Source organism: Volvox carteri, assembly GCF_000143455.1.
Source record: "Volvox carteri f. nagariensis unplaced genomic scaffold VOLCAscaffold_23, whole genome shotgun sequence".
NCBI classification, from domain to species: domain Eukaryota; kingdom Viridiplantae; phylum Chlorophyta; class Chlorophyceae; order Chlamydomonadales; family Volvocaceae; genus Volvox; species Volvox carteri.
Window position 1 is genome coordinate 100333 of NW_003307566.1, and position 56843 is coordinate 157175.

The following is a 56843-nucleotide window of genomic DNA, read 5'->3' on the forward strand; positions in this document are numbered from 1 at the left end:
CGTTTTCGTTGGTGGTGTTTTGGGGGGTTGTTTCAGAGAGCCTTTGACTTTGCCCTAGCTGAGACTTGTGGACTCGCTCTAGCGGGACCTGAGAGCCCTTCGTGGTGTATTCAATGCAGCGCCATCCCCAGATGGAGGGGCTGCGGAGTGGCTGCGTAGAGTGTTGGCAGTCTGAGTCGGGGTCGGGAGCACACAAGACTAACCGACTTGTGCTGTGTGCTCCCGACCCTTGCGCTGTGTTTCGGCTTCGGCCCCCGGCTCTCGCAGCCCACAGTGTAATCTAAGTCATACATACATACATACATACATACATACATACATACATACATACATACATACATACATACATACATACATACATACATACATACATTCATACATACATACATACATACATACATACATAGACATACATACATACACATACATACATACACATAGACATATACATATATACATATGTGCATACATACACGACCAGGAATGGCCGTCGACCCGGCAGATTCCGTTGGATGCTGGTGGTGGGTGCGGGACCCGAGCAATTCACTGAGAAGTCGGCTAGGGTGACCGGATGAGGGTGCCCCGAAATACCGGGGAAGGCAGGGTTTCGCCAATTAAGCGGCCACGGGCGAAGATATACCCCCCCGTCGCACACACCATATGTACACGGACGCAGGAGGCTCTGCGGGTGTTTTCAGAGTTGGGCAGCGGCACCGGTGATGAGGAGGAACAGGGGGAGGAGAGCGGGGAGATGGACGAGCAACTGTTCGGTCGATCTGCATCGCTACTGGCAGGTGGGTGGGGGGAGCTGGTGAGTACGGCAGTGGGTGTACGGAACCCTGGCACCTTCGGGGAGGATGGTGGGACACTTAGGGTTTCAGCATCAGTCAGACAGCCCCCAAGACACACGGTTTCAAAACCCTCGCCTTCCTACTCCCGTGCCGTACGCCCGTACACCCAACTCCTCGGTCAGCCGCACCCTCCCGTTATATATATATATATATGTATATATATAATATCCCCTTTCGAAGTTGGTGCTCTGGACATCAACACACAGATCGTGACCGGTTGCTGCTGTTGCTTGCATCATCAGGGCCAGCAGCATCAGCAACAGCACCAAACAATCTGCCTCTTCCCCCCTTTCGCTCCCGCTTTGCGACTTTTTTGACTTCGTATGGCAGTCGACTCCATATGCATGTCCCTTGCGCCATTATATGAAACCCGCTTTGTTGGTAACTTTGGACGTCAGTGTACGGCAGTTGTTTTCTCTTCTTCTTTTCTTGATTCACTTTGCTGTGTGTGTATTTTCCCCTCCCTCCCTCCCTCCCCCCCTTCGTCATCCTCAAGGAGGAAGACGGCCCTGGTGGCAGCAGCGCTTCCAGGCCCTCTTCCTGCCCACCATCGGGTATACGGACGGCTCAATGGGCTTCATGCAGGTACAAGGCGAAATACTTGCCGTACAGTCGTAAAATGGAGAACGTTCGTACATGTGTTCGTCTGTGCTTTTTAGGCACCATCGGCGCGTGTGGCGACCGGCGTCCGAAAGCCGTCCACCTGCTACCGCTTTGTTCCACACTCGGCATTTAGGAGCATGACTTTAGTTTACCAATTCATGCTCTGACAGTTCCCCCCCCCCCCCCTCTCTTGCCCTGGCAGCAGCTTCACTTGTTCGTGGTTCGTACAGTTTCCCCTCCTCCCCGCTCTTTATTGTATACTGTTCCTCTCGCTGGGGCTGCCCTGCGTTTATTCTATGCTTTTCGAATTTGCATTTTCGAATAAGAAATTGGGGTTCGTATGGGGGGTTCGTATTTTGCCCATATGTTGATCCGCATATGGCCTTTCCCGTATTTCCGTACCCGCTGTCTTTATTCTTCCTCTCAATCTTCTATTATGTTGTATTATCTTTTTCCCCCGCCTCCTCCCCCGATCCGCTGATTTCCCCCCCTTCTGCCGTACGGATTTTCCTCCGCGTTCACCTCGCACCTCGTGACCGAAACCGGGTTTCAGGTAAACGTGTCGCTGTCCGGCGACCGGCGAGACATGCGAGTGCTGGCCTTTGAAGATCGTACGGATTGTACGGCATGCCTTACACTCATGGCTCAGTGGCCCGAATACGAGGGGAGCGAGCCACGGGTGAGAGACAGGGATGTGGGTTAGCGGGAGGAAGGGGGGGGGGCCTTGGGGGATTGCAACAGTAGGGCGAACATTGTAGTACTGTAATATACCACCTATTGTAATGTTCCACCCACTGACGGGTAACCCCTTCGGGGATGACGAAGGGGAAGACGTAATGTATAAGATTTATAAACCCTAAAACCCTGAAAATTTTCTTGCCATCGCGGTTATGTGTGTATGTATGTATGTATGTACGTACGTATGTATGTTTCTGCCGAGACCTGCAGATGAGCATGATGCCAACCGACCGACTGCTGCAGCAGCTGCAGGACATATACGACTCACAGGTACGGCGTACGGCGTTGGGTCTGTACGGCGCCTCCCGCAGTGGCCACATCATGCTAGGCCCCAGCGTACGACGACATTGTCCGAACGCCGTACAGAGCGCCCGCCCGGCCAATCCTCCACTTTCTCAACGGACATTCAGTTTCTCCACACCGCCGCGGCCACACCACTACACGACCCCCCTACCCATAGGCCCTGCGTTCGGGTTCGATTCTCGCCAGGGTCCGTATACATCTCCCTCCTGGCCCCTTCCCTCAGTGCGCAGCCGTTGTTGTTGACTTTGATTTTGACCGTAACTTTTGTATTGAAAAGTTGACCTTCTCCCTCCCTCACGTCCCCCATGTGCCCGGCTCCACCCCACTCCACCCCACCCGGGGTCCCGTGCGTTAACTTCACGCAATCACCTGATGAAACCCCCGCTGGTCGACCTGACTGACGCTTCTTGCACCTCACACTTCTTGCACCTCTGGTTCAATCTATGTATATCTCCTCAGTCCTCCGACCTCAACAACGGTGTCAATCGACCCCGCGGTCTGGCCGTGTTCCGACGCGGCAAGCTGCCCATGCGACCCGGCATGGGCCCAGAGGAGTTCGTCCAGGTGGTGGTGTATCAGCATGCGGCTCAGGTGGCGCTGGCCAGGACAGGATATGGCTTCAATGCATGAAGGCAGTAGAGCGGAGCGAAGTGGAGGGGAGGGGGAGTAGGGAAAGGAGGGAGAGGGGAGGGCGGGCGGGCAAGGGGGAAGGGGAAAAAGGTGCGGAGCGGGTTGGGATAGGGTTAAGTAAGCAGAGTTAGAGGGGGGTTGAATGTTTGGACTGGTGAGCTGAGGAATGGAAATGGGGGTCATGGTAGCTTGGTGCATAAGATGGACGTAGTCGGGTGGAAAAGGTGCGGGGGCGGCCAGAGTGGAACGCTATTGGAGCTTTGCGATGCATGCATGCCAAGCCTTCCTATATTATTATGAAAAGGTGTGATGGTAGCTACACACTCCGCTAGGATGAATAAATATTGCTACAGCTGAGCCAAAAGGGCTGTAAAATATCTTGGTCTGGAAGTGGTCTAGCCCTGCGACAGACATGTTTTCCTGGCTCCAAACTCAGAGTTATGTTCCATTACAATTGTATATTCAAAAATCTCTTTTCTTGAGCTGGGAAATTGGTGACCGTTCGGCGATCAGCCCCAAGGGTCTGGAGAACAACGCAATCCTCCCGCTCTGGACGTCAAATCAGAGGAGGCACGGATGTTTGGTGTTGGGCGTTGCGGCGCTGAGTTCGGATAGGATACCACGACAATGAGCGAGGCAAACGCTTTGTTGCAGAAAAAGTTTGCGCGCCTCAATCAAGGAAAAGTTTGCGCTCCTAGATTTAGACAAGGTCGATGAAATATAACTTCAATTATAAACAACGGCTGTGCAGACTACGAAGTCTCAAGGCGCTTTAGAAAGTTTTACTTTTACCCGTACTGCCGTGCACCTCGATCCTTTCAGCGCCCATGACTGCAAGCGCCATTCTATCACAAGAACGAGAAAAAGTCGTTTTGGCGGTGGCGAAGATCTTTACTTGCATGTTGAGATACCGATTTCATGCTTCCCTCGCCGACAACGCGCTTTCAATTGCTGCTCCTGCATAGATTTCCAACCATCATATGGCGGATTATTATAGGAACAATGATTACATAGGTTGTGTTATCAAGGGTGCTCGGGTCCTTGAGCTCAGGAGAGGACTCCGTGCGATTTTGCATTGAATCGAATGTTGAGGGGATTCTATCAACGACCTTCCCTGCGCATCGCCGGGAGACGACGTGCTTGCTGTCGGACTTGCTCGCTTGCTCGATGTCGCGGGCGCGCCGCAGCACCTTCAGCACCAGCAGGGGTGCCTGGCTCATCCGCGGCGGCAATAAAGCGGTCAACCGACGGTGCTGTGCGTCTGTGGGAGCCCCCAACCGCAGGTGAGCTCAGGTAGTTGCCGGCGCTGCCGTATAGCCTGGGCGTTCGACCTATCCTCGACCCTTGCGAAGTTGCTAGCGGGAAACGGATGGAAAGCCGAGAGGTTACAGGTGCCAGGAAAAGGTCACGCAGGCCATGAAGAGCCCCAGGTCGTAGTTCGTTACGTTCCGGCGTTGGGGGTGGGAGACCAAATCAGGAAGACACACGCACCGATCAGCCTACCCCTCACGCCGCTAAAGCACCATTTGCGTCAGGCTCCCCTCTCGCGGGCGCCTCAGCTCGCCAGCCTCCCCTCAGTCTCACCGACCCACCGACCCACGTCCCGCCTGTGCCGTTCAGTCCTTTCTTGTCTATCACCGACGGTCGTGGACCTGCGTGGGGGCGAGCAGCGGAACCTTCTCGACGGAGGCACCAACTCCGGCACCAACGGCGATGTGGATTACGGTGTCTGGCGGTTTAGCGGCATTGACGCCACCTCCCCCGTCCCAGACGACGGCAATGATGACGTACTGCAAGGCACGGGTCACGGCCACGGCCACGGCCGTGTATTCTCTGGTGTACCTCAAAAGAAGGAACGTGGAGTTGCCGCATCCTCCTCCCTCGCTTCCTCACCCCTTACGGAGCTACTGCGCTCCAAATCTGATCAGGCTGACGGCAGTAGCAGCGACAGCAGTGACAGCAGCATCGGCAGTAGTAGCTCTGCGTTGTTGCCGCTGGGGGACCTGCTGCCAGAGTCTGCGCGGTGCTACAGCCAGGATGCGCCGCTCATAGGTTATCGCAGCAGCAGGAACAGGGGCCATCGGAACGGCAGTAGCGCTGACGGCGCGGTTGCTGTTAACTTGGGCGACTTGCAAGCCAGTACTCGTACCGGCTCACTTGGCGATTATGATGAAGATATTCACCGCTCTGAAACCAATGCCACTGCCAGTAGTAGCGGCAGTAGCATTTCAAGGGGCAGTAGCGGTGGCAGCGGCAGCATCAATAGCCGAAGCAACAGGAAGTGGAAAAAGCTGCTGCAAGACGAGCTTCGTTCACGGCGGCGTGGCAGAAGTAGCATTACCGGTAATGACAGCGGCAGGAGCGGGACTCAAGCGGCTGCTGAGCGACCCATGGGTCAACCTGTCACTTCCGCCGCATCCGGCGGAAATGACAGCCGCCAGCGCCGCCGGGAATCGTCCCCTGACTTCACAGTAAGACCAGGTGGCGGCGAGGCTGCGGGGAGGGCCGCTGCGAGGCCTTCGGATGGTCAGCAAGACGGTGGGGGAGATCAGGGGGCACCAGACACACGCATATTCTCCCCCCGCCCTTGGCTGGAAGCCCGGAGAATCAACCAGGAGCTAGTGAATGCCGGGGCCTGGCGCCATTACGAGGACATCTTGCAGGTGGCTGGAAAGGATAAGTGGCTGGCCGGGGTGTGGGGATGTGCGAAGGAAGGGAAAGGAGATGTGTAAACTCCCTTTATGTGCGCTGATGAACAGCTGTGCCGACGCCGAACGCCCGCTTTTTGCGTATCGGCAATTAAATTCCGGGGGTTACAGATCTTGAATTTGAGGTCCTTGTTTAGCCTTACACAAAGTCCGCGTTATGTCCGCACAGACCATATGATACCATCTCGTTTGGTTGCGTGCTGTGGTTTATTGGGCCAATAAATATTATCATTTTTAGTTTAGAGGCAGTCTTTAGTCTGCCCGCAGTGCTCACCGTCGCAGCGCTCTGTGGCCCCTACTTTTGGGTTTGGGGGACATCACACGAAAATACACATTTCCAACCGCCATTTCCTGTGATGATGATGATGATGATGATGATGCAGCTTGTGGAGGTGCACGGCCATGAGTTTGACCGCATCAACACCGCGACTGCGCTTCACCGTCTAAGCTCCTGCGGGGTGCATCCGGGCAGCCGGGAGTCGAGGAAGCTGCTGACCGACCCACGGTTCGCAAAACTGGAGCGACTCGTGGGTAAGACATCCACCTTTTCTCTTCTTGTTGCAGTTCATGAGCAGTGTGTTGCGCATGTGCGTCGCGATTGGAAATGGATCTGCACACCCTTTGTTCGCGGTTGCGCTATCGCCGCCCAACCGGCCGGTGGTGGCGGGTTGGGGACGAATCCGCGTTATTCCCTCGAAGTTGGGGTTTGGGGTTTTTTACGTAGGGCACGTGTCCATGGGACTGGGTGGGCGTGTGGCGCACGGCAAGTGTCGATGGGACTGGGCACGTGGTGTACAGCTTGTGTCTATAAGGCCGGGTGTGCGGGGCTGTGTGTGCGGGGTTGCTCCCACCTGGCGATTCAGGGAGGCCAGTCGGCAAGCTGTCCGGTGCTAGCCAACTGGGGGATTGTGAGGATGTTATTTGCGTGAGAGGAGACTTCTCTCGCGCCAAGTTCAGTTCTCGAAGCGAGCGTCTGCCTATACGTTTGTTTGTTTTGTCCCTGTTTTGTACTTGCCTCTAACCCCCGTGTCGGCATGTCGTACACTGGTGTATTGGCTCTTCACCCCCCTCTGCAGGCGAAACCCTTCCACTCTTCACGCCGCGAGAGGTCTCCAACTGCTTGTGGGCCATTGCCAAATTAGGCTATCGAACCAGGACAGCCGAACTCGCCGCCACCGCCGCGGACGCGGTAGGAGGTAGCAGCAGTAGCGGTAGCAGTAGCAGTGGCCCCGACGGCGTTGGCGGCAGTAGCGGCCACCTTAGCGACGCAAGCAGTAGCAGCCTCCTTGCCGACCTTGTGGCAGGGCTGTGCGCTCGGGAGGAGGTCCTGGTGTTCGCTCTGGGCCCGCAGGAGGTGGCCAACTCGCTGTGGGCGCTGGGAACTATGGGTGAGAGGCGGCCGGGGAGGGAGGGAGGGAGGCAAGGAGGGAGGGAGGGAGGGAGGGAGGGAGGGAGGGAGGGAGGCGAGGAGGGAGGCAAGGAAGAGTCGAGGCATAATGGGTCTAGTCATGGGGACCTGTGTACTGGGAAACGTGTGCTGCAGAAAAACTGCGCCGCACCTTTTGCCGTACTACCCCCCCCACACACACAGCTATTTCTTCCCCTCACCAGCTGCGCGCTGTACCGCCCTCTGTCCTGTCCCGAGACCGTCAGTCATCCAAACAGTCATCCAAACAGTTTATCTGTCTGTCCGTCTGTCTGTCTGCCTCAGTCTGAGAGGGGTCGGGGTCTGCTGTTAACCTGTCCTGCATCCCCCCCGCCCCCCCCGCCCGCCCCGCCCCCCCCCGCCCGCCCCGCCCCGCAGGCCACCTCCCCGGGGAGGTCCTGCTCCGGAACCTGTGCGACCGCCTGCTGCAGGTGCTGCCCCGGGCGAGCCACCAGGACGTCTCGAACTCATTGCTGGGACTTGCCAAATTAGGATGGAGCCCGGGGCCTCATGTGCTGGACCAGGTGGCCCGTGGGTCGGTGGCCAAGGTGATCGGGTTTAGACCTCAGGTGCGTGAGTGTGTATGTATGTATATGTGTGTATATATTGCGATGTATTTCTCTTGAAGAGATTCCTTTCATTTATCAAGATGCCACCTACTTAGTCTGCTTACCGAAGTGCCTTGTACCGCACTTGTACCGCACTTGTACTGCAAAACCGTCACAGGAGCTCGCCAATTCCTTGTCGGCCTTATCTCGGTTGGGTCATCGCAACGAGCAGCTGCAGGCCGCCATATTCCAACAGGTGAGGGGAGCGAGGGAGGGATGTACAGTGTCGCCGTACAATGTTGTACAGTACGATTTCCTCAAGACGATTACTCTGTTCCCCTGCTGCTTCAGGCTCTTCGACGCGCATCGGAGTTCAAGCCGCAGGAGCTCTCCAGCCTCGTGCTAGCAGCGGCCACATTGGGCCTCGGACCCGACAGCAGCAGCAGCAGCAGCAGCAGTAACAGCACCCCGCATCAGGGCCTTATCCCGGATCCGCTTCTGCAGAAGTTTTGTGACCAGGCCGTCGCCACGCTGACGGTGGGACGCGTTTCAAGGAGGGTGGAGGAGCGGATTTTACCAAGAGTGGGATGAGTTTGTATTCGTGTGTTCGAGGGTTAACAGGGTATTTTTTATTTATAGTGTTTTAGCTAGGACCAGTAATTGTGTACAGGAAAAATACAGGAAACACAGGAAATACACACGCCCCTTCCTCCTCCTCCGGTCCGCAGCGTTACGGTCAGCGGGAGCTGTCCAATCTGCTGTGGGCGCTTGCCAAATTAGGCTACCGCCACGAGCCCCTGCTGCGGGCGGCGGCCACCCAGGCGGCGAGACAGCTGGCAGCCGATCTCGACGCCGCCACTGCCGCTACTCCTTACCCCCCTGATGCGCCCGAGGAGGGGGGTGACGGGGCGGCGGCGGAGGCGGCGGCTGCGGCGGAGGCTGTTCAGGGTGGTGGCGGTGGCGGTGGCTACGGAGAGGAGGTCGGGGTGTCCGGGGGCAGCGGTGTGGCACGGCGGGGTGATGCAGATGGACCCCTTAAGGGTGGCGGCGGCGACGGCTGCGGCGGGTTCCTGCCGCCGCGGCATTTCCCCCCCTGGAGCAGTCAGTCGCTGTCCAGCGCGTTGTGGGCGTATGCCCATCTTGGGGCGCATCCAGGGAGGGAGCTCCTACAGCAGGTGTGTATGCGTGTATGTGTGTATGTGTGTATGTGTGCAGGGGGTGGGGTCTTTGGGAGAAGGGACCCTGTAGTGCAACCCTGCAGTCGTGTGTAGTGGTGGTGGTGGTGGTGGTGGTGGTGGTGGTGGTGGTGGTGGTGGTGGTGGTAGGGAGACGATGGTTTGTTAGCGGTGGGTAGAAGCGGAGGTGGGTGCAGGGAGTGTGCAAGATGGGTGGGTTGCCGTCGGTAGTGGGTTGTGTCCGTCCGTCCTCTGTTCCGTGTTGTTCATTTGCGCTACTGAGTCCCCCCGGTAAGTACCCGAGTAGGGTTCCCTGCCTTTACCCTGCCTTTACCCTGCCTTCACCCTGCCTTCACCCTGCCTTTACCCTGCCTTTACCGTCCGCGCCTCCAGGCCTGCCGTCATTTGTCGTGCCAGCAGCGCCTCTCCGGCTACCAGCTTCCGGAGCTGATCCAGTGCGCCAAGGCCCTGGCTACCCTGCACCACCACCACCCTGTGGCGATGGAGGCGATGGAGAGGGAGGTGGTGGGAAGGCTGCGGGGAGCTGCGGCGGCGGCGGGGGCTGCTCGCGGTGCAGCTGGCCAGGACGGCAGCGGCGCAAAGAGGCCAACTGTTGCGAAGGCGAAGGCGGAGGCAGGCACGGAGGCGGGCGCTTTTTTAGATGACAGGCGAGTGTGGGTTAGGGAGGTCCTTGGACGGGTCGCGGAAAAGGGGGGAGGGCCGCACGTGTGTTTTCATTTAATCCCCACAGTCCCCGCGTACTAGTGCTCGACCGCATGGGCCTGTGCGACCCACCCTGCGTCTCTACCCACCCACCCACCCACCTCATGTAATCCACCACCACGATCAGGAAAGAGACCACGGTGGACACGTGCGCGCGTGTGTGTGTATTACATGCGCACGACATGAAAGAGAGCACGGTGGACACGTGCGCGCCCTCTCACAACCAACCCACCTCAGCACGCGCTGCGGCACAGCTCCCCCCATGCAGCCTTTGCACCATTTGCACCAGGCGCGGCTTGCTGCCCACCCCGGGTGGGTCCTTGCACAACACCCCGGGCGCCCCCCCCCTCCTCCCCGTGATGAGGGGCCGCCCTGGGCCGCGGTGCCTTGAGCCCCCGGAAACAGAACCCTACAAACGTGTCTGCGACCTCTCGCTACCGCCCTGTGAGACCACCACTACTACTCGGCACGAGCCCCGAGGCCACGCAGAGGTCGCGGGCCGTCGCGTGACCGGCCCCCCGCTCTAACTGGGGGGAGCCGGGCCGTGATCAGTCAGCTCGCACCCGGGGGGCCCTATACACGGCACAGGCGCGCGAAGCTACGTCTAGCACACTGCCGCCGCCGCCGCTACCCATGCAAAAAACGAAAGTACCACCACCGCCAATGCGGGCTTCGGTCCCGGGGCTGTTTTTCCCTTCCCCGCGGTATGCTGGCAAGCTGCGCCAAAGTCCGCACCCCGTGCTCTCACACCGTAACTACCCCCGCTTTATATCACTAGCTTTGCTAGCTTTGTGGTTTCAGCTTGCTCAGCCTTTTCGAAAGCATTAAAATGCCCTTTTTATTCTTCCTCCTTCATTCCTCCCCCATCCCTTTCCCCCCCCCCGCATACACGCGTGTAAAAAAATACCAATGATGACAGTGCGGCGGCGTTGCTGCGGCCCCAGGCCATCTCTGACCTGCTCTGGTCGTACGCGTTCCTCCGCCAGCCCGCGCCACGTCTCTTCGCCGCCGTGCTGCCCCTCCTGGAGCAGCAGCTGCCCGCCTTCACGCTCACAGCGCTCGCCAACTGCATCTGGGCGGCGGCCAAACTCGGCATGTATGACGCCCGGCTGATGGACGCCGTCGCGTCTCACGTCTGCTCGTCCCATTTGCCGTACCTTCAGCCCAGGGAGCTGGCCTCCCTTGCCTGGGCGTACGGCGAGCTGGGCCACGCGCATAAGGCCTTGTTTGACGGCTTGGTGTCGCGCATGGTGTCGTATGTATGGTCATCGCGCCGCGCTGCCGTCGACGTCGACGGCGACGGCGGCGGCGGCAGCGCTGCATTGCTGCGGACGCTAGCCGCCGTATGCGGAGCTGCCGGCGTGTTCGGATGGCGCTACCCCGCATTGCTCGATGTGGCGGATGTGCTGCTAGGCGCCCGGACCGGCCGCCGCCAGCACTGCCTAGATCGATCTCAACGACCGGAGCGTCCCCTCCCATGTCCTACCCTGACGCCAGTGACGACATGTACACGGTCCTCCGTGCCCTCACACACGCTTCGGCACAGCGAGACCGCCGCCGCCGCCGCCGCCACAGCCTCTGCCATGCAGGTCCTGGCGCAGCCTAGCGCCGTCACCAGCTCCGGAACCAGCACCGCCGCGGCGATGCCGATTGCGGCGGTTGGTGGCCACAGGCACATAAGTACGAGCAGCAGTAGTAGCAGCAGCAGCAGTGTCGGAGCGGCGGCTGCGGCGGCGGTAGGAGCCGTGGCCGTACCGTTTTCGGAGCTGGATCTAGCAAGTCTGGCCTGGGGTCTGAGCTTGGTTGGGGCCTGCAGTCCGCACCTGTTGGGCCGGGTGATGGGATTGTTGGGACAGGTGGCTGCGGCGCGAGGTGGCGGGCAGTTCGAAGGGCTGTCGGAGGAGGCGCTGGTGCTGCTGTGCCAGGTGGGGTAGAGAAGGTTGCGCTGTGGGGGTGTGGGAGCTGGGTGGCGTCGTCGTCGTTCTTCGGGGCGGTGCCTCCTATCCTTCTGTGGGCTCTTGTGTAGCAGAGTGTGGGGTGTTGATGGAAACAGGGGGGGTTGAGGGGGCTTGGAGTTACAATTTCGTTGAAGGATGCGTGTCGTCGTACAGGGGGAGTCCCCGGCACCATTCCCCGCGCTATCTGCCGTATCTCCCCTAAGTTAACCCCCCAGAAACACAGAAACCCACAAACACACCGTATGAATACGTGCTGCTACGTGCAGGCCTACATGAACCTCCGGTTGGATTACCCCAACACACCTGTCCCGGGGTTACCGCGGGGGATGCTGCGTCGCGGCGCCGACCTGCTACGGCAGCGGTTGCAGCTACAGCACCAACAGCAGCTACAGCTACTTCAGCAGCAGCTATGGCGGCGGAAGGCGGACGGGCTCCAGGGGAGCTCCCCAGCCACGGCGGCGGCGGCGGCGGCGGTACCTCAGTCCGTCGCCTTCCGTTGGGGGGTATCCGAAGCTTTGACCCGTCTGGGGCTCACACATTCTGTGGAGGTGGGTCGTGGCGTCGTGTGGGTGACATTTCCTGCCCGGGGCGTTGGGGGGGGGTTGAGGGGGTAGGGGGAAAATTATACACACACACGCACACGCACGCACACATTGGTGCTCCTGCGTGTTCGCCGCCGGTGGGATATAAGCGCATGGTGGATGCCACCCCGCGCCCTGTCCGCCTCCCTCCCCCGCAGGCCCTCACCCATGACGGCTTGTTTACCTTGGATCTTGCACTGGACGAGGTGGAGGGGGAGGGGGAGGGGAGGGAGGTGAGGGAGATGCCTGGCAGCCGGGGACCAGGTCGCGCGCACAAGAGGGGCCGGCTACAGCCTGGTCCTGAGGCGCAGCAGCAGCTGCCGTCCGAGAGAAAGATCGGTAAGTGGGGTGGTGGTGGTGGTGGTGGTGGTGGTGGTGGTGATGGTGGTGGTGATGGTGATGGTGATGGTGATGGTGATGGTGATGGTGATGGTGATGGTGATGGTGATGGTGATGGTGATGGTGATGGTGATGGTGGTGAGTGCGGTGGGTAGGGGGACAGAGCCGTACCCCTGCGGAGGGGTGGCGGGTTTGGGGAAAGGGGTCACGGCGTGTAGCCGAGGGAGGTAGGGACGAGGGAGGTAGGGACGAGGGAGGGGGAGCTCGCGGGGTGGTGGTGGTGGTGGGGTGGGGAGTGGTAAGAAGGGACACGTGGAGAAGGGTAAGAAGGGACACGTGCCTGAGGCGCTGAGGAAATAGGAAGGGCGTGGGTACGGGTGTGGCACGTCCCGGCACGGCACGCTACACGTCTCCCCCCCCTTCACCGCCACCCTCCCCGCCCCTCCGGTCGCCCTATATTTCCTAACCTCCCCAACTCCCCCACCGCCCTCCCCTTCCACCGCCTCCGAACCTCGACCACCGACGTCGCATTCATCTCCTCCCCCCCGCGGTGAAAAACAATCTCCTTCCAGGCCGCAGCGTCACAGCCACCACCAAGCTGCTCCGTGTAGCAATTGAGGTGGACGGTCCCACGCGCTTCACGTCCAACACGCGCCAGCCCCTGGCCACCACCCTCTACCGCCGCCGCTGCCTGGAGGCTCGTGGCTGGGTGGTGGTGAGCGTGCCGTACTGGCGCTGGTACGGCAGTGCCTTGACGAGCCCTGACGAGCATGACGCACTGCTGGCGACTTTGCTGCAGGACGCGGGGTGTCGAATTGACAAGTTATTGCCATCGAAGGGGCAGAGCTGAGCGTAAGTGCGGCAGTAGCAGCAGCACTAGCTGCAGCAGTAGCGCCTGACAGAGGCATGAAGAGGATGCGATGGCTAAGGGGTAGGGGCAGCGGAGGTAGCGGCGGTCTGTGTATGTGGGGGCCTTATGCCGAGAGAGGGGTGTAGTGTGCTGAGGCAAGGTCGCCAATGAGTTGTGCGAGCTCGGGGAGAGAGGAGCACGGCACCAGGGCCTCCGAGGCGCCATGTTTTGCTCGCCACTGGTCGTCGTGATGAGGGTTGATGGTGTGCTGTGCTGTGCTGTTTGTCTAGGTGCCCCGCTACGTCCCGTGTGTGGGGGTTTTGACACCCGGTGGGTCGTCCCGTGACACAGCTGTGCAGTGTGTATGTGTGTGTGTTTGTATGTGTGTGCGCCTCAATTGCAGCTCGTTTAGGATTTAGGTCGTAAAGAGAGCCGCGTTGGGGGCTCCATTGCGGGCCTTAGCGGAGAGAAAAGGAGCGCCGGGAAACCGTGTTTAGGAGGTTGAATATGTGGTTCCGAATATTGCCGAGTGGCCCCGAGGACGAAGTTCTTTACTGTGTAGGAAGCGGCAGGGCGGGCGGTCGGTCGGGGTTGGGGTTGGATAGCATACTTAGTAGTAGTTGTAGTCGTTGCTGCTGTGGGGAGATGTATAATGGTTTGCACGTATCGTTGAGTGCAATCAAACAGGACACAAACGCCGTAACGTGGATTTGCGGCAAGAGGCGGCGGAGGAGGAGGAGAAAGGGGGGATGGAGGAGCCCACAGGTGGTGTGCGTGTGTGGGTTGTCTCGGTATGGTTCTGTTGGCGCTGCAAAGGAGGATCGGGGGCTTTTTCCCGACGGACAAACGGACAGACAGACAGACAGGCGTATAGACGGATGGTTGGAGGGAGCCTATGGGTTTTAGGGAAGTATGCGTGGGGAGAAAATACCCGTGCCATAAAACTCGCCCACGGCATGTACGTGTATTGGATTGGCGTTCTCTTCAGTTGGGCACATTCGCTCGCCATAGGTCTAGGGCTGCGGTCTAGGAACGGGGACATATCTGGTTCGTTGTAGGGGGCCCGAGATTCTCTCAAGAGACATTGCGGCACTATCGGTAGGGGTGCTGCTGTTGGGTCAATCAGCAGCTTTAGCTTGGGGAGTTTCGGGAGTGGGAAGTCATCGAGGAGCCTTGGATGCTGGATATGTGACATTAGATAGGACTGTGCGCTTGAGCAGCCGCTTGGAAAATGCCTGCACGGCGGGGAACAGCAGGCAAGCTGTACAGGTAAAATAATGAGGCTTTCGTGCAGTAGTTGAGAGCATGATAAAGCGTCTTCTGCAAAAAAAGACGTTGCTGCACCTAGCCAGCTACACGTCGTTGCGGCGCATAATGAGAAGAAAGGGAGAAAACCTTAGAGAGAAGATACCTGTAACGTCCAGAGATGTACGGCGCATCAGTCAGACCTGAAGGCCAGGATGAATGCATAGAAAGCATGGATTTTTAATGTTTGATGTGGAGCGGAGGCTGGGATACTGGGATACCGTAATCACACAGAAGAGATTTACAAGTAGCAGCCGTTTGGGCTGGCAGTTGCTTGCGGAATGCGGTGATCCGGTGACTCTCTAGATCACTAGATATCGCCCATCGTCAATCATGTTATTTCGTAGAAGTATATGCTTATAATTCCCTTGCAATTCATCTGCAATAAAAGGACAGAATCGATCCGCCGTTCAGCGTTGGTGCCCGTCAACAGCTACAAGAGATTTATTGTAACATATTAAGTTACGGCGCAGTTGCATCATAGCATCAAGCACATAATATATTAGGCAATTAAAACCTATTAGCAGCAGCCCAGCCGGTCAAAGATACACCTCGGAAGCTGTCATCGTCTGCGGCGAACAGCTCACCAAGGGGTCTTCCAAAGCTCTGATTCGGGCGCTCGATCCTTTTGTCGGACTTTACTGCTCAATCTGGAGATAACGGAGTGATAGGAATGCCCGGCCCGAAGACCGGGTAGGGCATTTCGAATCACACCTCAAGCCACCCGCCGACATGCGTGCTTGGCAGCCCCTCCTGTGGGGATATAAGCTGGCCCCACATGAGGTATGGCATATGCGCGGGAAGAATACGTGGCACGGGAGGGTTTCTGCTTGGGAGGGGATGGAATGAAGCATGCAACGAGGAGGAGGCTGGGGAGCGGTGCTGACCGACAGCGGAATGCGTTGTGGTGGGAGAGCGCGCCCACCTCCAAACTCCTCTGTACATGGTAGTGAACTCGGCATCACATTTCCACCCGTCTTCGAAAACCCCAACCCCTCCTGTCCCCTCCCGCGGAAGCCTATCCCCTCCTATCCTTGTGCAGTCTGCCTGATCATCGCATCCTTCGCTCCTCATGCACTTTCGCAGATTGCAGCGGCAAGGCATGGCTTCACGGCCTTTATGTTTGTGAGTAAATCGCAGCTTGCCGGAGGTGGAGGCGGGGCTAGAAACAAACCTCGGCTCAGCTACGGTCCTCTCCGGGTTAGGGCACAGGTTTACCCGTCGACGCGCACCACCTCATTGACGGTTACACGCACCACCCGGGAAGGCCGAACACGGGGGGTTATGTAATAAAGCTGGATGTCATGCCGTAAAACACACATGTGTGTGCGAGATGATCAAGACAAATCGCGCCAAAGGGTAGAATGAAGATAAGAAGATAAGACGGAAGATAGGAAACTACGCGCGCGCGTGATGGAAGCGCTGAGCTGATGTGATGGAAGCGCACTGAGTAGCACAGCAGCGCATATCTCCCATTTCACCCAGTTTGGTTCCGTCGGTTCCGTTGGGCGCTTGTGGCTGCGCTTGTGCTTGGCTTTGCAAAAGCCGTCCGAAAGCGCGGGTAAATGAAAACGAGTGGCTATATGTGTACACCTGGTGCCCTATCCTAAAATTTATCAGATTTAAACGTGGTAGTGTAGCCGTAGTGTTGTAGATGATGTGCCATCTTCTGCGTGTGTGTGTATGTGTGAGAGTGAGAGAGTGTGTGTTTTTGCGTGTGGCGATGTCCGTTGTGTGTGTGCCGCCAAGGGAGCACACAAAGGAGTGCCGGAGTGGTTGCCCCGGAGGCGCTGGCACCGGCTTGGGGGGTTGCGGTGCTGCGCCTGTGCACCTTCCCTGGCGCCCTCCGCTCCCTGACCACCCTCCTCTGCCCCCCAGCTGACTCCTCTCGCCCACCCCCACCCCCATACGGACCTCCACCGCCCTCCCCAGGTCCTTTCCTCGTACTTCATTTTGCTGCCGCTGCGTGAGGACGTGGCACTGACACTAGGTGGGGGGCGCGCTGGCCGGCAGGCGCAGCTGCTGATGATGCTGCATCGCTGAACTGCAAAGTGACTCTGTGTTGCTGGCCGCTGAAAGGTCGCTCGGGGTCTCTACGTTGTCCTGTCCTCCTTCCTCACCCTCAACCCCCTCCTCAATTTCCATGCGGGGATGTCCGCGCGCCCCCGTTTCCCCTCCCCACCCCAGGTCCCCCAGTACTGCCCCGGCTGTTCACGGCGTCCTTGGTGGTGACGGCGATCACGGCTCCCTTGGTGACGGCCTACATCGTGAACCCATCTGCAGGAGCCCGGTAAGGAAGCGGGGGTTTAGGGGGCTTAGGGGGTTTGGAGTTTAGGGGGTTTAGGGGTTTAGGGTGGGCGGTTTGACGGCCTGGCCAGCTGCGTTTGCTGGTTCGCGGGTGGTGCTTGTTACTAGTTAAACTACAAAAGTTATATTAGCCAGCAAATGGGTTAGCAAATGTTGGGTAGCTAGGTTGGTGGGCGGACGAGCCGGCCGGCTGAACGTACGCCAACTAGGGACGGTGTCGGTGTGTGTTGGAAGGGTGTTTCTGTATGATGAACTCAGCCGCGAGAAGGAGGTGCAGTGCAGGGAATATGTATGTTCGTCTGTATGTATGTGTGTATGTGTATTGGTGCCATTCATATTGATATGCGTGGATGGGTCGGGTGCAGCGGGCGCTGATGGCACACACGCGCGCGGCGGCGGCGGCGGCGGCGGGCCCCTGCCAGGGAGGTGCGCAGGGACGTGCATCCGGGAGAAGGGCAGGAACACCCTTCTCGGCAGTGTATAATCACATGCAGAGTATATATAGAGTATAATCACATAATGCGGACGTGGCGGATGACGTCAGACACCCGACGTCACCTCGTGTGCTGTCCTGGCGGTTGCAGGGCGGTGGGCTTCCGACGGCTTTGTCGCGTCATGGCTGGATGTCTGCTGAGTGAGTGTGCCATGCGAGGACCATACAGAGGGAAGATAGTAAAGAAAGTACTATCACCGTGCTGCGCTGTGCTGTGCTTTGCTCAGCTGTGCTATGCTGCCATGCTATGCTTTGCCGTAAGCATGTTATCCCAACTATTATGTTGTGTTGCAGCAACATGCGAAATCCGGTAGATATAACACGTCGTGCATAACCTGAAGTGCGTTTTTTGCCCGTGGTGGAGGCCCGCGGCCCACGCTGCAGTGTGTGATGTGACGTGGGCGGCTGTGATGCACTGCGATGGTTCGTGACGCGCTTTGATGCCACGTCATGGCTGTTGGCGGTGTGTGCTCCACCACAGGCCTGTGGGCGCTCCTCCTGCTTACCTCCCCTGACCCATGGGTCGCTACCCGGCTGCTGGCGCCGCAGCGCTGGCTCGCGAGCAGTCCATCTCTCATGGATGCAGCGGCGGCGGCATCTTCGTCTCATGGGGCCGGCGGTACGGAAGCAGCACACTCCATTAGCTGGTACGGCAACGCCGTGCGGGTGTCCTTTTACGTGTACCTAAGCCTACAGGTTAGCCTGGTGGGGCAGGGCCGGTGCGAATGGGTGGCTGGATGTGCTGGGAAAGGGGGAAAGGGGAAAGGGGAAAGGGGAAAGGGGAAAGGGGAAAGGGGTTGGCGACGGACTGGAAGGACGTCCGTACTTCATCAGCACGCTTGGTGGTGGATCTGGGTAGTAGCAGAAGAGGCGTGGAGGGTACCTTGCGTCAACGGGGGCTACAGCAACGATACGGGGTTGCGTCGGTGGGAAGCGTTTTTGAACGGCGTCGTTTTCCACAGAGAACGTCAAAACTGTTGCGCTGCTGTGATCTTCCAGAATCCGTTTTTCATGATCCATCTTTCAGGAAGGTGAGGGGAGGGGCCTTGATGAATAATAATTCCTATCGTTTTAATGCTGACCTGGACTCGTACTCCAACTACCAACCGTCAACTTCTACTTGTTACCCAACCGCCAGAGTCTGCTCTCCACCAGCACCCTGTGGGCCGTGTGCGCCGACACCTTCACTGCCGCTACCAGCACCAAAGTGTACGGCTTCCTTGGAGCAGGTCAGTCGAGCTGTGTAATGTGCAGTGCGCATCTCCCCCTAGGAGCCCTGATGAACTCTGATGCCCCTCGGTCCCTCGGCGTGGATGGATGCCTGCCTATAATCCGCGTGTTTTCTGTACTGTAATGTTCTGTATTGTACTGTATTGTACTGTATTGTACTGTATTGTACTGTATTGTACTGTATTGTACTGTATTGTACTGTACTGTACTGTACTGTATTGTATTCCAAGGCCGGTGAAAATCTATCTATATCTATTTCCTGTTGCTCTACCGCGGCTGCGTCAGGGCAGGTATCTTCTGTTCCGTCAGGGTATCCTCCTCACACACGTGTGCTGTCGCGACTGCTTTTTGCTGTTACTGCTTACATGCTTTTGCTGGGATTCGATGTGGCTACCTCCACGCCTATTTTTGGTGTCTTGGAACCGGTCTTTTGCGTGCTTCATGTGTAGGGGCAACGTTGGGGCAGCTGATGGCATCAGCTGCGGCGCTAGGTTTCGGAGCGGCGTGCAAGACCACGGGCGCGACAGGTGATGGAGACCCTGAAGGGGGGTTGCCGGTGTAAGACAAGGTGCCGCAGAAGGCTGAGGGCTGCAGTGGCAGCTGCGATCACCTCCATTCCCCAAATCTTCAGTCGTTAGATCGTTGAGTCAATTACTTGTTTTCTGTTTATACAACCAAAGCCCGCACCTTGGCTGGCCGTACCTTCCCCTCCGCTCCCCATCCATCCGCTCGGTGAACCGCTTGAGAGCTGCAGGAGTGACGCAAGTCGCGACTGGGCCCGGCCCGGCCTGGCCTGAAGATGCAAGAGGATCACATCGCTGTACTGTGCCGCAACGCTGCGCCTAACTGTCGCTCTAGAGCGACAGATTTGTCTTGCCCCCTACTGTACTGCTGTACTGCTGCTGTACCGTATATTCCCCCTGTGCCCTGGTGGCATATTCGCTGTTTCATCTTTCCCCGTGCGCCGCTGTAGGTGCCGCGCTGTGGCTCCTGCTTCCCGCGGCTGCGCTGCTGCTGGCGGCGGGGCGGTCTTGCCAGGTGCGTGTACATGCGTACAAACGTACGTGGATTTTGCTGTTGCGTGCACACTGTGGAAGTTGCTTGCGTAGGCCCGGTTTTTTTCATAAGTATAAAAGTCTGTCCTAGCTGCCTTGCCGTCGGCCTTGCCGTAGCAGTAGCAGTAGCAGGGGCAGCCGCCAATACCGACGGCGCTTCCACCCGTACCACTGGTGTATTGGCCCCATGTGTCCGTTCCACCGCCTGGGTCAACAACGTCAACCTTCCACACCGGAGAGCTCTCCACCCGCACCGCCCACTTTCCCGCCCACGTGCGGTGCCGCTGTTGCTGCTCCCTGCGGTGCTCCTTTCCTACCCTGACGACGCCTGTGGCGGAACCCGGCGTCCTGCAGGCGATGACCTCTAAAGCCGACGCGTACAGCCGTACGGCGTATGGCGATGGCGGCTTGACCGTCAAGGACCAGCTGCATGACGGCCATTCAGCGGTGAACGGCCACAAGCACAGCACCTTAGGGAACGGCAATAGCGGAGGCAAAGGCAGTAGCAGTGGCAGCAGCAGCAGCAGCAGCAACAATGCGGATTCGGGGCCGGCGGCGGCTGCCGCTACCGGAGCTGTGCCGGGTGACTCATCCGGGGAATGCAATGGCACGGGGCGCCGTCGAGGGTTCGGCGGCCGCGAGTGGGTTCAGCGGGTGCGTGTACTATTGCTATACATAGTGTTGCTATATATTATACTGTATATATCTATGTATATTTATTTAATATACTGTGTATATAATACTGTCATGGAGCGCGTATACATGCATGCGGCAGCTGCCCTCGACCGCTCAATGTCCACCAGGGCCCCAACCCCCCGAATTCAATCGGTCTGCGTGCGTATGCGCCTCGCCAACCCCACCTTTCCTTCTCCTGTCCTTCTCCTTTCCTTATCCTTCCATTCCATCCCCTTGCCTGGCCTAGCTTGCCCACAGCGCCGTCGCGCACCACACCGGCCGGCTGTTGGAGGGCTTCCGCCTCATCGCCTCGTCGCCCTACCTGATGGCCACGTGTGCTTTCTTGGCGCTCAACTACTCGACCTCAGCCACGTTGTACTTCCTGCGCGCCGCGCTCGTGTCGCGGTCCGACTGGCTGAAGGGGTCGGACGAGCGCATCGCTTTCTTCGCGGCGCTCAACACCGCCAGTGCTGGCATCATCTTCGGCGCGCAGATGCTGCTGACGGGTAGGGAGGTGTCCACCTGCACCTCGGGATTCGGTTGCGATTTCGGTTGGGGTTTACGGACATGGGAACCCTGGGATTATGTATGACGTGCGTATGATAACGGGATTCTGGACGATACGGTGCGGTAGGGACGCATGGACACCAATGTTATGCCCGAGACCCCTTCTTCCCCTTTAGGGGACTCCGTCCCCTTTAGGGGAAGAAGGGGAACAGAGCTCTGATGGTATCCAGGAGTTATATGGTGATGATGATCATGATGATGATCATGATCACCTCCCCTCTCGATAGCCCGAACTGGCTCGGCTTCTGCCCATGGCCTTCTGTGCCTCTGCTGCTGCTGCTGCTGCTCCCGTCTGCTGGACGCACTTCAGGTCGCGTGCTGACCTCCCTGGGTGTTGGTCCCACTCTGCTGGTGGGTCCGCTGGTGTCGCTGGCGGGGATGGCGCTCCTCGGGGTAGCGCCCTCGGCGACCACCATTGCGGGTGCGTGGGTGGGAATGGGTGGGTGGATGGCTGGGTGGGTGGGTGGGTAAACATACGCGAGAAATGGGTGGTTGGGATCCCTTTTATGCCCGTGTCCTCGGTAGATTTTTCAATTATGGGTCTTTGGCAGCAGACCTGACAGGACCGGACCTCACCCCGGGGTTAGAATATATCACACACGTCAATTCGACTGGGCTCGTCCCGGTTCCAAGTACCTTGCCCGCCGTTGTTGTGCTCCACCAGTCAGCGCCGGCCCCTCCCTCGCTACAGGTGTCGATGTCATGGCCCCTCCGCTACCTACCGCCGTTGTCGACAGCCCATCCTTGCACCTTGCACCCCGGCATTTGTGTGGCGTTTCCTTTACCGTCCCTTTCCCTTCCTGTCACTTTATCGTCCCGGGTGCCAGGTGTGGAGGTGGTTCGTAAAGTGGTGCAGTACTCCCTGGCGCGGCCGTGCCGGGAGGTGCTGTTCACGCTGGTGAGCCGGCGGGAGAAGTACGCGGCCAAGGTGGTATTGGATACGGTGGTGCAGCGGCTGGGGGACACGGCGGCAGCGGCGGCTTTCGAGGTAGTGGGTGAGTGCTGGCTCTTGAGGATTAAGAGGTTGGTGGGTGGGGAGATGGCGCAGGTTGGGCCGGGTGGAAGGCGGAGCATCATAGTGGTGGCAAAAAGGAAGTCGCCAGGAAGTAAGGAGAAGGGGTTGCAAGGACAGTATGTACAATGATGGTACAAACTATGCCATGCGGGTGGGGGTGTCTCGTGTGTACTGCGGGAAAGTTAGGTTTGGCTACGCTGTAAGCTGCACCGTACGCAGGGGAAGGGAGTTTTTACACTGGTCATAACCGTTGATATTTTTCCTATTCGTCGGGCGATGAGGAATGAGTGCGATTCTGGAATCTACCGAAACACACCGTTTAACGTGGCGATCGACTAATAACCACTGACCAATAAGACAGCCAACATTAACACATTAAATATCAACCATATCATATATCGCTGAAAGAAGAAATGCGACTTCTGAAAACCAAACCATGGTAATGCTGTGGTCCGCAGGGACATATTAAATGCATAAAACCACCACCGCGAAACCTGCACCGCTTAACAAATAAGCATTCCTCCGACCTTCGTTACCTGTCTTCTGTACAGTGTAAATGAAATGCCATGCCGTAGTAACCTTCGGCTGCATGTGTTATGGACACATCGTAATAGACACGGAGAGAACCTGTCACTCCAATTAAAGAACACGTATTAATTCTTCAGTCACCTCGAACAGAGCCCAACGACATCCAGCTCAAACAACTGAATTGCTCAAAATTGCTCACGCCACATCTCCGCCCTGTTGTCATTCGCTCCGCCGAAACTCCCACCACGCGATACCTTGCACAAAATGAGATAGAAGGCCAGGCAGCCAAGTATAAGCATACCACGCATTGCTACATACATGACAACCTTGCAGTGCCGACAAGCTGCATCCCAGCCTTGATGCTTGCCAACGTTCACAACCTCTTCCACAGGTGTTTGGTTGTCGCTGGGACCCTCTGCCGTGGCAGCCGTGGGCCTGGCGTTGTGCGGCGCCCACATCGCTGTATCCGCCACGTTGGGTCGCATGTACAGCAGGCGCAAGGCGGCGGCAGCCCTGGCGGCCGAGGAGGAGCAACAACAGCTGCTACACAATCTATGACAGATGACTGACGATAGCACCTGGCAGGCCTGAATCTTCGTGATCCGCTCCGGCTGACTGCCAACCGTCGTCCCTCATGCCATTCTTAACAGAAAGTGCTGCACCACGCACCGAGGAGTGGCGCCTGCCACGCAGCTGCTGCTCCGGTAACACTTCACCTTGCCACTCAATATGCTGCACTCAAAACAAAATTAGAAGGGATCCATAAACTGCTCCTGTTATAATGGTTATACAGCCTGCTGCGGCTCCGGTGAGGTGGCCCAAACCAGTTCCTCAGCCATTCTCAGACTTAATTGCTCGCTTCGGCAATGCCACGCTGCATTTACTTCGACTTAGGCTTGCCGCCACGCTGCTGCTGCTGCTGCGGCTCATCGTCCTCCTCGCCACGCTTCTTAGTGAAGGGCGTGGCCCACATGATGGGCTTCAGCTCAGCTGGAGGAGCGAAGGGAGGGGTTGGGTGAACGGTACGGAATAAGTTGGTCAGTAAGAAATTTTACCGGAGGGAAGAACGCATCGATCAAGGTGTCCGGGCCGGTGTAAATGGGATTTCCCAGTACGGAGAAGCCCAAGGTGGCCAAGGCGCAGCAATCAGGCTCTGCAAAGCCACGGCACGGCAAAAGCCTCTACGGCAAAAGCCCATTCTTTCGTGATCCATCGCCGACATCTGAGGCCCAGGGGCCCAGGGGCCACAAACATTCTTCCTAGTACAATTATGTATGTAATTCACCTCCTAAGGTTGCGTTACTCTCCGGGGGTGTCAAGGGCCCATACGAGCCGGAGGCCCGAGGGCCGGTCTAGGGCTGTCCGACATTCATAACATAACAACGAAACAGACTGCTATCCTACCAAAATTGTAATACTTTTCACCACAACCCGCTCCGCTGTGCTACTGTCAGCATGAAATCGTATCACAGGCCCCACGGGACGTCATGGGTACGTGCAGGGTTGCGAAGTCAGCACATCAGCGGGAATGCGACAAGCCCCCAGGCCGATGCAACTCAAGCCGAGGGATATAACGATTACGATCTGAAAGCGCGTTTGCGTCCCCTTACAAGCCTTTTTGGCCAGGCCCCTATTCAAGCTCCCAAACCCTAACAACCTATATCATATACCAAGAACCTAGCAATGGCGACGACTTACTTGGCTCGCTCTTGCCGGAGAAGTTGAGAATCTTGGTGCCAATCTTCTTCAAGCCCGCCCAGGCGTCTTGCTCCTCAGGGTCTACCCAGCCCGCGTCGCTGTAGGGGCTGCGCAGATCGAACCGCTCGCCCTGTCCGGAGGGGAACCGATTGGACAAAAAAAGTTGGGCTGCAGGCTGCAGATTCGTGCTTCGTTAGCACCGCCGGGGCTTCGTGGAACCACAAATGCATGGGAGACGAGACGTATGCCAGCACAATGCTTCGCTATCACTGCTCCACGCGGGCAGCTGCCAGTAACAGAGCCGGGGTTCTTTGCTAACATTGCTCTGTGGCGGAAGGTGCGAAGCAAACTGACAAAGCACAGTTGCCACCGCAGTTACCGGTTTGGGCAGGTTCACTGGGAAAAAACGCTGGAAGCATCCATCCCCATCCCGCATAAACGCCAGTGAGTTTCTAGCCATATTCCCGAAATAGATCTCCTTTCCGCATAGCGCGGCATTGAAATCCCTGGATGCTGCCCGACCCAGCCGTTCCTGCTGCTTGAACCACACGGCCCCAAGCCTCTCAAGTTCCCGGCGAGCGCTGCTGCCACAACCTGAACTCACAACACGGTCAAAACACCCAAACACGCAAATAAACCCAGGAAGGCCCCATCCCGCTATCCACACGGACGCACCTCATCGTACTTCTTAATGCCGAAGGGCAGCAACGGGACGACAATGCCGCTGTTGGCCTTCTCATCAATCTCCTTATCGTACGGCTGCGAAAGATGGAATTGGCGCCGGATACCGTTGCGACAGGGCACGGGAGCACGTGTGTCAAGCCGTGCGGAAAAAGGTAGACATGAAGTGTCCGGCCACACGTCTCCTCAACGGCGTGCGTTAACTGACAGTACTCCTGCACTGCTCGCAGCTCTACACCTCGCAGCTCAGCTAGTACTACTTTTCCATAGCGTTTGCCTTTCAAGGCCGCTATCTCATGACACATCTACAGCCCTGCTCCTCGACAGAAACAAGCCGCTCCGCGCCAGGAGAGTACTATCCCACCTTCCAGCTCTTCAACGTGTCCGGCATCTCTCCGCGAGCCAAGGCATCCTTCTCACGACGCCGCAGCTCCTTGCGCGAGGCCAGTTCCTCCTGTGACAAAACCAGAGGGGCGTAGGACGGGGTCGGGCGCAGCGCGGTAGCTGGAGGAGGGGTTACAAAAGTTCCAAGTACGCTGGCGACAGCACAAATGATGATAGCGACGGAAGCATTCCCAATGTCGCCATCGGCAACGGCAAAGGTGCGCGGCAAAGGAGCGGAAGCGGTCACTGCTATTAGTCTCTGTGGCAACAGCAGCGTCGCTCATGCATCACGAAACGGCTGCCGCTCCTGTTGACGCAGCAGACGGAGCAGAATACCTTGAAGGGCAGTGAGAAGGAAAGAGGTGTCGCCTCGAGCAGCTGCCATCTGCCCGTGTCAAGTGAATGCAGCTGAACCGACTAGGCCGCATGGCCGGCAGTGTAGCAGCACCCTATATGAAAACAATAACCAAGAGCACGTTTTTCCACAGAATTAACGCGGCCCTGGCCGTGCGTGATTTCCATGAACTGCACACCCAAAGTAGAGCAACCCGCTGAACCGAAGCAGCAAGTGCTGCTTGCTCGCATCAGGGTGGCTTTGCTGATCGCCCCAGTCGCTTCAGGGCAGCAGCGGCAGCGCCCGCACTAACACCACACTACCTTCACTCTGCCATCAGCATATTTACCTTCTGCCCTCCCTGCGCATGGTTAATGCCAATGCTGCCGTTACTGAGCTGGGGCGGGTAGTTGCTCAGGGCGCGCCCTGCCTGGTCGTACGCCGGCGGCTGCAAGCATACTGACCCATGGGCCTACGAAACGCTGCTCAGCTGTAGCGATTGCCCAATCCAATACATTTTGAGTATAGCCGTAATCCGGCCAGCTGGGGGGAGTTATACTTATGCTGCTCGCTATCGTGTGCAGCTGCGCTGTCCGCTTCTGAGTGTGGCTCCATCCTCCACCCGTTGGGCTGCTGCATCTACAGCATCTACGAACGTCATCCGCTCATAATATTGCCACGAGGGAGGGAGTCCAGGACAACCCCAGCTGATGCATCCCGCGGTGAGAGCTGCCAATCGCAAGACGCATGTAGGAAGGTTGAACCCACGGCTGCTTGCCTTTGGACGAAGGCCCAGGACCAGGACCAGGCGCGAACCAGGGGACGGCAGCTAGGGCTCTGAGTGATCTACCCCCGGACAACTTGCTAGTGCGCATTACATACCGCGACTTTCTTTCGCCGCTCGTTCGCCTCCTTAATCAGCTGCCCGGTCTTACGCTTCTGGATCAGCTCCTGCTGCAGCCGCCACTGCTCCTCCTTCTCCGAGTCAACGTCATTCTTGGACTTGCTGCAGGCCGGGGATAAGTGGGAACGGGGGAGGGGGAAAAGATGAAAAAATTGTGGGCAGGTTACCCGGGAGTCTCAACCATGCAGAATGCTTGCTTTGAGACCCCTACGGCAGTTGTCATGTAAACCCCGTTGGAGGCACATTCTCCAAGCCCCAAAACTCAAACATAACGCCATATTGAAACACTTCGGGCCTATTGCTCTGTTCCTAAGAGAGCCAGTACGCCAACGTCCTAGCAACAAACAATTCACAAATTCTCCTACAGCCAAAAGATGAGGTAAGCGTTCGGGCCCGATTCAGGCTTACCCGAAGCCAAAAAGCGCCCGTGTGCGAACGGTGAGCCGGCTTGCACGTGACACCCTGTCCACGGGTCGGATATAAGCGTTAAATATCTGGCTAGTTACCATTTTAGGGCCTACTGATCTGCTTTGGATGCCCCAACCGTACTGCCAACCTAAATATGTACCTCATATATCACATCCCACCTGAACGGAACAGTTACAGTGGCACGAGCATTAAGTTGTGTTTGCATTCTTGCGATAAGTTTTGAGCCGCGCAATGCTGAGATATTGACGAACAATAACAGGTCTTTTTCTTATTGAACAAGAGAGCGGTGTGTGCGAAACAATCAAGGAGCTTGAAGACCGTACAGTTGTGGGCCCAACGCGCCGTACTCCGCCGCCCTGAAGAGGGCGCCAACACCTTAGCGAATTCTCTTTCCTCTCGCCGCCAGGCACGTAGTCTTTACCGCTAGGCAAGATGGCTGACGCCGGCGACAAGAAGCGTACTTTCCGCAAGTTCACCTACCGTGGGGTGGACCTGGACCAGCTGCTGGACATGAAGACCAGCGACTATGTTCAGCTTTTCCATGCTCGTGCGCGCCGCCGCTTCCAGCGTGGCCTGAAGAGGAAGCACCAGTCTTTCATTGTTAAGCTTCGCAAGGTTAAGAAGCTGGCTGCTAGCGGCGAGAAGCCGGAGCCTGTGCGCACGCATTTGCGCAACATGATTGTCGTGCCGGAGATGATTGGCAGCGTTGTGGGTGTCTACAACGGCAAGACGTTCAACCAAGTGGAGATTAAGCCTGAGATGGTTGGCCACTACCTGGCCGAGTTCTCCATCTCGTACAAGCCTGTCAAGCACGGACGCCCAGGCATTGGCGCGACGCACTCATCCCGTTTCATTCCGCTCAAGTAAATTGACGTTTTGAGCTGTGGCCGTTTGGGACTGGCGCGGGAGGGCTATGCCCAAGCCTCCCTCGCCATCGAGGAGGTTAGGGCGTGTAACGGGCGATGATCGGGTTCTTATCGTCTCTTTCTGTCCCTCATCATCTTGCAACTCAGTCCAAAACCAGCCAGCTCAAAAGCGCAAGCATATCGCAGCAGCAAAGCCAGTTTTCGGAGCTATTTCGCCAGCAGTCCACGTTGACAAGGTGGGTAATGGTTTTTGGGCCTGGTCGGTTGGGGGGATGCAGTATCCAAGCATGTTGGCGTGGATTGGGCGGTGGGTATCGGTTACAGCTAGTGAATCCACGCCATGGGTGGGGACTTGGTTTCTCACGTGCACAAGTCAGGGTAGGGCACGGCTCGTCCTGTCGGGCCTGGATCGGGGTTATTTGGCGTCGGCAGGCCCTGCCGGGCCTAACAGGCATGGTGGGCTCCCGATGTCGGGGACTGAGCCAATGTGAGCACTGGGTGACAGGTGGAACATACGGACGAGCACAGTGAAAGGGTGTGGTCAGCAGGACGGTTTGGCCGACACCGCCCGGGGAGTGCTGTGCTGGGGCACGTGCGACGAAGAGATGTCCCTTGTGGATGAGAACGCGTTTGGCAGGGTTAAGCATGTGGCCAACACGCACATCTTTAGCGTGCTGCGGTCTGTGGTTTCGGGGCTGGGAAATGATTTGGGACTGCACGCACGGGTGCAGCTTACAAGATTGAGTAGGAGGGTTGTCGGGGCATAACTCCAAGCTCGCCGGCGAGCCGTATGTCGGGTAGCGTTGGATGTGAGATGTGCTGGGTCTGACCCTGTCAATGGAAATTATCGTGTGTGTTTTCAGAAGGGGGCCAGGGAGCCGCGCTTTGGGGGGGGCATGGTGACGACAGGATGAAGTAATGGTCATCTTGGAGAAATTGGCAATAGATGCTGCCCTGACCCATCGGGCGCTGCTGTAGCAAGGAGGGAGTGTCCATAGCGGGAGGGAATGAGCGAGGGGCGCATACTGAACTCATCAACTGCACCAGCTGGGGGAAGCAAGCGGGTTGGGCGCAGTGTGGGTGGGAGGGAGTGAGATGGTCCGCCTCCCGGGCGACGTGCACTGTGGGGGATACGTCCATTTGGGGTTGGCGGTTGGTTGGTGACCGTTGGGAGGTTGCCGTTGGTAGGAGCTGTAGGAGGGGGAAGCAAGAGCAGGTTGTGGGCTGCCGTGTTCGTCATCCCCTGGTGGGTCATGCTACGGAACTTACACACGGCCTTAGCGTGCGAGGAAACCGCGGCGCGTGTGTGCTGGGTGGGCTTCTCGTGTGGGACGAAGTTGGGCTGTCGTGTGTGTGTGTGATGGGGGGCGACGGCGGGTTGGCTTGGAGCCGGCAGCTAGCATCGGATTGCACAAACAGCAACATGGCAGTGACACAGCAGCAGCATGGTAAGTATTGTTGCATCGACAGCACACGAAACTGGTTTTCAGCGCTATCTATCATGGCTACAGCATTACAACAGAGGACCAGGATCGGCACAATGTCGTGCAGTTTTGCATTGCCCAACTGTTCCAGCAAAGGTGTATATGGCCGTTTCGGAACAGGAAAGGAAAAAACGAAGAGGGAGAACTGCCTTCCACTTGAGTGCAAACAAGTCGCTCCGCATAGTCTCGCAACAAAGTGGACATGAGTAATAACTGCAGCGTCCTGCTATGCAGCACGTCCTTCGCAGCTACATGCGGGAGATCAGCGGATCTAGCGAATGTGAAGCATGGCAAACATCCGAGTTGCAAGTAGGCTTTAGGCAAGCATGGCTGGTGGCGTTTGCTGAAATTCCTGCTGATAACGGTGAATGAAAGGTTTGGCGGAAACCATCTCCATAACATCAGCGGGTGTGGTGGTGGATGCACGATGGGTAAAGGTGCCTGATGGGGTGCAATTGCAGTTTGTCGCCATCATGAAGCAGAAGGCAACTTCGAGCAAAAACAGCGGCATTAGTATGAAATGGGCGCGAAATGTGGGTATACTCGTCCGTGCTTGCTGCTGGACTCCGTCAACAATGATACTTTGAAGCCTCTCTCGCGCAGGAAGCCATGTATATGTTCGTAATCGGAAATGCGACCTGCGGGGATAGGATAGGGTATCCGGGAGGCGTCCAGTAGCATGAAAAGCAGTGGAAAGGTTGGCAGTAGTCTTGAAGCTAAGCGCAGGGGAAGATACTTGCGGTCCAAGATGCTGGACACCTACAGCGGGGAGGCTGCATGCACATATGCGCTGCTGCACGCGGCGGGGTGGGTGGGTCGGTTCGTGCGAGATCGTGGACTTCCGCTGCTGTGTTACATCCCTAGCACCACTATGTGGCTGGCAATTATCCGTGCGAGCAGGCGCATGGGATGCTGGTTTATTACGAAGCACTCCTTGGACGATACTCCTAACTAACTTCAAACAGCCGCCCAAACAGCAACCCCTTGTCGTATACAATTACAACCCCCCTCCCCATGTACCAATGGCGCTGCGAAGGCAACAAAGGACTGTGCGTCCTGCCTTGCATTGGTTTCCAGAAGACGCATGGCGGATGAGGCCATCTCGTTATAACGATAACCCCTCGTAACTTCAATTGAGGGGTAATGATGGAACCGCAGTCACCAAGCACTTTACATCTTGTGGACCTGTCATAGGGTACCTATACCGGAGCTTTATCTTTATCGTTACGATCACCGTAAGCATATCAGCATATCCACACCCGGTAAACAAAGTTAAGTCTTGTTCATAGGTTGCCTGTGAGCAAACAATCAACAACTACATACCGCGCCACTTGCATTAAATATCGATTGGGTTAGATCGTGCATCAATTCTTTATTGCAAAAGCAACAACGATAAGCAGGTTAAAAGTGCGCAATGCTTGCGAACTGGACCACGGCTAAGGTATTATATGTTGTCGTACTGACCGTACTGGCAGTCCCCCCACAACGGACATCCGCCAAGCGGACGGGACCCTGAAGTACCCTGTAGCAGTACGGTACGCACGGTGCCACAACGCTGGACCTCGCCAGTTTTGGAGCATCCTCGTCCTGGCGTGCAGTTTGACCCATAGGGGCATACGCAATGAGTATCGCAATGAGTTTGCTGGCAGAATTTCCACCGAGGCTGACCCATCTGCAGGTTGAGAGTTACCGTTTCATACTTTCTTTTCTTTCCTCTCTTCCCTTATGGCACGTATACATTCGACCGGTCGGTCACCGATCTGTAACCCTTCCGGCCCAACCTGTCGGTAGGGTGGGGCCCCGGAAGTGCTGCCGAGAGGGGAGTTACCTACCGGCCTGAAGGGTTACTCTAACGAAGGGTTACCTTGCTGATAGGCTACCTTACCAGTCGGTTACCGGCCGGAACAAGATTCGGTTGACCGTAATGGTGGGATGTAATGGAAAGTGCCCGGAACCATGCGCCCCCATCACCACTGCCACCGACACCATCGACACCTGCCGCCCGCATCTCTCCCTCCAGATGACATGGCCGCGCACTACACACAACTACAGTCCGGACCGCTCCCCGCTATCAGGATCACCATGCACATCAGGATCACACGCATAGCGCACGCATAGCTACATCGTCGCCCCCTCGCTCAGCAGCACACAACCTACCACCTCACGTGGTGGTGCTAGTGCTACTGCTGTTGCTGTTGCTGCTGCTGCTGCCGCAACCTTAACGCTCCCAGAATGTACTGGGGCGACTGCATCTCCAGGAGCCGCGACACGGCCCGGCGGAATGCGAATCGCTCCTCCGCGCCGCCCAGCGCCCCCACCGTCGCCGCCAGGGCCGCGGGGCTGCTCGCCACGGGCGCCACGCCGCCAGCCGCCATCACGTCACGACGCAATCTCGCACCTTCACATCACCCCACAACACAACAAACCCACACGGGGGCCAGTGGTGGCGGTGAGCAGGAGGTCAGATCTGGAATCGCGGGCCCCGAAGCGGGAGGGGCTCGGGGGGGAAAGAGCAACCACAAACGGGGGGGGACACCAGTGCAGTGTGGGAGGGTAGTGGCCGAGTGACGGGTGGAGGAAAGGGAATGGAGGACTCAGGGTTTTAGCGGCGAGCTTGTGAGTGTGTGAAGGTAAGTAGGTAAGCAGGTATGTAGGTATGTAGGTCGTCACCAGCATACCATCCCCTACATCCAACACCTTCCCCCCAAACTCACATACCCTCACGATCCCCCTCCACATACACACACACACACAGACACACACACTCGCACACAGACACACACACACACACGCTCACCCTCCACCGCCGTCTCGAACTGCAGGCTCTCCAGGTCCAGGATCCCCTCCTGGCCCTCCGCCCCGGAGAACAGCTCCTCGGGGGGCACCTCCGCACTCACCACCAACACACACCGGCAGTTGTACAGCTCGTCTATCAGGGTGATGAAACGACGAGCCTGATCGCGAACCTAAAGTGCAGTACAGTGCAGTACAGTACAATGCAGAACAATGAGCGAGCGATGATGACCAGGGTAAAGATGTTAGACAGGTGACTGCGGAACAAAATGGAGTTGTACGGCACAATAAGTTGTAAATTTCGGAGGACTGTCCCCTCTCCCCCCTACACACACACAGACACACACACACACACACACATACACACACATACACACACACATACACACACATACACACACATATACACACACACACACCATCAGACACGCACACCTCCTCGCCTGTTTCCTTCCATCTTTTTTCCGCCCCCTCCCCTTTTCCCTACCCTCCACACCACACACACCTCCCCGGCCCCCTCATTCCCCTCCGATATTTTGCTGCTATAGACGCTGCTGGTCACCCCCCAGCTTCAAAATTTCGCATCACCAGGTTCGGAAGGATATGCGCTGTGTACACTTCCCTCCTGTCCTCCTCCCCCCCTCCCCCCCCCTTACCTGCAAGGACATGGCGGGTACGCCCTCCACAAACACCACGTGGAACCTCTGAGACAGCGCCAGGTAGTCGGCGGGCCCCAGCGGCCGCCCGCACAGCTCCGGGAAGCTGAACCAGGCGGCGGAACCGCAAGGGGAACTGCGCCGTACTTCCAGTGTACGACCGAACAGCACCTGGAAGGGGGCCCCCGCCGCACGGTGCCCACGTCGCCGGTTCAGCCATGCCCCGGGTTGGGTGTGAAGAGGGGGAAGGAGGGGGAAGGTGGGGAAAACGTTAACGAAATGACTGAGGCAGCGTCCGTCCGTCCGTCCGTCCGTCAGTCCGTCACACCCGCACTCATTCACTCGTTCACTCACTCGCCCTTTCCTTCTCGCGGCGCAAGTCATAAAAACTGGCTCACCCTGCACCCTCTCCATGCTCACCCTCTTCACTCTCACCCTCTTCACCCTCACCCACCCACTACAACACACTCACCGGCACGTTCAGAGGCGCCGCCTGCTCCCCATGACACTGCTGCTGTTCCTCGGCTCTTCCCTCAGACGGCGCGGACCCCGCCGCCGTGGCTGCCGCTGCTGCAGTAGCAGTTTCGTCGTCGTCGCCGCCGCTGCCTCCGCCTGTACGACTCCCCTTACCCGGCGGGCCCCCCCCCGGCCCCGTCACCAGCGCCCTCCACACCCTTTCCAGCTCCGCCCTGCCCTCGGCACCCGCCGCCAGGATGTAGCTGCGGGATAGCGGGGGCCACGACCCGCTACTGCTACTGCCGCTGCCTGCGGTCCCTGAGGCGGCGGCGGCTGCTGCTACTGCCGCTTCCATTTGCGTTCTTCCCTGCTCCAGCAGCATGCGGCGGTAGTCGGCTGAGGAGGAGAGCTCGTGCACCGCGCAGCGCTGTAGCAGCCTGTTGGGACGCCGGTGGGAGCGTGGGGTAGATGGGAGGGTGGGGGAGTTATATATGTGTGGTGGTAATACCACTGGTGGCAAACAACCACTGCCGGTTGACGCAAGGAGTCGGGCGGGTGGTGAGTTGCAGGTTGGGATCGGGGCGGGGTGAGAATTCTGGGTTTGTCCGTGTGGTACTGTTCTTCTTGTGCCCCTTGTCTATATCCCTCCTCCCCTCTCTCCTCTCGTTTCTTCTCCCCTCCCTCCGTGCCTCCCTCCTTGCCACTCTCTTCCCCTCTCTCCAGCCTTCTCTCCTCCCCTCTCTCCTCCGGCCCTCTTCCCCACCAAATTCCCCTCCCCACCAAGCCCACCCCCCAAGCTGTTCTCACGTCTCCACAAAGTGCGCCCACATGTCCTCGTGAAGCCCGTGTCGGGGCAGCTCCCCGGGGGAGCGGTTGGAGGTGCACACCAATACACAGCCCGTGGAGGTAAGAGCCTCCACAAGCCCCTGGGAGGGGTAAGGGGGGAGGGGAAGGGGGAAGGGGGGGAAGGGGAAGGGGGAAGGGGGGGAAGGGGAAGGGGGAAGGGAAGGGGGGAGAGGAAAGGGGGGAGGGGAAAGGGGGGAGGGGAAAGGGGGGAGAGGAAAGGGGGGAGGGGAAAGGGGGGAGGGGAAAGGGGGGAGAGGAAAGGGGGGAGGGGAAAGGGGGAAGGGGAGGACGAGGGATAAGGGGTAAGAAGACGAACCACAGACGAGTGATGTTGATACCAGGGAGGGATAGACGGACGGATACTCCGCAGTATTAATAGACGGATAAGGGGGGAGACGGAGGGGGAAGTGTATGTATATATGTATGTGTGGGGGTGGGGGTGTAAAGGAGACGAGAGGGGAGGGGACGAGGGGGGAAGAGTATGAGTATGCAGAAGTGCAAAAGATACTAAATGTCGGTGGCCAAACTAAGAAACCAAGCGACTGCCGCCCAAATAGCCATAGCCATAGCGCTTAGGCATGGCTTACACATACAGAGATACATGCAGACATACATACATTCGCGCATACACACGCAAAGATAGTTGCTCTGGTGCCATCCACAGCACTTCATCCTCACGGCTGAGTTCATGAACACACACACACACACACACACACACACACTCTCACAACTAGCACAAAAAAAGAAACAAAACGATTTCTCTTTCAAACAAATACAATACACGTCGATGTCGTACACACCTTGAGTGCAACGGCGCTGAACACGTCGGTGACCTGCACGGGGACCAAAAAAACACCAAAAAAGGAGTTTCGGAGCGCGGACACGTGCGTGCGTGTACCTCCACGCGCCCCTCCTCTCATGCGAAGATGTGTGGGAAGAAGTGCGCCCGAGGGGCACAAGTACCTAGGCAGACCTTCCGTACAAAATCCTCACCTAGCCCTCTGCCGTACTCCACGAAACCCCAACTTTCCCCACCATCCCGCCCCTAGCCCCCACCCACCTGCACTTCATCGAAGTACAGCAGCGAGGCCAAGGGCCCCCTCCCTGCGCCCCAGCCACTCCCCGGCTCCCCAGCCCGGCCCCGAATAAAACTGGCAGCCACGCGCATAAGGCCCTGAAATGATTGGATTGGATAAGAACAAGGTGGATCGGGGCAAATGGGAGGGCATATGTATTACTTTTATTGGAGCGGTTTAGGACTTGAATGCGTTGTTGATCCATCCACGTTTCAAAGGGGGCAGGTGCACGTGGCGTCAAAGCGAGGGAAGTTCGGGGTGGAGAGCGTGTGTGTAAGGGTGTGTGTATGGCGGGTGCTTGTGTGTGTATATGTGTGTGTATGTGTGTGTATGGTGAGTGCTTGTGTGTATATGTGTGTGTATGTGTGTGTATGTATATGTATGTGTGTGTATGTGTGTGTATGGTGTGTGCTTGTGTGTATATGTGTGTGTATGTGTGTATGTGTATGTATGTGTGTGTATGTGTGTGTATGTGTGTGTATGGTGTGTGCTTGTGTGTATATGTGTGTGTATGTGTATTTAGGGAGAGGGGTCACATCCTTGGGGAGTGTTCACCATGCAAAGTAGTCACCATACCCCCACTCCTCCCAACTCGCCTACCTGGGCGTTAGCCGCTGCCAGCGTCCGGGGGTCATTTCGCCCCAGTCTAGCCAGCCTGCACTCCAGGGCAGAATGTCGTACAGCGTCAGCACATGCCGTACAGCCTCTTAAAACCCCCATTCTTCCCGTGTACGCGTATATGTGCGGGCGTTGGCACCACACTCACATCAATAACATACATACATACACACATACACAGCATTTCCAAACATACTCTGCCGTACATACCTCATGTGCCGCCGTACCGCCAGCATGGCCGCCTTGGCCTCCTTCTGACGCCGTACTTCGGGGTCCTGGCGGGGGTCCCAATGTCGAAACACACCTTGCAGATGCTCCGGAACCGGTAGATCGTCCACCTCCTCCGCTGCCGCTGATGCTGCTGCCGCGGGTGCTGCAGCCCCCACCAGCACCCGATCACCACCTCCAGGCCCCCTGCCGCTACAGCCCCCCCCCCCTGCTGCAGTTACCACAGTCGCCTCGGGGTCGTCCTCATCTTCCACTCCTTCCTCCAACTCATCGCTAACAGCCCCGTCAACCGCCTCCGCGGCAGCAGCAGCAGTGGAGGCGTCATTTTGGTGCCGCTGTTGTTGTACGTGTTGTTGTTCACGGTGGTGGTGGTGCTGGTGGTGTAGGCGCTCCCGGTCCTCCCTCAGCCTCCAGCGCTCCCGGTCCAGGTGGTGCAGCCGACTGTGGATCTGGTAGAGAGGGGAAGGGGGAAAGACGAACCACACGCGATTGAAGCTGCTGCCAGGGCAAGATAGTAGCAACCGAAAGAACCGAAAGAGGGGAAGGGGGGAGGTAAGGGGGAGGTAAGGGGGAGGTAAGGGGGAGGTAGGGGGGAGGTAGGGGGGGGTAAGGGGGAAGGGGGAGAGGGGGAGAGGGGGAGAGGGAGAAGAGCGGGAGGGCGCAGTTTGGAAAACAGGCAGGTGGCTGGCAGAAGTTAAGGCCTGACTTCTGCTCCCGGAGGTTCCGGGTTCAAATCCGCCTGCCGATCCCTCGGTGTGTGAGGGGTGTTGAGTTGGGAGGTGGGCCCCCATCTTGTGGACGGTGTAGGACGTGATTATGTCAATTTGCGAGCTGACCAGGAACTAAGTTGTGGCGCCGTTGATCCGCTAGATTTGGTTGGATGCTGGTGGTGAGTTGCTGAACCCAACGAATACATTCTGAAGTTGGATGGGGTGAATGGATTAGGGTGCCCCTCTCGCAGGGGAGAGCAGGGAACTGCCTCGGGAAAGGGGGCTGCTGGTGAAGCTATACCACCCTGTAACAACATAATATCAACATCATGCGAGACGATGGGTTATAGCAGATAGTTATTACAGGTTTATTTCGCAACAACCCTTTTTTCACTTGATTGCAGTTTGTTGGCCTACGAGGATTGCGGGGGCCATGCAAGAATCCTGGCATAGCCATTCGGTACGGCCAAGGTACGGTGGCCGTGCAGTTCGTACACCGTACCTCCAGCATGGCCGCGTTGAAATGCATCCACCGAGTGGCGGGCAGCTGCGCGTTCTCCACAAGGGCCTGGTCGTTGGAATGCGGTTGGAGTGCGGTTGGGGTCGTTGAGATGTGTAAACGTGTGTGCGTTTAAACAGGCCCCAACGTAAGGAAAAGCATCAAATCGTCAAGCGAATAGACCGACATACATACACACATTACATACATACATACATACATACATACATACATACATACATACATACATACATACATACATACGGTCACATGTCCCGGCCCCTGCTTACTTGGTAGAACATGGCCACCAACATGGACTTGCCGCTACCCACACTGCCCCAGACGTACATACCTACAGAGCGACACAGGACAGAGGGGCAATGTGGCGCCGTGTCGACATCGCCATCAGGAATCAGTTGATGTGTTTTCCGTGTTGGGTATTCAGTTGCGCTGTGCGCTGTCCCTTGACGGACGAACTTACCCGTTGTGTGTGAGGAGATGATGACATTTACCGGGTGGTAACGCCACAAAGAGGGAACATGTACTGCCTAACGACTGATTCGGTTGGGGTGGTGGAGTCCTTAAAAACATGGATACAGTTGGCCCCAACGGTCGGGTGTGAGGGATTGTGAAGCTGCGGGTCGGCGGAAGGCGGGTATAGCTATACTGATGGCGATGGGAGAGTAGGTAATGAGGGATCGATCACGTCGTACCGTACCGTACACTGCCGTACTTACCCTTGGGTGGTTCTGGAGCCTCAGGCGGTGGTCCGACCTCCCGCTGCAGCACCTCCTCCCGCCGTACTGCCGCCTGACGGGCGCGAGCCAACGGACTGTCAGCAGTGTCACCGCCGCCGCCAGCGGCGCCGCCGTCGGCAGGTCCTGCCGTACTGCCGCCCATCAGAGGCGCCACCTTCAAGACGGAGCTGACCATCTTTGAGACCAAACCTGGGAAACACACAGGAATAAACGCGACCCACATGACCCCCCCCAATAACAACGCGTCTTCAGTAACAGCAAACGGGGCCGAAAAGCGGTAAAAAAACTCCAACCGTGTGAAGCTATACAACAATCCTTTTGAAAAGCGGGAAGCTTTCATACAATGAGAGGTCGTTAAAAAAATTCGTTAATCGTTGGTGCCGGTTGTGCAGTGCAATGAAGAGTCCAATTTCCATGCTGGTGTGCCCCCCTCCCCCTCCCTCTCCCCCTCCCCCCCAAGACACACCACCCAGTTCCATCCGAGCCATCACCCACCATACAGCGAGGAGGGGGAGGAGGAGGAGGAGGAGGAGGGGAGTACTGCCGCCAAAGCCGCGTCGCCGTGCCGCCCCTGACGCCGCCGCACCTCCTCCTGCTCCACCCGCCGTTGCCGCTCCTGCTCTTCCTCGCGGAGCAGCTCCTGAAGCCGCTTCAGTCTTCGAGCCTTCCAGACGACATTTATTTCCGTTTTTTGAGGGAAGCGAGGGGCGGGACGTAGTGTGGATGAATTGCATCACCATCCGTGCGGCAAAAACACCCTACGTTGCAAATACCCGCTAGGGCATCCGATGGGCACCTACCTCCGGGCCCTTCCCCACCGCCTCCGATTTTTGCCCTCTGTATATCGGCCGGTGGAGGCCGTTACTTCACCAGCTCCGTGGCTTGCGGTTGTAACCCCCATGGACACCCCGCCCGATCTACCCCTCCGGCCCCGGACTCTGCGTGTCCAATGTGACTAGAACCACATAGCCGCCATCAAGGGGGGCCCCATACACACACACACGCACACACACGCACACGTCTTTCCCACATGTATATGAGCATAGTCGTTAAAGGGCCTCATTACCTGGAGGGCCCTTTGGAGGGTAACGCAACTACCGATGCTGGGCAACGCCGACACACGTACCGGTACATACATACATACACGCGAAAGAAACCCACTTGGTGCTCTGCTGTGGCCTGATGGTACGAGTCCATCTGTGCCTTGTAAGCACAGATCTCGTCGTACAGCCGTGCGAGCTCCCGGACCAGCGCGAGCTGCATGCGGATCCGGAAGGGCCGCATGGGGGGGCCTTGTGGGTTTGGAACTTAGGGGAACTTCATAATCTGGAAACTTCTCACGAGACTTGGGCCTCACGATGCACCCAACCCGCAGCTGCCCCTTTCCCCCCAAGCCGGGGTCCCAGGCCACCCGCCGCTTGGTCCTAAGCTGCAGCAATGGCTTCAGTTTGGGGGTACCCCCCCGAACACTCTCTTGCCCTGGCAGCAGCTTCAATCGTGTGTGGTTCGTCTTTCCCCCCGAACACCTCCTCCCGTCCTTAGGAGCGGTTCTGTCGGCCCGCGGTTGGCTCACTTGCTGGTCATCGCGTTTTAGACTGCCAGCCTCCACCAGCTCCGAGTAACGATGCAATACGGGATTGGGAATGCGATTGCTACTGTCGCGGCTACTGCTGCTGTTGTTGTTATTGTCGCTTCTGCTGCTGGTGATGGCACTGTGTGGTGTCGTGCTATCTGCCTGTGCGGAGCAGGTGGTTGAGAAGGTTGCGCGCGAGCTGGGGACCGATGTCGTGAGGTTATCGTTGGCAGCTGAGGATAGGCTGGCTGCGCACGGGATGGGCGTGTCGGTGGGGTACGTGGCTGTGACAGCGCACGCAGGTCCTGCCAAGTCCAGCGGGGGGTGGACACGCAGACCCGTGACGCGAAATGCAAGGCGCCGCGCGTTTTGCATGATTGCATACGTTTTTTTTGATAAGATTGAGGTGGGTTAAAGTTTCGGCTCAGGTGTAAGCATCCTTTTCCATGGGCCTGTACTACTGGTATTCAACACTTGACACTCATTTTCACCAAACTTGTTGGGGGCAAACAGGACAAAATGATAACGAGGTAATATACAGAATATCTGCAAAGCTGTTCATGCTTGCTTGGAGCGTTTGACTTACACAAGATTTTTGCCGGTCCTGGCTGTGCCGTACTCGTCCGCGCTGGCGTTGCGAAACACCACCCGGTGTAAGCTCGGCTTCTCCCATCGTGAAAGCTCTAACTTAGCTTACTTGTCGCAAAGGTTTTCATATCTATCTGCGTTGTTAACTGTGGCTGATACTGCGAACTAGGGCTGCACTTGCACAGTAATTTTGTTTGCAAAACAACGCAGCAGGAGCCCGCCTGTGTTAGAAAGTAACGAATCATTTGAGGAAGCTCGAAGATGCAGCAACAGCTATCCTATTCATGCGGATCGCGCGGCGTAGGTTTGAGCGGTTCTCGTCGGTTCGGTCGTAGAGTAGCGCCGCGGCTGGTTGTACGCGCTCACGGGCACGCAAGCTTTCCAGAGGAGCAGGAAGCTGAGGAGCAGCCCTCAACATCATATTCGCCAGCGGCACGGCGGGCTTACGCGCACATCGTGGCTCCGCAGCGCATTGGCGCGGAGTACGGCGAGGTGCGCTTGACGCAGGCCTCTGTCTTCAATACCCAGTATTCCTTGCTTGCTCCCCTCACGCTATCTTGGCCGGTTTGGCATTGGTTGCGTTGGCGACCTTGTCCATGGCCTGCGCGCTTCGCAAGTCGCACTTTGCTGCATGTCCCTCCAAACGCCGGATCTACAGCACCAGCACCAGCATTACTATCCGTCCAACTGCGCGACATGCTATGTCCCAAGGTGCAGGACGAGTAGCGGACTTTCTGTCGGGGTATACCCATCCGCACGTGACATCCATGCCTGCAATTGATTTTCTTTAGTTGCATCGCAACCCCGAACCCGACCCAGTTCACCTACCCAACATATGCTTTTGTTGTCACGAGTACCACCGCCTGCCATTACCTCAACCTCCAAACGCGTGCTTCTAATAGCAGCGCACGCTTCACCGCGCTAAGTCTCCCACGTCGGTTCTTCCGTCCTCACGGCTTGCACACCTTCCGGCCCCTCTCGCCACGGCGTCTTGCTCCAAAACATCCGTACATCTACCTTCCCATCCACTATCCATATAAACTGCCAACTGTCTAACCGCCTAACTACCAACCATCGCAGGGTTTCCTACAGTTTCGGCACGGAGGCGAGCCCAGGCGCCTTGATGTGGCCGCTCTCAACGAACAGCTGAAGGCGGGGGGCGCCCTCCGGATGCGGTTTCAGTTGCGACCTGACGAAGCATACGGCACGGTGTTTGACTTTGACACGGTTATTGCGGACACGGCGGGAGCATATCGCCGTGCGTGGCGTCGGGTGGCGGCTGAGCGCGGCTTGCCGCTGCACCCTCTAGCTCGACTGAGCATGCACAACACAGCACCAGAGAGAATCATTATGGACGTGAGTGGGGCCCTGTAAGAAGCCTACAGAAAATACTATTATATTTGGGTGGGGCGTACGGTGTCGTACGGCGTCCATATAGGTAGGTAATTGAATAGACAGACACCGGGATAGCAAAAATTTAAACCCTTTTCGATATTTCATTTATTTCCACATTCACGGTCCTAATGTCCATCCATACCACTGCCGCTACGTTCATCATGGGAGTTTCAAATTTCGCCAACAGCCGCCTTCAAATCCCCACACTTTGGCCGATAAACCTCCTGTCCTCCCTGCCGTATTGTTTTGCTTGGATTCCATTTTTTTATTCAACATCACTTCAGGTCCTAGGTTGGACGAGCAGCATGCGCGAGGCCCGGGCACTGGCGTACCAGTTGGCTGAGACGTACGCGGCGGAGCTACAAGGGCTTGGTAGCGGCGGTGGCGGCGGCGGTGGCGGCAGCGGAGAACGAGGAGACGGGTTGGAGGCGGGTCAGCAGCGGCAGCAGCAGCCCTCCCAATCCCAGCAGCCGCAGCTGCAGCCGCACCAGGCCGGGGAGCCGCAGCCAGGCGTACGGGACTGGCTTAATGCACTCACCAGCTTTAATGTGCCTGTAGCGCTGGTTTCGGTGCTGGACAAGGCGACTGTACGACGAGCTTTGGAACGAATGCACTTACACGATCATTTCCAGGTGCTGGTGAGTATAACTGGGGTTTGAGATTTGAATTCTGGCAGGGGCATTCTGGCAGTGGCATTCTGGCAGGGGCATTCTGGCAGTGGCATTCTGGCAGGGGCAAAGGGGAGACGAGGAATATAATCTGAACGAGATTGCAAAAGTCGAGGGGGTCATTCGGTGACGGTTACGGAAGGCAGGGAGAAGGGTGAAAAGGCGAAAATGCAGCTTAAATGTGCCTGCCTCGGGAATTGTTTTGGCTTCAGAACCGTATTGCGTAAGGTAAGAGAATGGCGGCACGGTGTCGGGCGGCTGCGTATGGGGAGAGGTCGGAGTGTGTGAGGAGGGCCGATACCCGACGCCACTGCGGGAAGGGGTCGGTATCAGCCCCTACGGCCGTGTATACTCTCACCGAATCACGTGCTCTGGGTATAGAGTATATGTAATGTATAGTGTATAATATTATAAATGACATTGTTGTTATCATTCTGTTATTTTCTGTTCGTATTCAGTACACTTTTGCTGAGTAGTAACTGTATGTCAGATTCAGCTCAGGGTCTACATGTCTACAAATCGTTTCCGCATTCCCCGGCGCCCCTCTACCCCGGGCCTGCACCCCACCTGCGGCATGATTCCGCGACTCATTTGGGGCTTATGCTGCAGCAGTTTATCTTATTCCTTCCCTTACACCGCTGTTTCCTTCCCTCTCTTTTGCGTTTTTGTGGTGTGGCTGTCCCCCCAGGTGACAGCGGAGGACGAGTTGGAGTCCACTGCTCAGCGGTACCTGTCAGCCGCTCTGCAGATGCAGCGACCTCCCAACATGTGCGCGGTGTTTGGCGCCACTCCAGAGGCAGTGACGGCGGCACACAACTGCACCATGAAGGTGAGGACACTGGGGGGTACCGAGTACTGGGTACTGGGGGTTTACTGGGGGGTACTGGGGTTTGGGTGAAATGGGGGGGGAAGGGGAAAGGGGGGATCATATGGGAGGAAGCGAGAGAAGTGAACTGCTGTCCGTGTGTCGAAAAAGTTCGAAACTGCCCCCAGCAAGTCCTTAGCGGTGTGATGTCATCGACCCGTGCTTCCGGAAGTGAAGGGGGAGGGAGGGAGGGAGGGAGGGGAGGTGCGGAGTGAAGGGAGAGGGGAAGGGGAGGTGCGGAGTGAAGGGGGAGGGAGGGAGGGAGGGGAGGGGAGGTGCAGGGTGAGGAAGAGGAGGGGTGGGAGAGAGAATGGTGAGGATATAATGGGCAGGGGGCAGGGGGGGTTAGGAAGTACACACGTTGCGCTTCCAAAACCCCGCGGTCCGGGAAGATAGCCTGAGGTGTTGCGCCCTTGCGCCCTAGCCAGCCGATTGGTACCGCATGCTCATTGTTTCCGTCTCTCTTCCCCCCTCGCCTCACATAATGCAGAAAATGGCATCGTGGCTTTAGACCCTGGCAGTTGACGTTTTGGGCGTCAGTAGCTGTTCCTCTTGTTGATGTTTGTGTCTTGCGATCTCCCACCTTCCCAACCCCTGTTGCTCCGCAGGCCGTGGCTGTGGCAATATCCCCCGATTACCCCGCGTACAAGCTCCGCACCGCCGACGTGACGGTGGCCTCCCTGGACCAGCTCACCGTCTACAACCTGAGAAGACTGTTTGCCAATGCGGGAGATGAGTTCATGGACCTCAGGAAGCAACGCAGCGACGATCAGCCCCGGAACAAGCGCAGGACAGCAAACGCCATGTTGTAATATTTCTGTATGAACCAGGGAGGCTCTTTGAACTTCGTACGCGACACGTCGAGCAAGCAAGCGAGCGAGAGAGGAAGGGAGGGCGTGTAGAGATGGGAAATAGTGTGGGTTGGAGAAGGGCTAGGGACGGCAGGCTATCGGGTATGCGATCATTGTCTGTGTGGTGTGTAAAGCTGCGGAACACTCGCCGGTGGGTCTTAGAAGGGTGAGACGCCGCGAGGCGTGGTGGGTGCATGCATGCATGCATGGAAATAGTCAGTGGTGGTGGTCCTGAGTTTTGAAGTGGCGCATGTGTGTTGTTGACCTTGGGCGCGACTGAGCTAATCGACCGGAGACCCTGCACAGCTGCACAGGACTTCCGTACGACAGTCGCCTGGCCTTGCGTTCGATTCAAGGCTTCGAGGTCGTCGACTGTGAAGTCAAGGTCATGCATGTCGTGACGTGCATTCAGGAAAGCTTGTAGACTGCTTGCGGTCCGTTTTTTGATTTGACAGGATAACACAAAGGATACAAGAGGCCAAGGCCAACGCGGCTGGGGGTTAGCTGTCTCCACCATAGCCAAGGGACACAAAATTGCTGCTGCTACTGCTGCTGCTGCTGCTTTGGCGGACGACAACGACAACGAGCAGCCTCCTAAGCAGCTTTGTCAGCATCGTTGTCGCCAAACTGTTTTGCAGCCCATGTTGAGAAGCTGCCTAGACTCCAGTCTTCCTTGCTGATTTGGAAGTCCGCACTGGCAGCCCCTCGGTTTCGTTCCATTTACAGACGGTACGGCACAGTTGCGCTGGCAACACCCATACGTTGATGTGTGGCCCAGCAGCTCTAAGATGTCATTCGTAAATATGGGAGACAGGAATATCAAAACATCGTAATGGACTCAATGGCTGTCTAGAGATTACGTATCTTGGTGACACGCAAGGTGTGGGTATATATATGTATGTATGCGAGTTTGTATGTATGTAAGAATGTATGTGCGTTAGCTTGTATGTATGTATGTACGTTTGTGTTTGGAGACGCTTTTGTGGCGACTGTGGGGGGTGAAAAGCCACTGCGGCATGTGGGGATGGAGAGTCGTTTTTTACGAGGTGAGCTGAGCTGAGGTCAGGTATGATGGGTTTTTGTATACTACGCCGTGAAGAGGCCATGTGCTGGTGGGGTGCGCACAGGTGCTTTCATGTCTTAAGGCCTCTCGAAGAGGTGTGGCGAGTGGCGTGCACACATGGTACAGGGCTCAGTGGGGAAATGGCGCTAATGGCAGGAAGTTGCAGGTGGCGGTGCAGCTGCCCAAAACCTATCAACAGGCCGTGTTCTTCACACGCCAGTATGTTGTGTCTGGTCGGTCAAGGGAGCAGGTCGTGATAAGGGAGCAGGATGTGGTGTGAACTGCAAAGGAGCCATGCGGCCGTATGTGTGTCTCTGTGTTTTGTGTATATATGGTTGGCAATGTGCCGATGTGCCAATCGATACAGCCACTTCAAGGGCCTCCTAATATGCGTCTATGGATTTTGAAACGTATGTATCTGTGAGTGAGTGAGGTGTCGAAATATACAGTAGATATGTATGTATGCATGTGTGAGGTGAATGATTGAGGGATAAGGTTTAAGGTTGGCTTTTTAGGATAATTTGAAGGAGGCGTAGAGAAGACGGCTGATTGAAACGCAGCCAGGGTAAGAGTGGCCTTGCAATTGGGAGTGAGGACAGAACGGCGCGGTGTGGCGAAGATATGCTATGGAGACTGAACGCACGTCGAGATGCGTGAGGTGAAAAGTGGTAACATGTAACTCCGCAGTCGCCTCCATGGTAACGAGGTTCGTTGCTACAAAGTGAATGTGCATCGGATACACTCGGAAACTAGTGGCCCCTTGGTGCAAGGGCGGGAAGGGGGAAGGCCCCTTGGTGCGAGTGAAGGGGGGGTGAAGGGAAAGCAATTTGAACGGGGCGTGAAGGGGAAGCCCTTAGCGCGGAAAGCCCTTGGTGCGGGGTGTGAAGGGAAAGCCCAGAATGCAGGCCCGTGACTCGTGAGCAGGGAGCTCTTGATGTTCGATGCGGTGGGTAAAGCCGTGATGCAGTGCATTGTTACTGTGTTCATTCGTTCGTTGCTCTGAGAGAAAACCGCAGGAAAAATACAGCACGTAGATGAAGCGCAAGTAAGTCAATCTGTCAACCAAACGAAACAGGTTAGGCACCGCAGAGCTGGCGTACGGCATATTGGTGACATTTATTTTGGCGATGGGCAAACAAATCTGCCATTAGAGCTTTTTCCTCTGACACGCATTTGGTGACGCCATACCAATTGCGTGTCACCAAAATATCGTGGCAGTACGGTATGTTTGGCAAGGGTTCGGCGATTCTAAGGTACATCAGGGTCCGAGGCGTCCGTCTGCAGCTGTTTTAAGAGTCGACATTTCAGCTGTTATAGTTCCCACGCCCCTGGGGCATCAGCTATGCTCGAACGGCAAATCCTAGCGTTAAGCCTTTGCCTATTTCGCGGCTCGGTTCCAGTCTGTGTCTCTCTCACAGGCGCGCATTCAGCTTGCTAACCACCGTCGGGACGCGGTACCGCATTACGACAGCTTAACAATAGACACTAGTGAAGCGAGCTGCACCCACGACAAGTGAGTGTGTTATAAGGCACAAGCCCGAAGGGGCCGGATGGGGGACACTACTCCTCCGTTTTCTATGTTTTTTGGGGCACGACGTATGGAAAGAGGCCCCGCAAGGGCTACACGAGGTAGACGAACGAGTGGAGTGGCTGATGGACAGCCCAATGCCAGAAGGTGTGGTTTTGGAGTCCAAGGACCGATTAGTGAGTGGTTGGAAGAATACGCGTTTAGATGTCCAGCCTGACGTGTACCCGTCAGACGGCAAGCAACCGGGAATCCACATGGCGAAGTTTAAGCATTGGATGGGTCTGGCGGCCGAGCAAGCGGGCAGGAAGGAGGTGCTCCCGCATATCACAATGTTTATCCCGCGTTCAGCGAACCGCAAGCTTATGCAGTTTAGGCTTTGCTGTTGGGCATTGGCGGCTAACAGAGCGCGTAAGGGACGGCGTTATATACCTAGGGAGGAGCGAGTATGCCCTTGCCGCGGCACTGATAGCCATATCGAGGATGAGAAGCACATTTTGCTGGACTGTCCGGTGTACGACAAAATCAGATCTGATATGGGTTTCCCACGCTTCGAGCATATGAAGGACGCTATGAAGTGGGAACCTGAACGCCTGGCAAGGATGCTGGAACGCATATGGTCCCACCGCAACACCGCAAATCGTTCCCTTTGGTCGTTGGTATCCTTCACCACTTGTTTCGTTGGAAGTGCGAGCTAGGATGGTGCTTATAGGCGATCTGGCAGCCCTTGAGCCCTCGGCTCGTATTAGGGTGGTTTGCAGGTACGGGGAACGCACCCACGACCATGTAACAACAACAACATAAGGCACAAGCCAACATAATTCGTGACCCACATATACATATATCACGCCACAGGCACGACTGCCTTTTTCCACATGCACATGCAATCGCGCGCCAGGTATTGAGTTCCGTTAAAGTTCCGTTGACGTTTCGGAAGGAAAGGGGAGGATGGGTTGGCCCACATGCAGCCATACAGCGCACAACCGAACGGGGACGTGTGCCCGCTCGCCTCCCCTCAAATACATACGCAGCGTCCGGATCACACCTCCTTTTTCACACCCTTGCACTCCTGGCCCCTTACTCGGACTTCACCCCACTCCTTTACGCACGTCCCCTTCCTCCTTTCCCTCGCCCAAATCGCCGCAACCACTTAGCCGCTAGTCCCCACCAACCGCCCAATGAGTCCCTTGAGGCAGAGCGGGAAACCAGGATCGGCACCCACGAGCTCGGCTTCTTCGGTGCCATCGTCCGCTCGATCTTTCTCCCTCATCCCCTCTCCACGCCAGCCAGCCTAACACCTGCCGCTGCCTATCACTGCGCCCAGTCCCATCCTCCGCAGCCTTTTGCGCAATCCTCTTCCCCTCTTCCTCTTAGATGACCTGGGTAGGTGGAATCTGCAGCTCCTCATTGATACGCGAGGACAAGTACTGGTTCAGCAGCGCCCGTAGCTCGTTGTTCTGGTGCTGCAGGCTCTCAACCTCGCGCAGGCTGGCGGACCGCTCCTGCAGCAGCGCCAAGTACTTTTCCAGCTGCTTCTCCAACGCACGCCACACACGCACGCCCTTGTCGCTGATGACGTGCGTCATGCGCGCCCAAAACTCCTGCTCGCGTTCCGCGGCGCGACGCAGCAGGCCCTGCACGCGCAGCGGGCCGCTGATGGCGCCGCCGCCGGCGCGGCTGGGCCCTGTGCCGTACACCTCCACAAAGGCCTTGAGCCGCCGTACGGCGTCATCGGGATGGACAAGGACAGCAGGTCCGCGCTCACCCTTCTCATCTGCGCATGTGCACGTAGGTGATGTTGGGCGAATTCAGTTCACATATGGAAGGGGTGTAGCTTGGGATGTGACCGCTGTCCAGAGTTGCTTTAGTTGTTAAGACACAGCTTTTAAAGGGAAAACTCATCATATACTCCCTCGAGATGTGCTGGCCGCATTACAGTATCGCGACACAGTTGCAAAAGGCGAAGCAGCCAACCAAGGATATGCCAAAGCCCGTGTAGTAGCTGGTACACAGTACGGCTCTACAAATACGCGCGTAGCGCGACCACCAGCATCTCGAGAGGCCTTTTCAGCGGCCAGCTACTACAGCCCGATCCTACCTAACCGCTAACAACGAATCGCAAAGTCACCCCCTATCCATCAAAGCATGGCACGCGCCGAGATCCATCGCTTCAGACCCAGACGCGCCATCGCTTCAGTCAGCCAGCCAACCCCCCTCGTCTCGCCCCACGCCGCCCTGCTTCTCCAGCACCAGGACCAGCACCAGCACCAGCACCCCCCTGAGTCTCCCGGCCCCCTAGCCACTCACCAGCGATGCGGGCCGCCGGCACGCCCATCCCCTTGGCCCTCATCTCCACTGTGGAGTCCGCAGACAGGGCGTCCATGAGCTGATCAAAGGAAGAGCCGTCTGCGATGCCCAGCGCGCGAAGGATAGCCTCCGCCTTCACAAGACCCTGCTCGTCCTGTTGTGTACATACGTACAGCGACATAAGGACACAGGCATGAGATGACGCGACTTGGCGCTATCAAACGGTGCGCCAGGAACGCACCCTGGTTACCGGGTACTTGTCAACTCCAGCCACAGGTCCCTTTGGAAAGGGATGGCCCCCAACACACAGGTCCGTCTTTCTACCTACCTTTGGCAGCCGCTCAATCATGTGTCGCGCCTTGGCGTCCAGCAGGAAGCCCGCCTCGTCACACAGCAGACCTAGAGCACCCCAGTTGCGTGGTTCACGCAGCCGCTCAGCCACCTACAGGTAAACAGACGGGTAGACAGTCAAGTGAACGGTGCGTGCGCGCGTGTGTGTGTGTGTGTGTGTGTGTGTACATGGGCGGATGGGTACGTAGGTACGTAGGTAACTTGGCGCATGTCAACTGCCAAGGCAGGGCATTTTGCGTTATGTAGTGTAGTGTAGTGTTGCGCCCAGTGTGAAGTCCCGAGTGCCATCACCTCGGCCTGGCAGGGCCCACCCCCGCGCACTCACTTCCTGCTCCCGTGCCCTTGCCGCCGCGTCCTCGTCCTGCTCCTCTTCACCGCCGTCCCCTCCCGCTCCCCCGCTTCCCGTGCCTCCCCCCGGTCCGGAGGAGTGCACCGGCGTGAACACCTCGTCATCCGGGGGCCGCCACTCCCAGCCCAGCTGCTGCTCGTGAAGGACCTTGTCCGCCTGGAAGAGGGAATGGGGGTGTGGGTACGTGGGAGAAGAGGCAGGAGGGTGGGAAAGCTGAAGGATACCCTGAAATTAACAAGGTTGGCAGGCAAAGGCCTATCCTTTCGTCCTTTCGGCCAAGCGCAACATTGTGGTCTGCCTCACAATTCGGGGAAAAATCAACTCGCAGTGCAACAACAGCTAAATGAGCAGGAGCAGGAGCACGCGCAGCAGCAGGAGCAGCAGCAAAGCTCCAACTAAACACCAGCAGACGGACGCCGGTGGTTGCTGTTCGGATTGGCGGGGGTTCAGGAGAGGTGCAGGAGGGGGAAGGGGTCGCGCACCTGCAGCAGCTGCCGTACCAACGCCGCCACCTCGCTCTCTTTCATGCCCCAGACCTGCGAAGGTTGGAGGCCGCGAAAGGTGACCGTTCCGGGGAGGTCGTCCGGGAGTCGCAAAACCCAACGCTAAAGGATATCACACGAGCAATTATGCACACACACACACACCATATAAATATGTATAGCTGTGCACAGCCAGCTGCTGGCTATGCATTGCAAGTACGTAAGCAGATCAGACAGACAGACAGGAAAACAAGCAGGAAGGCAGACAGGCAGGCATCATCCACTAGCTCCGTACCTGAACGCCCACCTTCACAAACCCTCCACCACCACCACCACCACACCTTCCCTCCACTACACCTATCATTCCAAGCCGTCCTTTCCATGATTTCGCCTTTTGCCTTACCACTCCCCCCCTCCCACATCCCTCACCTCCTTGTACTTCTTAGTGTCCACCAGCTCAAAGTGCCTGAACTTGCTCTGCAGGTCCTTGAACTGCTCCGTGATGCGCTTGTATTCGTCCGTCAGCCGCATGTTCTCGTCGCGGTACCGCCGGTCCGTCTCCGCGTAACGCTGCTTGAGGGAGGACAGGATGTCCCGCTGCCTGGAGAGCTTCTTCTTCTGGCTCTCAATGGTGGTGCTGTTCTCCTTCTCGCGCTCCTGTGCACGCGCGCACACATACGTGACGAAGAAATGGAGGGTGACGAGTGACGATCGGCGAGTCGGTGGTTATCAGCGGGGTTAGGTGTCGACTTTTGGGACTTTGGGTGCAACCTAGAGGACGGAAGGCGGACAGGCAGGTAGGCCGTGGTGGCTCCGGGATACCCTGTTTTGCCCGCGTGGGAGTTAAGGGGCACAGGGGGTAAGGCGAACCGCTGGCGAATGAAGCAGATAGCAGGCACAGGGGGCAAAGGTCCGACCAACGCAGCGGAGTGTGTGTAGCCTGTCGGGTGGCCCTGCGGGTGGGGGGAACCTGTGTGGTGCTGCACGTGACCCCCATTCTCAACGCACCTTGAGCACTCTGTAGTTGTATTCTAGCTTCTCAGTGTTCAGTTGGTAGGTAGCTCTCATGGCCTCCAGGTGCTGCTCAAGGTTCTGGATGTCCGTCTCCAACCTGGTGGGAGGGATTGCACAGGAGGGGAGGGTGTGAAAGACGAACCACGAGCGAGTGAAGCTGAAGGGAGGGGAGGGTGGGTTTGGTAAAGTGGAGGAGGAGCGGATTGAGGTTAGGGGAATCCAAGTGGTTTACAAGGGACAGAAGGATCCAGAACGGGACCTTCACACACCTAATAGGATGCTACGTGTAATATATACCTTCTTAACTCTTATTTCTCCGCATCCCTTCACAGGTTCCTTTCACAGCTCCCATCCTCTTCCTCCTCCTCTTCCCCCCCTCTTCCTCCTCCTCCTCCTCCTCCTCCGCTTCCTCCTCCTTTTCCTCCCCCTCTTCCTCCTCCTCTTCCTCCTCCTCTTCCTCCTCCTCTTCTTCCTCCTCACGCTTCTCACTTTATTTTGAGTATGTGGTACTCCTCCGCGTCCATCTGCCGGTGGCCCTCCAGCTGCTGCTGGTAGTTCTCCACAGCGGCCAGGTAGCGGTCCATGAAGTCCTGCTCCAGGCGGGAGCGGCGGTCAAACAGCTCCTGCATCTCACGACGGTTGGACTCCAACAAGTCGGAGCGCTCCTGCAGAAAGGCGTTTTCGATTTCGTCCAGCTCCTCCTTGAATGCGTTCTGCATCTCCACAAACTGGCGACTCATGTACTGCAGCAACGTGTCGATGTCTTCCGCCTGAAAATGCCAACCGACAAAACAAGGAGGATGCGAAGGGGAGGAGGATGTTACGGAAAGGAAACCGACCCTTAGAACTCTGGGCTAAATCGCGGGTAGCCCGGCAGGGTTGGTGGAGGAGGGTGAGAGTGGAGGGGGAGGGAAAATAGGACAGCGGGGTAAAAAGGAGGTAAATGGATAGGAGCAGGGTAAAGCCATAATTGGTCGTCATCAATGACAAGGCGATGCTAACTTCACACTTCCCAATCTCAAATCCCGAGACTCCAAATATGTTCAAACCACGACGCTTGTGCTTGGGTGACACCTCCTAAAAAGTCCCCACCTGGCGCTTGAGCGTCTTCACGAACTCGTCATCCTTCTTCTTCAGCTCTGTCCGCACCTCCCCGATAAGCGTGTCCTTGGATGCGATGATGCGCTCACATGCCTGCCGCTGCGCCTCAATTTCCCCATACAAGTCCTGAACGGAAAAAAAAGAAGACATACGAGGCCGGGTCGAGGAAGGTCAGTGTCAGGTGCTCATCCCGGTACCATCTCTTTTCCCCTCGGCCGACATTTGCCACGAACAGCCACGCCACACCCCAACACGAGGAACCTGGATGCGTGTCCCATTTCCTGCCGCCCCATCAGCAACGCAGGCGTGGAATGGAGTGTAGTGGACCTGCTGTAAAGTGCGCTGGCGGTCCGCATCTCCGGTCCGCTTACGACCCATCACCTTCTGCCTCAACCATCCTTCTGCTGAAATCAAACCCGCCTAGAAAGACCCTTCCGAATCCAGAGGCCTTTCGTAAAGCCGCTCCACTGAGGATAGTCACCGTATTGCAGTCTACTACAGGGTTAATTGGTGGGCGGGCGGACCAGAGCTTCTATTATCTTTCCTCTTAACTTGCTGGGACATAGGCGATGACGCAGGACTGCCGTAGCCGCCCCAAGCCCTTCTTGCAACAGGCCGCATGACCACTCAACCCCCGCGCTACCACGCCCTTGTCTTGGCGCGGGCTTCCACCCATTTTCCCTGCTGAAGTTTGCGGCTTCCCACGTCAGCAGTTTAACTCTTTGTTTCTTACACAATCAAAAGGCAGAATCCTACCATTTCCCACCCTCTGCCACGTCCCGTTGGTTCCGCACCTGCGGCACCTCAATGGAGAACAGGTCCGCCCAGCGCATGGCCACCGCCGCATTCTGCCGGGCGCTCATCTCCGCCTCAGCGAGCAGCTTGGCGCGAAGCTCCTGCGAGGGGTAACGAGCAAAGGAGTCCTGCTAGATACGAGGTCGAGCTACTACCGATAGCCAAAGCTCCCTTGCTACAGTGAGGCTGTGGAGGAGATAAGGAACCGGGTAACCGGCCCGTCGTTTTTCAAGACGTCCTCGTGGGCGAGGTACAGGGAAAAGGGAGGGCAGGAAGATGGGCCCGCGGGTGTTACCCCGATTGAAGCACCGAGGAGCCGAGTTTACAGCCCCGGCCGGACAGGACATGAAGGCGTGTAGTTAGCGCATACACCTTTGCAGGCAGGATGGACGCTTCTGAGGAGCTGGTGTGGGAGCTAAGCCAGCGGGCTACGCTATAAGGCGTGTGTACAAGTGGGTGCAGGCGTGGGGAGCGTCCTAGCCGAATATCGCTGTGGGTGACTGCACGCTGGCTAGCATAAGCCGTCCCCTGCCAGTTCCGTGTTGCGAAAACGCACTGTCCCCGGGCATTCCCCTGGTATTCGCAACACGGGTTTGATTGTAGAGACGCGTTCATGAAAGTCTAAGGAATCCCCTGCACCTGGCGAGTCTGCTCCTCCTGGATGCGGTGCTGGTTCTCGCGGTCGTCGCCAGCCACCCGGACCGACGTGACATCTTGGTCCGTGCGGTACTTGACGCGCATTAACCGGCGCTTGCTCTCGATGATCTGCTGCTTGCCCTTTCCGATCTCCTCCTTCTTCTCGCCCTCCTTGCCGCCTGCAAGCCCGGATGGTTCGGAGACCCAGTTGGGGCATCGCTCGTCCGTGGACCCGTGGGGACTGCCGTCTTACCTCCATGATCTCCCTCCCGAAGTGCTGCCAAGCGCTCCTGTATGCGCTTCCGACGGGCGAGGATGCGCGCCTCCCTACGAGCATCGGTAGAGTATAAGTCGAGGCCGCTACCACTGCGGGGACTATGTGCAAGTAATGAAATTACCTTTCCGACTGGGACTGTAATTCGTCCATGTTTTGATTGTCTGTGACAAGCTAGGTTGTGGAACTGGTCATTCCTTTCCAGTGCGACGACTGTAAGATTAATGTGCCAAGATGTCCACCTTCTTCATATACGTAATGGGTCGTAATCTGTAAAAGATACAAGGTTCCACTATGGGTTACGCGCCCTGCCGCTGGAACTTAGTCTACAGCAATAACGAGCATCAACTGCCGAGAACCCAAGAAACCTTCATGTCACATAACATTTTAATGAAAAACATCTACTCTTAATTCCTTCTGTGGCATTTAACCTAACAGGAAATGCGTGTCCTTGTAAATTGCCCATCCGGGGAGAGCCGCCTCTTCCAGATTGACGCCCAGGCGACAGTGCTAGAACTTAAGCAAGCACTTCAAGAAGCTGAGGGTATGAGGATAGGCGCGGCGGCCTTGGTGGGACGAGCGCATCCTTGACGCTGCTTACCGACGTCTCGCAGGTATACCTGTCAAGCAGCAGGTGCTATGTTTTGCGGGTAATAACCTTAAAGATCACTTGAGCTTAGCAGACCACAACCTCGAAGCATACACGCTCTCCGACGAGGTGCGCGGGGCGGGAGCAGAGGAGGGCAGGGAGCAATCTGCGCCCGGTTGGCCAGGATAACTGCACCCAGCCAACCCTGATGGCTTGGCCTACCAAAACCCTGTGGAAGGTTTAAGGAGGATCTCCTGGTGCTCAACTAAGCCAGCATGGATTGCCCATACACGTCTCCCTTGTCCATGCGAGTATCCGCGTCCATCGCAGCTTACTGAACCAGTCTTAGTTGGTGTGCTCCCAGGCCACCGGCATAATCACAAGTGGCTACGAGGCCCACCTATACCCGGACCCCAGATATACAGTTCATCACCGGCAGAAAGCCACCCCAGCCCGCTTCACCCGGCCGTTCACATCTGGGCCTCGTCCGAGCCCACGGCGCTGTTCACGTCTCATTCCGACCTCCCGCCTCCAACCTCCCGCCTCCAAGGCCCCAACCCACCCGCCTCTGCCCCTTCTCATCCCCCAGGTCGTCCTTTACCTTTCCAAGCGCCTCGCCCAGCCCAAGCGCGTCTACCTGACCGCCCGAAACAAGCTCTCCCAGCAAGCCGCGGAACTGGTGGAAGCTGACACGCCAGTGGGCAGTCTGATGGGGCTGCTGGAGTCACGTGGTTTCGCAACTCCCTTTGCGCCGGGCGCCTCCATCGTTGTGAAGCGGCAGGACGGCTCCACGGTGCCCATCACGGTGGATGCGACGGAGGAGCTGCAGGCCATGGAGGACAGAGTAGCAGCACAGGAGGTGCGGGGCTGAAGACCTTGGGGAAGGTAGAGGGAGCATGAAGGGGTTTGTTTTATGGGAGCCAAGCGAACCAGGCAGTGTGGGACCAGGCAGTGTGGGGACTCAGGGTGGACTTAGCCTGATTTGTATGCTTAATGCGTGGCGGCCCTGCGGTGTCCTGATAAGGGCTCCGGGCTCAAGGTTTGCCCGTTGCGAAGTAGACCCTTTCCCCTTCTTTAGCTGCATCTTTAGACCGTGCGCATGGCAAGCCCAGCATCCTAAAGTGGTCACCCACCGTCTGGCGCCTTGGCTGCCCGGCTGATGGGATCATTTGTATACTTTTTGTAAATCGCTCTTCTACATGCCGGCTTTGCAGGGTGTGGCCCCTACTTGCTGCACCTTCCTTCAGGCGCAGGACGGCAACATGCACGTACAAGTGAGTGAATGGCAGTGGAGGGAAAATGCCAACTATAGCGGTAGGCTTGGGAAAAAACAATTTCGATGGTTTGTTTCATGCGTCTCATATTCGAGATGCCCATGGGTGCATGGCCAAAGGGCTTTCGGGCACATGTGTCTCGACGGAGTCTGCCTAGCGCTAAGGCCTTACCCTGCTCTCGAAGTCCTTGGCGCAAGAAAACAAGCTAATCCACTCCACCATTTGGTTTTCGCGGCGCCGCAGTTACACCCAAGCGCCTCAGCGTCCTCCGACACCTACCCGGTATACAAGCGAGTTGCCAACCAACCAATGATACCGGTGAGGCAATGCCGGGTCCACCTGTTTGCCCGAAAGAGTTTCGTCTCTATACACTATACACTATTCCGGCAGAGGTCGTGATTCTCCGTATTAGATCCGTAAGGAAGGGAGATCTGTGAGCCTCTTTTGGGCAAGTGATAGGAGTGGCTCAGTTGGGTGGGAATGATTGAGCTGCAGTGCAGCAATTTTTTGTGGCTTTTGCGTTTCATAACAGATGGGGTCATGACAGTAGCAAGACAGGGCATGGGAAGCATTAGGGCTATGGTACTCGCGGGTGGGGCGTTGGTGGTTGTGATGGTGGTGTGGTGGTTGCGAGGCAACAACAGGCGGACCCGGCCCAGGCTCAAACGCGAACGCGGACGGACGGGGTTGGGAAGGGTTACAGCCCCTCCTGTCTGCGAAAAAGGTGGTGAGAAGGAGCTGGGTCATGGCCCTCGGGCAGTTGGATGTGGTCGTGCTGTGTGCCGTGTGGCGTGATAGACTGCAGCGCGTCGCGTAGGCGTGGCGACTTTATGGGACTTAGGGAACATGTGTTCAGTTGTGTTGTAGTCGCTGTGTATGCACATTGCTTTTCCTATCACTGTGTAGTATGCTGGGTACGTATCCTGACTGACGTATGCGCCACCAGCTCGCGAGCCCTTTCCTCACATTCCTTTAGCCATGCCAGGTATGTCCCGCCATGCCAGGTATCCCTCACCTCCCGTTCCTCATTAACCTGGCGGCCTTCTTCCAAACCCTTCCTCCCTGGACAGAAGAAAGAGGCGAAAGAGGGCATGCAACACCTGCCGGAGCTTGTC

General features: G+C 57.2%; 7 protein-coding genes across 7 annotated transcripts in view; 4 read left to right on the forward strand and 3 right to left on the reverse strand.

The window, feature by feature from the left end:
• The window catches only part of VOLCADRAFT_105043 (uncharacterized protein), a gene marked incomplete at both ends in the record, with an annotated part of 9528 nt that extends 6403 nt beyond the window's left edge, over positions 1-3125 (forward strand). The window contains 8 exons of the mRNA XM_002951247.1: positions 677-794; positions 1348-1436; positions 1657-1674; positions 2008-2133; positions 2403-2462; positions 2653-2682; positions 2719-2841; positions 2955-3125. Of these exons, the coding sequence (XP_002951293.1) occupies positions 677-794; positions 1348-1436; positions 1657-1674; positions 2008-2133; positions 2403-2462; positions 2653-2682; positions 2719-2841; positions 2955-3125 (735 nt within the window). The remainder of the gene's footprint in view (positions 1-676; positions 795-1347; positions 1437-1656; positions 1675-2007; positions 2134-2402; positions 2463-2652; positions 2683-2718; positions 2842-2954) is intronic.
• Positions 3126-21892: 18767 nt separating this feature from the next.
• On the forward strand, positions 21893-23166 carry VOLCADRAFT_117804 (uncharacterized protein; the record flags this gene model as incomplete). Its single annotated transcript, XM_002951248.1, has 2 exons — positions 21893-22060; positions 23000-23166. Coding segments are annotated over 2 exons (333 nt in total), but the record flags the coding sequence as incomplete, so codon positions are not given.
• Positions 23167-23327: 161 nt separating this feature from the next.
• VOLCADRAFT_120951 (uncharacterized protein) lies at positions 23328-27304 on the reverse strand. Its single transcript, XM_002951342.1, has 7 exons — positions 27197-27304; positions 27018-27071; positions 26588-26711; positions 25352-25441; positions 24982-25065; positions 24307-24436; positions 23328-23598 (listed from the first exon to the last, which is right to left on the reverse strand). Exons 1-7 carry the CDS (start codon positions 27241-27243, stop codon positions 23489-23491), a joined length of 639 nt encoding a protein of 212 aa, XP_002951388.1. The 5' UTR covers positions 27244-27304; the 3' UTR covers positions 23328-23488.
• Positions 27305-27435: 131 nt separating this feature from the next.
• rps15 (component of cytosolic 80S ribosome and 40S small subunit) lies at positions 27436-28014 on the forward strand. The gene has a single exon (XM_002951249.1). The coding sequence runs from the start codon at positions 27471-27473 to the stop codon at positions 27903-27905; it is 435 nt and encodes a 144-aa protein (XP_002951295.1). The 5' UTR covers positions 27436-27470; the 3' UTR covers positions 27906-28014.
• Positions 28015-31622: 3608 nt separating this feature from the next.
• Positions 31623-32987, reverse strand: VOLCADRAFT_34918 (uncharacterized protein; the record flags this gene model as incomplete). Its single annotated transcript, XM_002951343.1, has 3 exons — positions 31623-31731; positions 32206-32354; positions 32838-32987. Coding segments are annotated over 3 exons (408 nt in total), but the record flags the coding sequence as incomplete, so codon positions are not given.
• Positions 32988-40450: 7463 nt separating this feature from the next.
• VOLCADRAFT_61265 (uncharacterized protein) lies at positions 40451-43929 on the forward strand (the record flags this gene model as incomplete). The annotated part of the gene is made up of 5 exons (XM_002951250.1): positions 40451-40681; positions 41270-41549; positions 42002-42222; positions 42941-43081; positions 43726-43929. 5 exons carry the CDS (start codon positions 40451-40453, stop codon positions 43927-43929), a joined length of 1077 nt encoding a protein of 358 aa, XP_002951296.1.
• A 3540-nt stretch (positions 43930-47469) lies between these two features.
• VOLCADRAFT_81425 (uncharacterized protein) lies at positions 47470-54112 on the reverse strand. The gene is made up of 13 exons (XM_002951344.1): positions 53990-54112; positions 53845-53918; positions 53595-53770; positions 52955-53056; positions 52152-52286; positions 51549-51829; positions 51054-51156; positions 50475-50702; positions 50046-50099; positions 49540-49719; positions 49192-49305; positions 48886-49017; positions 47470-48322 (listed from the first exon to the last, which is right to left on the reverse strand). The coding sequence occupies exons 1-13, from the start codon at positions 54016-54018 to the stop codon at positions 47927-47929; spliced, it is 2004 nt and encodes a 667-aa protein (XP_002951390.1). The 5' UTR covers positions 54019-54112; the 3' UTR covers positions 47470-47926.
• Between the last annotated feature and the right edge of the window lie 2731 nt (positions 54113-56843).

Coding starts and splice junctions, on each gene's coding strand:
- rps15 (XM_002951249.1), top strand. CDS start 27,471: ATGGCTGACGCCGGCGACAAGAAGCGTACTTTCCGCAAGTTCACCTAC.
- VOLCADRAFT_81425 (XM_002951344.1), bottom strand. CDS start 54,018: ATGGACGAATTACAGTCCCAGTCGGAAAG. Junction 53,771..53,844: donor TCGGGAGGGAGATCATGGAG/GTAAGACGGCAG, acceptor CCGGGCTTGCAG/GCGGCAAGGAGGGCGAGAAG. Junction 49,306..49,539: donor CAAGGGCACGGGAGCAGGAA/GTGAGTGCGCGG, acceptor GTTTACCTGTAG/GTGGCTGAGCGGCTGCGTGA.
- VOLCADRAFT_120951 (XM_002951342.1), bottom strand. CDS start 27,243: ATGCAAACACAACTTAATGCTCGTGCCACTGTAACTGTTCCGTTCAG. Junction 26,712..27,017: donor CGGGCGCTTTTTGGCTTCGG/GTAAGCCTGAAT, acceptor CCCGGCCTGCAG/CAAGTCCAAGAATGACGTTG. Junction 25,442..26,587: donor AGCGGCGAAAGAAAGTCGCG/GTATGTAATGCG, acceptor GTTTTGTCACAG/GAGGAACTGGCCTCGCGCAA.